Source organism: Procambarus clarkii, chromosome 18 (assembly GCF_040958095.1).
Source record: "Procambarus clarkii isolate CNS0578487 chromosome 18, FALCON_Pclarkii_2.0, whole genome shotgun sequence".
Lineage (NCBI taxonomy): Eukaryota > Metazoa > Arthropoda > Malacostraca > Decapoda > Cambaridae > Procambarus > Procambarus clarkii.
In genome coordinates, this window is record NC_091167.1 from 24,041,284 (window position 1) to 24,113,372 (window position 72,089).

The following is a 72,089-nucleotide window of genomic DNA, read 5'->3' on the forward strand; positions in this document are numbered from 1 at the left end:
ACAGTTACTAGTCTTGCTGCAAACCCACCCAACTGGGCGGCAGCTTTACAGTCATGTGCTCCACACCCACCCAACTGGGCGGCAGTTTTACAGTCATGTGCATGCATTACCTACAGTAAGCAAATTTTGGATTCTTCGATAAGATTTCGGGCAGCATATCATTATGAATGAAGTACTTACACATTTCATTATGCAACTTTAATAAAGTTGTCCTTCAGCCTTTTGTAGTGTTCAGCTACCCTTATCTTCTGTATGTTCCTCACATTACCAGTATACACAAACATTGACATGTAGGGATAGAGACTCTCAGGTAAGTTAGTAATTTAAATGCACAGTAGCAGTCCTAGGCGTTCAATCCCCGACCGCCGTCCAAGTGGTTTGGCACCATTCCTCCCCATCCCATCCCAAATCCTTATCCTGATCCCTTCCCAGTGTTAAATAGTTGTAATATATATATATATATATATATATATATATATATATATATATATATATATATATATATATATATATATATATATATATATATATATATGCGAACAAGCCTGAATGGTCCCCAGGACAATATGCAACTGAAAACTCACACCCCAGAAGTGACTCGAACCCATACTCCCAGAAGCAACGCAACTGGTATGTACAAGACGCCTTAATCCACTTGACCATCACGACCGGACATAATGAGGTGATAGCCGAGGCTATTTGAACCACCCCACCGCCGGCACTCGGATAGTAATCTTGGGCATAGCATTTTACCAAATCACCTCATTCTTTGGGGCACACGTGAGGAACACAAATGCGAACAAGCCTGAATGGTCCCCAGGACAATATGCAACTGAAAACTCACACCGTTATTGTTACTCACTCACACCGAAAACTGTTATATATATATATATATATATATATATATATATATATATATATATATATATATATATATATATATATATATATATATATGCCTAAGGCACAACTCTCCTAAACACGAGAGTGAAGTATACAACTTTAGAACACTTTCCCACCAGGAGACTCGAACCCTAGCCAGCACAGAAGCCTTCCAGCAACTGGCATAACAGGTACGCCTTAACCCGCTCCACCACCAGCTCAGACCCTTAAAAGAGATGGTAATTTCGGAGTATTTAAATACACCAAAGATCACCACCTCCCAAGAGCACTAGAGCAAGTGAGGGGTCATTTATACGTTTATTTCATCAAGTCCCTGTTAATATGGGAAGACACAGTGTCTATGCTTAAGGCACAACTCTCCTAAACACGAGAGTGAAGTATACAACTTTAGAACACTTTCCCACCAGGAGACTCGAACCCTAGCCAGCACAGAAGCCTTCCAGCAACTGGCATAACAGGTACGCCTTAACCCGCTCCACCACCAGCTCAGACCCTTAAAAGAGATGGTAATTTCGGAGTATTTAAATACACCAAAGATCACCACCTCCCAAGAGCACTAGAGCAAGTGAGGGGTCATTTATACGTTTATTTCATCAAGTCCCTGTTAATATGGGAAGACACAGTGTCTATGCTTAAGGCACAACTCTCCTAAACACGAGAGTGAAGTATACAACTTTAGAACACTTTCCCACCAGGAGACTCGAACCCTAGCCAGCACAGAAGTCTTCCAGCAACTGGCATAACAGGTACGCCTTAACCCGCTCCACCACCAGCTCAGACCCTTAAAAAGAGATGGTAATTTCGGAGTATTTAAATACACCGTGACATTTCTCCAGTCCGATACATTGCCTCTGATTACTGCCCTCATTTTTCTATCAGTCAGAAAATTTTTCATCCATGTTAGAAGCTTACCTGTCACCCCTCCAATATTTTCCAGTTTCCAGAACAACCTCTCTATGTGGAACTCTGTCGAATGCCTTTTTTAGGTCCAGATAGATGCAGTCAACCCAACCATCTCTTTCCTGTAATATATCTGTTGCTCGATCATAGAAACTGAGTAAATTCGATACACAGGATCTTCCAAATCGAAAATCATACTGTCTGTCTGAAATTATATCATTTCTCTCCAGGTGTTCTACCCATTTAGTTTTAATTATTTTTTCCAATATTCCAATTCCAATTTTTTCCAATAATGTTTGTGTGTGTATGTATATTTGTGTTGTTGAATATGACCGAAAGTCATAGTCTTTCTGCCCCTCTCCTTACTGCTATTGTTGTTTCTCGCATCTTTGTATTGCTTCTATGTTTGGGCAATTTTTCCCTTTTTCCTAGTTCTGCATCTCTGCTTTAGTATAAATTTTGTTGTGCCATTATCATATAGTTCACAAAACTTGACATACATCTCATTTACTTCATGTCCTAACAGCAAGTGTTTGTCAAATTCCTTAAGGAAATATCTGAGTTCCCCATAATGACCTCTCCACAAGTCAGGTTTTTCAACTGCTTCAAGCTCATTTTCTTCCAGATTATAAGGGAGGGAGGTACTGAATGATAAATATATCTTTCTCTTTCCTGGTAAATGGCCCACTGCCTTTTGACGAAAGGCGGTGGAGTTTCTGACGGGGGAAGGAAGAGACAATTGCGCATCGCGTCCCGCAGGCGTGGTGCGGCCAGCCTGGGTGGCATAAAAGGCGCGGGAAGTCAGGTCCCGCTCTCACTCCCTCTCCCGACCAGGTCCAAGATTCACGAAGCGGCTCCACGCTCAGCACCACGCCTCATCGACACGTGGGCCAGTACCCTTACCACTTCTACGTTTTGTTTACTGTGTACACGGGATTTCTCAAGCAATCGGACTCCCTCTCCGCTACTATGGTCCCACAACTGATATTCTCCAATCCTTTGGGGCCTTCCACATCCCAGGCCGGTACCGCAGGGGCCCCCTGCCCTACCCAGCAAACCCTAAGGTAAGAGAGTTTCCTGTACAAGTTAGTCAGGACTACCCCCAGTGCTGGCGTGTGTTTGCGCCGTCCCTCGCGGCCCGTTCGTTCCGCTTAGCTAGTTCCCTAGGGCCTTCCGCCTGCTTGCCTCCCTGGGGTTGCTGGCGTTCCTCCAGGTCGGGACTGGTGCGCTGGTTATCTGCGGCGACTTCATGTGGCCTGGTTTCGGTGGTCCTGTGCCCTGGGGCCCGGCCCTATTGCGTGCTCGGTGGACCATTCGTCCCAGGTGTGCCCTCCCCGGTTTGCTGTGCCCCTAGGCTTGCCCTAGGGGCCATGTTTCGCCCGCGCCTGGCCGTGCGTGCGCGGCCAGGCTCCTTCTGTGGTCTGGCATCGCCCTCTGTGGCGACGCCACGCGGCGGTTCCCGGGGTTCTGAGCCCTGGGGCCCAAGCCCGGTAGGCGGCGCCCACGTGGCTTTGAGCTCGGTGAAGCACTCGCCCCAAGGATGCCCTTCGTTTCCTTCCCCGTCCCAGGCGTTTTCCCCGGAACCTGGTTTGTTGCGCCCTCTTGGCTTGGCCCTAGGGGCCAGGGTTCGTGATGCGCTTGGACGTGCGTGACCGGCCAGGCTCCCTGCGAGCGTCCTGGCGTCACCCTGGTGGCGACGCCTCCTGGCCGGGTTTTTAGTTGTCTTTGTCCCTAGGGCCCGACCCTAGGGGCCCATGCCAAGGACGGCATCACCCACGTGGCATGGAGCTCCAGGAGCGCTTGCCTTGGGCTGTGTTCGCTTCCTTCCTGTCCTTCTCCCTTTTCGCCCTCGGGCAGGAGACGCCTTGTGGCGGCGGTGCCCCGGTGGGTAGGCCCAACACTTTCTTGTTATTGGCTGACTTGCGTCAGCCGGTGTCGTCCGGCATGTTCTTCTGATGTTTGTCTGGACGGTGATGCCCTGCTTGTTCGTCCCAGTTGTTTGTCCGTCCGGTGTTGCTCGTTTTGTCCGTATCTAGGCGTTTTGCCTGGCTGGGGTAGATCAGCCTGTTCGTTCCTAGACGTTAGTCTGGCTGGTGTAGCACAGCCTGTTTGTCCCTGTAGTTTGTCTGGCTGGTGTAACCCAGCCTGTTCGTCCTAGACGTTTGTCTGGCTGGTGTAGCCCAGCCTGTTCGACCTAGACGTTCGTCTGGCTGGTGTAGCCCAGCCTTTTTCGTCCTAGACGTTTGTCTGGCTGGTGTAGCCCAGCCTGTTTGTCCTAGAAGTTTGTCTGGCTGGTGTAGCCCAGCCTGTTTGTCCTAGAAGTTTGTCTGGCTGGTGTTGCCCAGCGTGTTCGTCCCTAGACGTTTGTCTGGCTGGTGTAGCCCAGCTTGTTCGTACTAGACGTCTGTCTGGCTGGTGTAGCCCAGCCTGTTCGTCCCTAGACGTTTGGCCGCTTGGTGTAGCCCAGCTTGTTCGTCCCAGTTGTTGTCTGGCCGGAGTAGGCCAGCTTGTTCGCCCCAGACGTTTGTCTGGCTGGTGTAGCCCAGCTCGTTTGCCCAGACGTTTGTCTGGCTGGTGTAGCCCAGCTCGTTCGCCCAGACGTTTGTCTGGCTGGTGTAGCCCAGCTCGATTCGCCCCAGACGTTTGTCTGGCTGGTGTAGCCCAGCTCGATTCGCCCCAGACGTTTGTCTGGCTGGTGTAGCCCAGCTCGTTCGTCCCAGACGTTTGTCTGGCTGGTGTAGCCCAGCTCGTTCGCCCCAGACGTTTGTCTGGCTGGTGTAGCCCAGCTCGTTCGCCCAGACGTTTGTCTGGCTGGTGTAGCCCAGCTCGTTCGCCCAGACGTTTGTCTGGCTCGTGTAGCCCAGCTCGTTCGTCCCAGACGTTTGTCTGGCTCGTGTAGCCCAGCTCGTTCGCCCCAGACGTTTGTCTGGCGGGTGTAGCCCAGTTCGTTCGTCCCAGACGTTTGTCTGGCTGGTTTAGCCTGCTTGTTCGTCCCAGTCGTTCGTCTGGCTGTTGAAGCCAGTCTGTTCGTCCCAGTTGTTTGCCTGGCTGGTGTAACCCAGCTTGTTCTTCCCAGTCGTTTGTCTGGCTGTTGAAGCCCAGCGTGTTCGTCCCAGTTGTTTGTCCGGTCGGTGTAGCTCAGCTTGTTTGTCCCAGTCGTTTGCCTGGCTGGTGTAGCCCAGCTTGTTCGTCTCAGCTGTTTGTCTGGCTGGCGCAGCCCTGCTTGCTCGTCACAGACGTTTTGTCTGGCCGGTGGAGCCCGGCTTGTTCGTACACGGATGTTCAGTCTCATCCGGTGATGGTGTAGCCCGATCTGTTCGTACCCAGTCATCTGGGATGGCCGGTGTATCCCGGCTTGTTCGTACCCAGTCGTTTGGGCTGGCCGGTGTATCCCGGTTTGTTCGTCCCCAGGTGTTTGCTGGCCCCGGTGTCCCACGTTATGTTCGCCCCAGCCGTTTGGCCTGGTCGGGGTAGACCGGCCCGTTTGTACCTTGACGTCTCGTCCACTCGGTAGCCGCCTGTTGTTCCTGCACGTACACGTTCCCTCCTGTTTCCCTGTCCTGTCCTCCAGCGCATGCCGTCGGGCGGTCTGTCCGCTTGGGTGGGCTATGTTATGTTATTATCTTTTATTTAAGTTTCTAAATTAATTATTGCATTGTTCAGCTTAGTTATGCCTTGTATTTACTTACTATTCCTCTAGCAGCGTTAATGCAGTGTCCATTGCTGTGGGATACTCAACTAATTTTGTTTCACTTTTGAGAATATTATTGCTAGGCTAGCCATTCTCCCTTGATTAATACTGTTTTAATAACCATTCCATCCCTTGAACATTACAGTTTTACGCTATCCAAACCATACCATGCACATTACTGCTTAACCTACCATCCTATCCCTTGATTAATCCCGCTTTAAGCTACCAAATCTTCCCATGATTACCACTGTTTCTTTTATTTGTTCAGCTTATATGCAAGTACATTATATTACGGTCTTATTCTATTATTAGAATATATTATTCCTCTCCCGTTCTCACTGTTCTGTTCTACTCCTCCAGGGTAGGCGCATGCCGTAGAGCGGTCTGTCGGTTTGGGTGAGCTACGCCATGTTATCATTCAACCCATCCTCCGAATTGACAGTACGATTTAATACTAAGTGTAATAAGTACACTTTCTTACTGTCATAAACAGTGCATAATTGCACTTAGGGGGCTGTTACATTTACCCAACTCCCTCCCCCGATTTAATTCTCCTCGTTTTCTGTTAAGACACTCAGAATTTTAAGACGAAGGTTTCATCTTCAATTGGCTATACACAAGTTTTAAATATCAGGAATTTCTTTTTCAGGTTTATTAAACAACATAGATTTTATGCAAAATTTTAAAATATCCTGAGTTAATTTACAATTTATTAATATATTTTAGTTTTGTTTTATTAGTTTTATAAAACTGTAATATCAATATAGCTATAAGTTAAGTACTAATTGTAATTAGGAAGCAATAAAATTATTATCTTCAAAAACTAAGACGGTTAGGTGAGGTTGTGGTTTTCTATTCAGTTTTTCAGGTAAACTCAAATATTCACAATATATTTGACAGTACGATTTAATACTAAGTGAAAATAAGTACAATTCCTAACTGCTATCAATAGTACATAATTGCACTTATTTGTCTTCTTACATTTACCACCCCATTTTTGGAGGACGGGCTGTATCATTTATTTAAGTTCCCTAAATTATTTTATTACTTTGTTCAGCTTTCAGTTATGCCTTGTATTTACTTACTATTCCTGTTGCAGCGTTAAGGCAGTGTCCATTACCGTGGGATATGCAAATAATTTTGTTTTCACTTTTGAGACTATTATTGGTTTACTCTAGACCATCTATTCCATGAATAAGTACTGTTTAATTAACCAATCTATCCCATGAACTTTACAATTTTAATCTATCCAAACTATACCATGCATATATTACTGTTCAACCTAACCATCCTATACCTTGTATAGTCCTGCTTTAATCTACCCAAATTATCCATGATTATCACTGTTTACTCTTTTATTTGTTCAGCTTAAATACAAGTATATTATATCTTTTATTTGTTCAGCTTAAATACAAGTATATTATATCTTTTATTTGTTCAGCTTAAATACAAGTATATTATAATACGGTCTTAAGCTATTTACTTGTTCAGTTTCAGTTTGTCTTGTATTTACTCCGCTATTTAATCTACCCAAATTATCCATGATTATCACTGTTTACTCTTTTATTTGTTCAGCTTAAATACAAGTATATTATATCTTTTATTTGTTCAGCTTAAATACAAGTATATTATATCTTTTATTTGTTCAGCTTAAATACAAGTATATTATAATACGGTCTTAAGCTATTTACTTGTTCAGTTTCAGTTTGTCTTGTATTTACTCCGCTATTTATTCTGTTTCTAGCACTGCTTACGCCTCATGCCTTTCTTACTGTTTTGGCCTCGCTATGTTATTTATATTATTTAAGTTTCTAAGATTAATTTGTTACATAGTCCAGCTCCAGTTATGCCCGGTATTTACTTAATAACACTGTTGCAGTGTTAAAGCAGTGTACATTTCTAGTGGGATACTCAAATAATTTTGTTTTTACTTTTGAGATTATTATTGTTTGAATTCTTCTATACTATACCACGATTAATACTGTCTTAATATAAACAAACTATACAATGAGTAATACGGTCTTATTATAACCAAACTATACCATGAATATTACTGTTCAATCTATACATGAATATTACTCTCTTAATCTATTTTAACTGCTCAGAGTTTATTACATTGGTTTTATTACGATAGCATTGGCTATGTCCGGTATTCTCAATCACTATGGACACTTAACTTTACCTTGCTTTTGTCTACTTGTGTATGTGACGGTTGCCGGTGCGGCAGCTGGGCCTCCCTGCCTGTTTTCCCCCGTTAGACCTGTCAATGCTTACTTTTTCATTTTCCGCAGTGGCGAGAAGCCGGATCACGCAGCAACTGCAACACGGAAGAGGGCTCGGGCGACGTCGCGTGAGGACAACAGCGCAGTGGGGTGAGGACGCAGCCGGCCTTCGCTTCGCCTCCCCCCCTCGGGGGCCTCCTCGGGCGGCTCTGATGTGCACGGCGACCACACTTCCCAGAGGCCACTGCCGGCAAAGCGGCGGGTGGCACAGCGTCGCAGCCTCCACCTTTTTCGGCCGACGATTGGACGACGCTGCAGGCGCCCATCGCGCAGGCTCGGGGGCCCTCTCATGTCACAAGCCTTCAGGGCATGGGAACCACCGAGGCAGACCCTGCCGCGGCTGCTACAGCCGCCCCTGCCCCCCACCTTCACCGACCGTCGCCCACGGGCCAAGGCCAGGGGGCATAAGTCGAGGCGATGTGCGAGCTCCTCCAGTTTGTCCTCCTTCCTTCCTAGTTTTGTAGCGTAGTTGCTCTGCCTCCCTGAGGTTTCCCTCGCGGCCAGCGGGCACTCGCCCTTCGGGGGGGGGGGGGGTACGGCCTGCTGGCCTGCGGGGTGGGGGTGCAGCGCCCGTCCCCAAGTGTTCCGCTGTCCGCAGCTACTACTTTGACTTTACAGACATTCTACTAGTAAGCCCTACCTTGTCAGGTAATTCCTTCCTTGGCGGCTCGGCCTCTGGCCTGGGGTTATTTTCTTCTCCAAATACATATCAGGCTTCCCCAGTCACTATGTTTTCTGCCGCCTGATTATTCTCCAGCTAGGGTTTCCCTTATGTTATGTTGTTCACTTTGGTGTCCTGTTATACTTAGAATTAGATTTGTTACATTCGCCTCACTGCTAATTCTAGACATTAGGACATTAGGTTTCTGCAGAGTTTGTTACTAGGCTATAAGATTACGTTTTACTACGGGTGTACAATTTAAGATGTTTCGTGTACTTTGCGTTAGCCACGGCTATGTTATACATTTGTTAAGTCCTATTTAAAAGCCTGTTTTACTTCTGCAGAATTATTTATCATGTCAATAAAATTACGCCCCCAAGGCTTGGTGTCTTCCTTCCCCTGATCAGAAAATATAATATCCAGCATGGAGGGAACATCCCCTTCCCTCATCCTCGTAGCTTGTTTAACATGTAGAAACATGAATGTTTACAGGGTGAGGTTTACGAAATTATATATATATATATATATATATATATATATATATATATATATATATATATATATATATATATATATATATATATATATATATATATATATTGTGACGGTAACGCGTTGGTGTTCGGCTGTTTAAGGCTAGGGGTATGGCCTCGTCACATAGTTATAAAAAAAATAGAAAAACTGGAACTTCGTCTGTGGTAAGGTAAGGAGAAGAGACACAAAACACAAGTAAATTTTAACAATGAAATTTTAATTACGTTAAATAAATCAAAACATGAAAAAATGGACAAACAAATTCTTATAATAAAATCAATCAATCAAAATAATAAGAATAATTAAATGACACAATGAAAAGTTACGTTAAGATAAAATAACAAGAAGTGCAACACAAAATTAAAGGGAGGTGCTGGAATATTGGCTTTAAGCTACCACCTCTCTCAGTACACGCTAACGTCTAGCCGGGAGGAGTGATAACTGCGAAAGCACAGAATATTCTGAGGTCTGAGGTCGTGGCGACCCCAGACATCAAGTAGTATGGGGGGGTGGAGTGCAGTTGCAGCCCGGCCGGCGACCAATCAGCGGAGCCGGTAGCGATCAACAGGTAGTTTGGCGGTTTGAGTCTGAACAGGTGTCTCTGGCTGCAACGTTTTGCGCTCTGGCAAACCTTGGAGATGTTGTTGTCGTTGTTGGACATTTCTTCCCTAGTAGTTTTATATAATTTCAACGACGTAATTGTGGAGGGAAGAGCAGGCTCAATCTCTTGAAGGAGATTATCGTCACAACTCTCCCCCGAAGCCTGCGGTTCTGGAAGCAGTACGTCGTTATGTGGTGGAGTAATGGATGGAGTCGCTTCTACTTCATAAACTCTGGAGAGATCATGGGCTAAGATGTTGTCAGACTCTTGGTATAGCGTGTCTCCAGGTTGAATTTCTGCAGGTAGCAAGCCCATAGTAGAAGACGTTGAGATGGGAAGTGGGCGTGCTGCAGGTGGTGTAGGGTGGTGTGGTCCGTATTGATGGTGGACCGAGCACTTTTCAGGTGTGGAGTGAAGTGCTGAAGCTTCAGGATGAGGAAGAGTAGCTCCTTGCCAATTGTTCCGTAGTTCCTTGTAGCAGTAGTCGCTGACAGGTGTATTCTTCTCGCCTCGTTGCTGCATCACGACACCACCATAGTCGGTACCATTGGCGTCGACATGGAGGATGAAGGGCTTATCTGACGAGGTGAGAGTGGAATTAGAAGAGGGCAAAGGAGCACGATTATTATCCTGAAAGCATTTGGGAAGATCATTAAGGATTTTGGAATTAGAAAGCGCTGACTCCTTGTCAGTGCTTTCGGGAGGAGAAGCTGGGATGGTCTCACTGTGGATGTAGGGTTCTGTGAAGGTGGAATAATTAGTCAGGACAGTGGGAGGAGTACCATTATATTGCTTCAGGAGGTTGACGTGGCACAGCTGGGTCTTCCGCCGCCTATCTGGAGTCTCTATTACGTAGTTGTTATTATTCCTGCACTCTTTGACGCAGTAGGGTCCTGAAAACCTGTTTTGTAAAGGTGAACCTGGGATAGGGAAGTAGGCAAGGACGAAGTCTCCCGGCTTGAATTTTCTTACCTTGCTGGTCTGGTCGTAATGAGTCTTCATTTTCTCCTGGGCTTTCAATAGATTATCATGGGCAAAGCGGTGGACTCTCTCTAGAATGTGTTGAAGGTTTTGAAGAAACTGGGGCACATTCTGATGCTCACTGAAGGTGGCATCTCTGAGAGAGTCTTTGAAAGCCTTAAGGGGAGTACGGCACTTACGGCCGTAGAGCATCTCATAAGGAGATACTCCTAGGGACTCATTGGGGAGACTTCTGAAAATACACATTATAAGGTCAATCTGCTTATCCCAATCCTTCGAGGTTTCACTACAAAACTTTTTCAAGAGTGCTTTGATGGTCTGATGACTACGTTCAAGAGAACCCTGTGAAGCAGGATGATAGGGGCTGGACAATACCTGTTTGATGTTGAACTCCTCCAGTGTCCTTTTGAAGAGATCACTGGTGAAGTTGGTACCACAGTCACTTTGAATCTCCCTGGGAAATCCGTATTGAGTGAAGATCTTCAATAGATGTTTTATAACCGTAGCAGCCGTGATGTTCTTCACTGGAACTGCTATGGGAAATCTGGTGGTAGGACACAGGATGGTTAGGATGTAGGCGTTACCTGAACTGGTCCGAGGTAAAGGACCAACACAGTCTATTATGAGTCTGTGGAAAGGTTCCGCAGGCACCTGTATGGGAATCAGTGGCGCTCTGGGAATGGAGATGTTCGGTTTGCCTGCCATCTGACATGTATGACACTGTTTTACGTACTGTTTTACGTTATTTACCATACCTGGCCAGTAGTAGTCTTGACGAATCCCATGGTAAGTCTTGTTGAAGCCGTAGTGGGAGAACGCTCCATGGGCCAGGTGTAGAATAGTGGGCCGCAGGCTGGTGGGAATCACAAGTTGTTCGATGTTGGCCCAATCGTCCTCCTCCTTCAGTTTACTGGGTCTATATCTGCGGTAGAGTAAGTCGTTCTCTAGGAAGAACCCAGGAATACTGTCGGGTTGAGTCTCAGCCTGGAAAAACAATGGTGTTAAAGTAAGATCTTCCCTCTGCAACTTACGGAACTCCAACTTGGTCAGATGCGGGGGTAGTTTCTGAGGGTCTTGAGGGACAGCGGTAGCAGTAGTCAGCTGGCTGTGGACGTGCGGCTTGTGCACGGGTGGTCACGAGAACCGGAGGAGAAACTTCATCACTCTCTTGAACCTCTGCTGGAACATACTCTAGAATAGGGTTTATTGGCACAGTGTTACACACCTGGGGTTTTTCCATGACGATCAGGTTGGTCGGTTGCAGGTCTTCTGCCAAGTCGTTGCCTAGGAGAAGTTGCACTCCAGGCATGGGAAAAGGCTTTTCCCTGACGGCGACTTGGACTTCCCCGTTCACGTAGGGACAATCCAGGTGGACTCTGGCGAGAGGGTATGGAGTGGTAGCAGTGAGGTCAGTGATGAAGACAGTTTCTCCGGTGTAGACGATGTTGGGCACAGCCGACTTCAAGATGATCGATTGAAGAGCCGCTGTGTCCCTCAAGATCTTCAATTTGAAACGTCCCTCCGGATTTGAACCGTTGGCAGAGACAGTTCCAGTATACAGGTGGTTACTGAAAAGAGAAAGTTCATTAACATCAACACCAACATTCATCACAGGCTTACCGGACTTAGGAGGAGTTGGTTTGGGTTTTTGTTGGTCAGTGGTTCCCTTGTATTGAGACTTACCACACTTGTCTATGGTATGTCCATAGAGTCTACAATACTTGCAGTACAGTTGTGAACCAGCTTGATCGGGGCTCACCTTCTCGTAACTGTACCACGACTTCTTACTGGAGGATGGTTCAGGTGTCAGCCGGTGGATGAGGCTGTAAGTGTCAGCCGACTTAGCACACTTCAGGTAGTCGGTTTCTTCTTTATCTGCTAAGTAGAGGCGGACAGGAGGCGGCACACGTCTCAAGAATTCTTCAACAAGCATCAGGTTGACGAGTTCTGTAAAAGTAGAGACATGTGCTGCTTCCAGCCATTTCATGAAATACCTCCGTTTCGTGTTAGCAAACTCAAGGAAGGTAGTGGTACTTGCCTTCAGGTGGTCACGGAATTTCCTTCTATAACTTTCGGTGGAAAGTAGGTAGGCGTCCAACACTGCTTGTTTCAGAGTGGGGTAGTCATTCTCAGACGCCAGAGTACTGAGTGTGACTGCAGCTTTACCTGTAAGATGGACTCTGAGAAGTGTGGCCCATTGGTCGACAGGCCAACTGAGTTGATTAGCAAGGGTTTCAAAGGTGGTGAAAAACACATCAACTTCTGCTTCTACAAAGGATGGCATTAACTTACTTGCATGTGATATATTAAAACTGACGGGAAGATTGGCAGTAGCTTGCTGGCGTTGTGTGAAGTTTCCAAGGCGATTTCGCGTTGACGACACTCTAGAGCCAGAGTCGCTTGTTGCTTGTCATGTTCGCGTTGCATCTCTAACTCGCGTTGTTTGGTTTCAAGCCGTACGCGTTCCCGCTCCTGGAGTGTTTCAAGCTGTACTCGTTCCCGCTCCTGGAGTAAGGCAATCTCACGTTCTTGTTCTTCTCTCCTCAAGGCGGCCTCGCGTTCTTGTTCGTCCCTCCGTATGGCAGCTGTTCGTTCTTCAATCTTGGCCAGCTCTAGTTTGAGTTTCAGCGTTGCCAAATCAGTTTTTTCTGCAATATAGTAAGTTTCATGAGTTTCAGAGTCTATCTTACCTTGCTCTAAATAGTAATCCAGCAACAGGTTGTGTAGGTCATTTTTGTTGGCTTGGTAGCGAACTTCTAGTTGATACTCATGTGCAAGAGTTTGTAATTCAGTCCTCTTGGCACGACTTAAAGTCCCTATTTCACCTGCTGGATTTGTACGGAAAGCTTGGAGACGAAACATGGTGAAATTAGCAAATAAAGGTACACGAATATTCAATAGTGAATGTCAGAAACAGGACAACGTGGCAACTGGTACCTATCCTGTGAGATCTTTAACAATTAAAGTTAAGTAAAAGATGTTAAATGATTAAATTAAATCAAGGGCGCAGGAAATCTTGTACCCGGTACTCATGTAAGAGGATAAGGGCAAGAAAATCCTACTAACAAATGAAACAGAGTTTCGAAAACAAATGAAACAATTAAATGCCTCAAAAGTAAAATTGGTAGTCCAAGGATGTAGGCATACCTTGCCAAGTCTCTATAGGACATAAAGCAAGTTTTTCCTACTGAATTTAATATGATACTTACAGAATTAGCGAACTTTTGTGCTCTGAAAAGTAAGCTAATTCTCTACCGTTGTATGTATCATCATCTCTGACTGACGTGTAGGGGTGCGAGGTGTCAACTGGTGACGAGAACTGCTGCTGAGGTCCCAATTCAGCAACTAAAGTTCGAGCTAGAGGAACTATGGCCCTCTTTGTCCTCCTACAGTCAGATTGCAGAAGATTGGGTACTCTTGACCCGGGGCAGACCACAGTACCAGGGTACCAATATGATGATCTGTCAGAATGAGAAATATTCAAGGGACATAGATGGTAAATACGAGTAATAACACGGAGGGAGAGATGACCAATTAAGAGTATGACTGAGGCCTACAGTCACCACGTAATCCAAAGTTGTCTCACCTTCACCATATGTTACTCTCGTAATGCACAATACACCGCACCTTATAAAAAATGAAATTGAATATGAAAAATAGTAAAGCTACGTTAACAAAGTTAAATACGCTTACCATAAATTACCACTTGGCACCAATACCTGAGTGAAGCTCCCGGACAGGCCCCCATATAACTTGTGACGGTAACGCGTTGGTGTTCGGCTGTTTAAGGCTAGGGGTATGGCCTCGTCACATAGTTATAAAAAAAAATAGAAAAACTGGAACTTCGTCTGTGGTAAGGTAAGGAGAAGACACACAAAACACAAGTAAATTTTAACAATGAAATTTTAATTACGTTAAATAAATCAAAACATGAAAAAATGGACAAACAAATTCTTATAATAAAATCAATCAATCAAAATAATAAGAATAATTAAATGACACAATGAAAAGTTACGTTAAGATAAAATAACAAGAAGTGCAACACAAAATTAAAGGGAGGTGCTGGAATATTGGCTTTAAGCTACCACCTCTCTCAGTACACGCTAACGTCTAGCCGGGAGGAGTGATAACTGCGAAAGCACAGAATATTCTGAGGTCTGAGGTCGTGGCGACCCCAGACATCAAGTAGTATGGGGGGGTGGAGTGCAGTTGCAGCCCGGCCGGCGACCAATCAGCGGAGCCGGTAGCGATCAACAGCTAGGTAGTTTGGCGGTTTGAGTCTGAACAGGTGTCTCTGGCTGCAACGTTTTGCGCTCTGGCAAACCTTGGAGATGTTGTTGTCGTTGTTGGACATTTCTTCCCTAGTAGTTTTATATAATTTCAACGACGTAATTGTGGAGGGAAGAGCAGGCTCAATCTCTTGAAGGAGATTATCGTTACAATATATATATATATATATATATATATATATATATATATATATATGTCGTACCTAGTAGCCAGAACGCACTTCTCAGCCTACTATGCAAGGCCAAATTTGCCTAATAAGCCAAGTTTTCATGAATTATTTGTTTTTCGACTACCTAACCTACCTAACCTAACCTAACTTTTTCGGCTACCTAACCAAACCTAACCTATAAAGATAGGTTAGGTTAGGTAGGGTTGGTTAGGTTCAGTCATATAACTACGTTAATTTTAACTCCAATAAAAAAAATTGACCTCATACATAATGAAATGGGTAGCTTTATCATTTCATAAGAAAAAAATTAGAGAAAATATATTAATTCAGGAAAACTTGGCTTATTAGGCAAATCGGGCCTTGCATTGTAGGCCGAGAAGTGAGTTCTGGCTACTAGGTACGACATATATATATACAATACAATACAATACAATTTTATTTAGGTAAGGTACATACATACAATAAATATTTACAAGGAATGTTTCACTTATAGGTATAGCTAGTACATACAATGCCTAAAGCCACTATTACGCAAAGCGTTTCGGGCATAAATGCTCTATATATAAATGCTTGCTCTATATATATGCATAAATGCTTGCTCTATATATATAATATATAAAGTTTGTGTGTGTGTAATTTATATAAATAAATAATTAAATATTAATTTTGTTAATATCTTTTCAGGGAAAACTTGCAAGTACAATTCGTATACAAGAGGGGCAACAAGAGCCAGAGGATATGTCTACTAAGAAAATATATAAGTCTTTATCCTCACACTCTTGATATATGGTCTTCTCTGGTCTCTATTTTATATCCTCACAAATGTCCCTTTTTTTTATTTCTTTTACGTTTCTCTCCTGTTTTTCTTGTCTTTTAATCTCTCCTTTCCTCCTCTCTTCTAACACCTCTCGTTTCCTGTCTCTTCTAGCTTCTCTCTTCCTTTACTTTTTATATTTGTGGTATTCATTTATGTCATTTTTATCATGTATATTTTTCTTCTATCTTTTTCTTATCTTGTGTTTCTCTTCCCCTTCTCTTCAATGATTTCTCATTTCTCTCCTCTCTCTGTTGTTTCTGTCCTGTCTTCTCTCTCCTTGCCTTAATTTTGTTCTGTCTCCTCTTTTGTTGTGTGTGTGTCTTTCTGTCTCTGTCTGTCTGTCTCTCTCTCTCTCTTTCTCTCGCTCTCTCTCTCTCTCTCTCTCTCTCTCTCTCTCTCTCTCTTTCTTTCTCTTTCTCGCTCTCTCTGGCTCTCTTGCTCTCTCTCTCTCTCTCTCTCTCTGCCTCTCTCTCTCTCTCTCGCTCTCTCTCTCTCTGGCTCTCTTGCTCTCTCTCTCTCTCTGGCTCTCTCTCTCTCTCTCTCTGGCTCTCTTGCTCTCTCTCTGGCTCTCTTGCTCTCTGGCTCTCTCTCTGGCTCTGACTCTCTCTCTCTCTCTGGCTCTGGCTCTGGCTCACGCTCTCTCTCTGGCTCTCGCTCTCTCTCTCTGGCTCTCATATTTCATTTGATTTAAAAATGTCTGAGATTTTTACTTAATCTAAGTTATATTGCATGGTGCTAATATGAATATTATACATGACTGTTTTTTCTTTTCTTTCTCTCTCTCTCCCTTTCTTTCTTTCTCTTTCTTTCCTTCTCTCTCTCTTTTTCTTTCTCTTTCTACATGAATATTATACTTGACTGTTTACATTCACTTGTAGATTTTTATTTTTAGTTAATTAGTCCTAAACTTTTGATTAATAGATTTTTATTATTAGTCATAGAAAAACTATAGTGTTATATGTATACTCGGAAAATTTTACTTGTTTTAGTTTTAAGTAACAATAACTGCTTGTAACGTCAGACTGATCTCAGCATGACATGAATCACAGGCTGCTTCATCACAAAATCTATTGTGTTCACATATTGCATATATAGATTTTTATAGATTTTTAAATTTTTACTTTTATATTCTGTTATAGATATAGTCTATATATTTCGAGCTATTACATATATTTTGTTGTATTACTCATTCTTAATTAAATAAATATAATATTTTAATTCTCTTTTTGTACCCTATTTATTTGTAATTTGCACATACATATATAGGATGTCCATTTCTTTCTCAGATATGTCTTCTTTCTTTCTCTCCCTTTCTATTTCAGATATGAATTAAAAAATTATTATACCCTAATTTACCCTAAACGTTTTAATGTAGGTAATTAAAAGATTATAAAAAAGTTTTTAGAAATGTTAATTATTTACGTTCTAAGGTTGTATATAAAAGTTCTCAAAAAACCTTTTCTAAACGTAATTATAAACGTGCTGAAAACAATGAAATGTCGTTTTTAGGGTGTTTTAAAAACATGAAAATGTTTGCTGGGTTACAACTATAGAAGGAGCCGCGCCAGGTGACGAGGTAGTCACCACTGGGGGCTTGGGGCTCGACCCAACCACAGGAGGAGGGAGGAATTTGCCATCTAATTTGTTACAAATTTGGGTATTGTTTATTTTGAGATTTATTTGATTAGAGGATTTATTGCCAAACAGAATATAGAAAGTTTTGTCAATGTTAAGGGTGAGTTTGTTGGCAGTTGGCCACAGATGGACTTTATTTAGCTCAGTATTTACTGTGGCATTTAGAGCAAGGGGATCAGGACTGGAGTAAATGAAGGTTGTGTCGTCAGCAAATAGGATTGGTTTGAGGTGTTGGGAGGCATTTGGAAGGTCATTAATGTAGATGAGAAAGAGGAGAGGGCCAAGTATGCTGCCCTGGGGAACACCAATGTTGATGGGTAGGATGGGAGAAATTGTATTATTCACAGAAACACATTGGAGCCTGTCAATAAGGTAGGATTTGAGGTATTGTAGGGAGTGTCCTCTGACACCATATAATGATGTAATTTAAGAAGAAGGTTTTGGTGGTTGACAGTATCGAAAGCTTTACGCAGGTCCACAAATAACCCAACAGGGAACTCATTTTTATCAAGAGCTGTATGAATCGAGTTAAGCATACTAATAAGTGCATCGTTAGTGCTTTTTTTGGGCCTGAAGCCATATTGGCAAGGGCTAAGTATATTGAGTTTGGCTAGATATGAGTAAAGCTGCTTATAGATTAGTTTTTCAAAAAATTTGACAAGTTTGGCAGGATTGATATAGGTCTGTAGTTGTTAACATCTGTAAGATCACCACATTTGTGGACAGGCGTTACTCTCGCTTTTTTTAGAATATCTGGAAAGGTTTGGAGTTCAAGTGACTTGTTGAAGAGCAAAGCAATAGCAGGGGCTAAAGATCTGGAGGCTTTTTTGTAGATTAAAGTTGGTATCTCCTCAAGGGCACCAGACTTGGTTTTAAGGGAAAGGATTATCTCATTGACGTCAATGGAATTAATAGGCTTTAGGTACAGAGACTGGGGATAGTTCCCTGTCAGATAGTCCTTAATGTCAGTACTGGAAGATGGAATATCATTAGCAAGGGATGAACCAATGGAAGAGAAGAACCTATTGAACTCAATAGCAGAATCAGAGGCTGAAAGCTGACCATCGTTATTAGACAGGAGAGTCGGTTTGTTATTTAAAGACTTCTTTGATCCCAATATTTGTGAAATTGTTCTCCATGTTTGTTTAATGTTGCTCTTTATTTGGGTAAATTTATCAATATAAACAAATATAAACAAACAAACAATATAAACAAACAAACAATACAAACAATATAAACTAGTCAATTATGTAAAGTGACAGTGTCGGAAATGACATTAGCTAAAAATAAAATAATTGTCTTTACAAATTAATGATGAGTTTTCTATTCTCCCACACCACCCATTACAAAAAAACCTTTGTATAAATGCACTCCAATCTGACCTTGATAAACAATATAAATTATTCCCAAACAAGCTAACTGCTATTCAAATTTAAACACACTATTGAAAACATTCAGCCATGAAGATTTTAATTATATGTAAAACAAATTAGCTGCAAGATAATTTGAAGCTTAAGTAATAATAGCTTGAAGATTCATGAGTACATTTAATTATGTTTACCCTAGCTCAGAGAAGTCCTGTCATTCATAATTTTAATGCACACAACATCAAAAAGAGGTGTTTCTTCCAGCAAACGTAGTCCAGTCTACTAACATAATAATAAGAACCATATTACAATCTGTAAAATGAAAAAGATGCACAAAGGTAATATTTAAAACATACCTAACAATTTGAATATTTTTGTAAATAAGTGAGACCCAGATACCAGAGCATGTGCACGTAACCCTTGTTGTACTGAGGCCAAAGTTGTCACAACAAACCCAATAGTGACCTCCAGTTTAACGAGCACCTGACTAGGTGCCCAAATACTGTATTGTACAGGTCTTTCGGATTTAACAATCAATGACACGATAAATAAAGATACAGTAACCGATCTCAAATTCAGTCATTAGAACTAGCAGAATTATTAATCAGAGGTCCACAAATTGAGTGGATGCTGTATATATATTTTACAGCTTTTAAATTTGTGAGTGATGATAAGGGTTGCCTAACTTTTAAATTTGTGAGAGTCTGATGAAATGAACAAACCAGTAGTGTATTAAAAAAAAATTTAAAAATAATATTAAAAAAAAGTTGGGAAGTAATCATTCAGTTTTATCTTCTAATGATGTTATTTTGATATTGCAGTCACAGCCTGGAGAGATCTACAGCAATGGAGTGACATATTACAACACTGAGAGTCAGCAGCATCTACCAAGAAGTATACCACCATTGCAGAAAAGCCCGAAGGCAGCAATTCCGATAGTGCCACCCCCTGAAAGAGAGAATAAGAAGGACGGAATGTCTCTTACCCAAGATGAAACTTCAGCACCAATTGTCCTGGAAAGTAGGGTGCAAGATCATGAAGAACCCACTAGTAAAGAACAGTCCACTAGTAATGGTCACACTGTGCTTCAGGATGATCCCAAGGAAGAATATGTCATGCCTCTAGATTCTTCTAGCAATGATGGTGTGTGTCAATCCCAGCAACCATCACAGCCAGAAACGTTAGAGCTAGAATGCAAGGAAGTTTTGCAGAAGGATATTGCATCATGTGACACTCATTCACAGCTGGACACTAATATAGAAACCACCTTAGATGTAGTTTCTGTGAAAGTAGAATCATCTGAAAACAATATAAAGTCATCCAAGGAATCCTTACCCGTGTCAGTAGAATCTTTACCTACTGAGCAAAATAATGAAGCAGTAACATCTGGTCACATATTGGAAACACCTGACACAGCAGTAGCAGCTTCATAATATTTTTTTTTTATTTATAATGTTATTTCCTATATAGGGCTGGAAAATATTTATTAAATTAAACATAATTTGCTTAAGTGGAAGGATCTCTCTCTCTCTCTCTCTCTCTCCAGTCATTATAAAACGTAAATATTTCTATCTTCTCAAATTTTATGTAACTTGCTTCTTACACTGAATTTCATATTACATAGCTTCTTGAATGATTTAGTTTAATTTGATCATTTGAAATTGCTGTATGCATAATGTTAGCTGCATAATCTGCATTAGTAAAGGTAGATCCTCATGTACATTTTCTCTTTACAGATTTCACTACTTATGTAGCAGCCAAAGCCAGTCACAGTTAGCCACAGTCTAGTCACACCCAGACAGGCATTCAAAGTCACAACAAGTCACACCCAGACAGGCATTCAAAGTCACAACAAGTCACACCCAGACAGGCATTCAAAGTCACAACAAGTCACAGCCAGTCAGGCATTCACAGTTAATCACAACCAGTCACAGTAAATAATACGAGTTTGATGTCAGGCACTCTTGGGCCACCAAATGAAAGGAAGGAAGCCCATGAAGAGAAGTGAGAATATAGTGGGAAATAAACAGAGCAGATCATATACCATTGACTTGCAAAGGTACTGGAGGACCAAAGAGGTGTGGTGACTGTGTGACTGGCGGGAACATCCGAGGTGCAGGAGGCCGTCCTAAGAAAGGTTCTGGTGGGAAAGTTGGAGGTGAAGTTGTAAAGGCTGGAGGAACAAAGGTTGGAGGAGCACCACCAGCCAATGGATGCTGGGTATGAGGAGCTGTCACTGTGTGACCTGCTGATGTCACAATGCCTCCATCATTTACTCCTCCCTGGTAGCCTGGAAATTTGAAATTGCATTAGATAAATAATGCAACAAATATTGTACTATATTTTACCAATTAAATATAATATAAAAATATATTTTATAAAATTATCTTGACTACCCACAACAAAACATTTCTCTTAAAGCCATAAACAGTAGGGAAGGTGATAACCTTAATTTCCCCATGGTATTGCTTTCATGGAAAGTTCAGTACACACTTATGTGCCAAATTCAATGCACAACAAACAATTTGTTACACAGACATTATATGAAAATGCAGACACCCTCCACCCTGGTCTTAATGAATACAGTACAGAGCATCCTCATTAGCTGCAACGAATACATTCCAGGAAAATCCTTGGCACATGCGAATTCATTCATATTGAGCTAATATTGTGGAAAAAATAGGAATGTGCTCCAGAAACCTCACTAACTTCATGTTTTGTATTGACAAATTAATTATTCATCCAACAGTGCTAATCCTGATGTCAGAAATTTTTATCAGTACTTCAGGCTGGGAAAGGAACTCATCATAAGAGACCAATGAGGAAAGGAGGAAAGCCAAACTCGATTTTAATTTTGTAAGAAAAGAAAGCTAAGGGCTAAGGGCAAGGCAAGTTTAAATTTGTTAATTGTCAAAACAGTAAATTATTTGAGTACTTTATGTCTATGAAAATCCTCCCCTAACCATGCATGGGGAATATAAATTTTGTTGGTTGTGGTACAAAAAATTACAAATATTCAATTTTGGACTTTCCCTGTAAAAAAAGAAAAAAATGGCAGAAGAGAAGGATGGGGCTCATGATGCATTAGCAAGCGTAGACAGTATATGAAACATTAAAACTGCTATTGATATTCCAAGATATCATCTGATCATAAATGTAATTAAAGCAAGAAATAAAATATAACAAATTTCCACGTGGCACCTGACCCTATCACTCGTTACCAAGCTACCATGATTGGATATCCTGCTCTCCAACTACCAAAGCTAGCCAACTTTATGACTCCACCAGAACTAAACCATGGCATGTAGATAATTTAATGACATTAGAGCTTCCTGAATGCTAATTAACAATATAAGAAAAAATATATAATTTTGTATGCACACAAGGAGATGGGTACAGAATATTGGCATTTGTCTTGAGAGTTAAGGTGATAGTTAGACTTCAGGGGGGCCATCTTAAATTTGAGGTGGTTTAAACTTTCCTTGCAGCTTAGAATTATACTGAGGCTATCTGGAGATCTTGAGGTTATCTCGAGATGATTTCGGGACTTAGCGTCCCCGCGGCCCGGTCCTCGACCAGGCCTCTTTTTTGTTACACACCCCCAGGAAGCAGCCCGTAGCAGCTACCCAACTCTCAGGCACCTATTTACTACTAGATAACAGTACGATTCTGATTTCAGTGAACCCCTGAACACATTGAAGATCAATGATCTGAAGGAATTCTTTGTGAATGTAACACCACCATCGAAGAATATATCACGCGCCACCCTAATCCCACTGGACTCTTGAAGCAGCAATAGACTGCATGCCCATGCACTCTGCACCAACCATGGACTCCTGGAGTCCTGTTCATCAAGAATTGGAAAAACCATTATCACAGGCCCTTAACATCTTTTGGTGATGGAGCCTACATACTAGTGTTACAGTATTCCTGATATACATAAAATAACAGATCGTTCCACTTCACAAAGGAGGTAGTAAAGCAAATGCAAAAAATTGTAGTCTTGTAGCTCTAGCATACATCATAAAAAATCTTTGAAAAAGTGCTCTAAAATGTAATATCACAAAACACATGGAATCACAGTGTCGACATAACTCTGGGCATCATGGGTTCAGAACAGGGCGTTCTTACCACTCACAATTCTTAGACCACTGTGATATGGCCTTAGATGCCATGGAAGACGAGCAAAATGCTGATAAAATACACACATATCTCATAAAAGCCTTTAACAAAAGTGACCAGGGTGTCATTGCACACAAAATGCGCACAAAAGGAATTACGGGCAAAGTAGGGAGATAGATCTTTAACTTACTAATGAACAGAACTCATATTTTAGTGAACAAAAATCGAGCTATCTTAAATATAAACAAACCATAGAATTTGGTTTTAAATATGCTCAATGGCTTTCCAAGGTCCCAACTCTTTTAATGTTGGAAAATCTATGAAAAATCATTACAAATGTGATTGGAGCCACATTAAGAGTGTTATCATTCATACCTTAATATTTCCCATGCTCCGAGCCAATTCCACTGAGCAAAACTTTAATTTCAACCTATCATATGATGGGCAACTTTTTCCACCAGTTTGCTCAACTCTGGTCTAACATCCTAAGCAAATCTGCACATCAACCGCTTCATTGAACTCTGTTCGATAAATCAGATGAGTAAATCCAGCCAGGAAAGCCTGTGTTGCAACCATAGATTTGCCAAAATGAGGTTCACTGAATTAAAAATTAAAAAAATTGAAGGATTCTGTTATATTCCATGACCTATTAACTCTTACCTGCATCTACAGATGGATCCATATAACCATGTTGCGGTGGGAAGGGTGAAACTTGCTGCCCAGGAATGGAGCGTTGTCTTTGAGACGAGTATCTTTTTGGTCTAGAAGATGAGCTATCTCCGTCAGGAGATGCATTACCACCTCTGTTTCCCCGACCTTGCATGTTGGCTGCAGCAGCGGCCGATTCCTGCAGTCGTGGAGGCATTGTGTTGCGTCTGTTATCCACATTTCCACCTCCACCACCTAAGCAAATAAAACACACTTATGGCACATGCAAGAGAGTAAATTATACAAACCTAAAAAGTCACCCCCTTACATCTCATTATAAGCATCTGTTAAATACATAATAAAATAGACACTGGCAAAGTATCCAGTATCAAAAGTTCATCAACTTCACTCGCCTCTTCCTTGAGACACAATCAGGGTACAGTAGTTGCCCGTATATTGCATGCATTAAATATAGTTTTTGGCCTCCATGCAGTTTGGAAGCTTAGCAAAATCTCTAGATCACCTCTGAAATGAATAAGAACCAGTCTGGTGCTGCTGGTATGGAAAGACAAGACAAGACATTAAAAAAGAAGGTAACTAAATAGACGTGTATATTCTCCATGGCTATAGAGAATAACATTTTTTATTTGACCACCCTGGACATACCATTGAATGATTTAGTCCTGCAATTGAAGCCTTAAGCTTTTCACTGTCATGATAATAAGTTAAAATTTATACAAGATTTGCTCCCATGCCAAAACCATTTTGCTATGCTCACAAAATCTTGATTATGTGGCAGTCATGTCATTATCTTGAGGGAAAATATCCCCACTGCTGCAACATAATGCAGTACATTGAAAGACTGCACAGTGAAATGCTCCTGGATATGTGCCAAAAGGTTACCAATAAACAAAAACCACAACATCTGACTTCAGTGTATATACCGGTGGCTTAAGAAAAATAAAAACTGTTACTGGTTATATCACAATCTGACGTTAGCTATTGTATCATGCTTCGTGGTAGATGCAGAAGTGCTGCTAGATAATAGTGGGGATAGTGGAAATTTGAGACTTTGGTTGTCCACAGAAATGTGAATTTGTGAACACTCAAGAAAGCTACATTGACTTAGAAAGTTTTATTACAATGATTCAGTAAAAAATTATTACAAATAAAAACATTAAGAGCCAAAAGGAATAAGGTGGCAACCCACAATACTAAACCCAATGTTTATATATATACTGTACAGTTATCTTATTAAGAGCCATTTTTGCATATTTTTTCTGGTATTATAGAGTACAGTACTGTATTTAGATGCAATTTGAGAACATTACATGTTCAAACTTTTCTTATGCATAGCAGGGGGAAGCGAGTAGCATTGCCTGACCTAGTCCAGCCCATCCTCCCGTTTTGGTAGTTCTTATAGTAACGATGAGGACCATAGTATATATACCAACGTACAACAAGATTAAAAAGTAGAAATCGGCACTATTAAGTTGGACAAACCAGACTTGGGTTGCGAAGACAAATTAACTAACCTAACCTTCCAAGGCCTAACACAATATGAGGCCTAGTATGTGTGTGCTATACTAGGCCTAGGAATATTTAAGTTTGTTTTTTTTAGCTTAATTTTTTCTGACTATAAAGTCAACAGTACAAAGTTCTACTAAAGTTCTACTATGTAATTGCTTAGAATGCCAATCTTTGTACTATGGTGCACAGTTACAAAAACTACCATCTACAGGAGAATGGGTTACCTAGTCACATCCAGAGGCTAAGGACAATATGGTTTGCATCTTTATAGCCAAGTGTACTGTTTGTTTTCAAATAATGGTTACCACTCATGAACATGTTTTTGTCTCAAGTGCCTTACTAAAAAGTTTGGTAAAAGATTTTTTAATTAATATTTTACTCTTAACACCTTTACTGCAACATTCAACATTTGTTCATTTTCCTATTAAACTTATCTATACTGCAAGTGTAAACAATCATCTCAACCTTGAAAATAACAAACAGTACTTGTTAATGTACAAATCCACCACCGAGTTCAAAGAGGAGAGATACAGATGCTTAAAACAACCTCAGTGTTAACAGACAAAACTCTGGCCCTCTCATTGACAACTATGAGAGGGCCAGAACTAGATCCCAGGAATCAATAGGGATACCAATTCTTCAATACTCGCTTTACCTTAGCCAAAAATAAGGGTGAAGCATCGATTCAGCCAGGTCGCTATGAACCTGCACATCCTACCTTTACCTCCTCACCTAATATATATGGGTTGTGGTCCCCAGGAACCACAGCCCATATATAAACTTAACTTAAAAATGAAATGAAATGAGTATATGGGTCACTATGCATGGAAAACACATGGGTGTCATAAAGCCAGTCAGTTTTCATATTGTTTCTTTCCTAGCAGTCAGTTTGGCAGGGAAGACCCTTCCAGGTGCAAACAGAGCTTGTTGGGGGTCAAGCACCTATGTCTCACTGCCAAATCAAGGAAGATGCTATGGAAGGTCCCTCAAGGCACTGTCTTGGGTTCATTTTTCTTCCTAATCCATGTGAATGACCTACTCAAGGAAGTGTATTCATGCATGGTAATGTTTTCAAACAATGAAAAGCTAATGGGAAAATAAAAAACTGATGAGAACTGTATAGTGCTGCAGGAAGACCTTGACAAATGCCAGGAGCAGGCAAAGAAATGGCTGTAAATGTCTTAAAAAGCTTAAGACAATGAAGGTGAGAAAAAATCAGAGGAAATCTACATCATAAAGGAAGGGCAATGACAAAAAATCTGAAAGAGAAATAGACCTGAGAGAGGATATACAACACTGGAACACTGGCAGTATAACACACTCTTTCAAGAAAATTTATGCAGCTTACATTAGACTAGTATTAGAAAAATTCAAAAGGAACTTTTAAAAGTACATTGGTTTACAAGATGGCTAGTACTGTACCTGAATTAAAATGGCTAAACTATGACGACTGGGTCAAGGAACTCAACAGAAGAGAAAGGAACAAAGGAGGTATGATAACTACATTCAAGACATCGAGGTGAATAGAAAAGGCAAACAAGGGCAGCCAATTATAAATTTGGAGAAAATAGAACAAGAGGATAGGGCACAGGTGGAAGCTGGAACACAACTGAACTTGTCCGAACCTAAGGAAGTATTCATTGACAACTTTAGAGCTAAATTTCACTCGCCACAGACACAAACAAGAAAGTGGTGATCAGGTGAAAGTGGTTTAAGCTATTTCCTATATTCTTCCACACACATCATCCTGCCAGACACTTTGCCCACTATACCTAACAAAGTCTAATATTCTTATACTAACAATATTCATGATTTTTATACAATGATCCTACTAACAAAAATAAATAATGAAATATTATTTAAATGAAATATTTAGATACTGTCCTGAATGCCTCTTCCAAATTAAAGATTAAATTTGTTCTGCAAATAGCCAAAAGGAGTTCAACTTTAATACTGTACAAACTTTGCTTCTATCATTATAGAGTACGTAAATGATGTCAAGTTTCTAGCCGATAAGAAAAAACATTCAAGGTATCGAAGAGGAACTACGAGGAAAAATATCAAGGATATCTAATTAACATAAGATAGCATTTACTAAATGACAATAATTATAAAACATGTGAAACATTAACATTGATAAAACAAAATAAAAGCCGACAACCAATATACAATTGTTAAGGAATACAAAAATTACTAACGATTTTTGTTCCTGAACGGCTCTTTTCTATTTTGTGAACTGATACTGATGTTCTTTAACATTGCTGTTATTTCTTCTATATCTCTGGGTGTATGGGGAGTATGTGGTTGGGGTAAACGCTGCTGGTGTCCGCCTCTATAATTACCACGGCCACTGGGACAATTGTCTTTGTAATACTGGCCCCAACTGTCCTCATTATATCTGTTGACAAAATGCCCACAGTGTTACCTGCACATGACTGTCAACACCATATTAATTAGCAGCATAAAATATAATTAAACATTTAGTTGAACATCTACACACAAATGGTTTCAAAAGGGTTAAACATTTTAAACATACAAAATGATATGTTCAGAAGTGTGTATATGAAATGTTGGGACATTATCAAAACATACCATTTCAAATTAATTATATTAATTTTCACCTTGCAATATTAATGATAATAAAATATCACCAAAACGAATAATAACCATACTACATTATTTAGGCACTGTGCTCGCTAAGAAATCATAGTGATCACAATGCCTAAAACATGTTTTCCAAAGAAAGATAAAATGTGTCAGCTGGCAGGGAGCAAGGACCATATCTTACTTATTCAGTCCTGACAGTAGCTTAGGAATGGAGGTGTTGGTAGATAGAAGGTCAAGGAGAGCAGGGAGGAACTGGGTGTGATGATGGGCGGCAAGGAGAGAATGACGAGGAACCGGGTGTGGCCAATAGGTAGCCCGTTATCACAAGACAACCTCAGGCCGGGCTCGGGGAGTAGAACTCCCCGAATCCTCTCTAGGTATGCTCCAGGTAAGCCCTGCCACCCAGTCTATGGAAGCCCTCTTTCTGATATCTTGTATTTTAGGCCAGTGTGTCAGACTTTGTCAAAACCTTTTGATACATTTCTGAGCAGCAAATTACACTGCCAGAAACTCTTAGCCACCCCATGCACTTTTGGTTACCCACCTGCCATCCACAATTGCCCTTCTGTGACTACCCAAAAAGAACGGCATGTATAGGCTGTATTGTACAGTGTATTTCTCTGCTATAATATTTAACTTTTTTCTTATGGTGGCCGAGGTATCATGCCTAGGGTGGACCGATCCTTATCTTGTCAACCTGCCCAGTCAAATATTTTCCCTTATGTGATTTTACCTCTTGCTACTCAATAAAATATTTTCTTTCCTAAATTTTTTGTTTTAAAAGAAACACAAGTCTTGTTTTTGCTAAGATAGTCTGGTAGCAGCAGCAATTGATGTGCAGGTGTTAAGAGGAAGCAAGTTATGCAATCATTAAAGCTACGAGTGATTCAACTTTTGTGAAAAATAGTCATTCACTTTGCTACATTCCTGGTAAGAAGTTCAGTAAGTCGAAAGTTTTGGTAACTGGAATGAGGGCAAACCCCATATGATTCTGATTATCAAGCATAGACAATATTTTATTTTCCAAGTACTGTACATCTTCCCTAAACTGTCTTAGGCATAGATCAAAACAAAGTTTGAAGCGAATGATTGCCCTTGTCAATACCGTACTTTGGAACATTAGCAATCAAAAAATAACACTGACAATAAATAAATAAATAAATTTGTTACTTGTTTACAGTGTTATTAAGCCATGTCGTAGTAACTTCATCCAGGTTTCTGCTGGAAAAAGAGCAGCAGGCAAAGCTAATTGTCACTTTGTCCAATTCATTTACCTACCCTATATAGTGTACTGTCTATAAGCCAAATAAATAATATAAATTCAATTCTGTAACTTCTCAGCAACACTGTTTTATTCCCAATCCTATTCTAAGCACATTACAATAAGGTACCAGTGGATTAGTAGTCATCTGCCAATAAATTACTATGTCCTATTTTCATGCTTTACATGGAAAACCAAAAATAAGATTGAATCTATTTTGTTGTATATCTGAACAAAAATGCTTCTCTTACCTATGTTGTTCACGTTCTCGATTATAGCCTCTGCCACGATTGTAACCTCTACCAGAACCTCTGTAACCTCTGCCACGTCCTCCATAGCCATCAGCACATACATCTTGGGGTTGTGGACTAAAACCTGAGATCTTGTGTAGCTGCTGCTGTTGTTGCTGCTGCTGTTGTTGCTGCTGCTGCTGTTGCTGCTGCTGCTGTTGCTGCTGCTGATGATACTGCGGTGGTAACTGCTGCTGTGGTGAGGCTAATGGTGCCGTTTGTTCTGGTTTATAATTTTCATTATCACCTGCAAAAAATTCAACTAGTTGTTTCAACTGCCTAAAGTGCAATCAAGAAATATATTCCCAGCCAGGAATATGTGGTGTACATTTTCACATGTTCATGAATGGAGACAGACAGGAGGCTATAAATTACAAATCAGTGTCCCTTACATGCCTCTTGTGTAAAATGCTAAATACTTTGTACTCGAGAGACTGCATGGTTTTTTGGGAGAGAAAAAAAGGCAAAAAGGCTTTATGAACCTGATTGACTTTCATTATCACCAAGATAAGGAAGAGAAAGAAGGATACATCGATTTCATGTTCCTAAATTCTCAAAAGCTTATTGACACTGTCCCTCCAAAAACAAAGGCTGATCCACAAGTTGGAAAAGGAAGCTGTAGTAAATATGAAGATACTGGACTGGAATAGAGTCCAACTACTCTATTGGTATCTGACAAACAGGAAAGACTTCTGTAGTTTAGGAAAGTGTCAAGTGGGGTCCTGCAGAGTTCGGTACCTGGACCACTGTTCCAGCTGTATATAAATGACTTCCCAGAAGAGGAATACACAATAATGTTTACATATGACACTAAACTGATGAGAAGAGTAAGGACAGAGGAAAAAATAAAATAAAATAAAATAAAAGAGGACTGCACAATACTATAAGAGGACTAGACAAGCTGCAGGTATAGACAAATGATAACCAGAGTTTAATCCCGATAATTGAATAGAAATATGGTTTGGTTAAGAAAAATAAAGACCAACAAGAAAGTATTGTGCAATATATGAGTGAGGCAGTTATAACAAAAAATAAAATAGAAAAACACTAGGGAGTTGACAAAACTAGCCTTAACACTAGAGGAGCATATGAGCAGAATAACATCAGCAGCATATGTGAAACTAGACAAAACAAAAATTGGCATTTGGAAACTTTGGTGAAGAATCCTTCAAAATATTACACATCACACATGATGACAAGACCACACACTAGAATGTGAAGGGACGACGACGTTTCGGTCCGTCCTGGACCATTCTCAAGTCGATTGTGATCAAGTCACAATCGACTTGAATGGTCCAGGACGGACCGAAACGTCATCGTCCCTTCACATTCTAGTGTGTGGTCTTACCATCATACTTTAGCCACGTTATTGTGACTCATCGCCTGCATACACATCACATACTTCTGACCAGTACACAGAACACACAGCTCCAAAACACACTTATGAAGGTAATGTGGTAAACAAGTGGGATGAACATGAGCCAGAAGTGGCAGAAGCAACCACCACTCACAGGTACAATAATGACAGTACTTGAACATCAAGAGGTATAAATACCCCTCTTACAATAGCAAGAAGACAGGGCTTTATGAGATAGATCTGTCTCACTTCCTTTAATCACAAGTAGTTAAGCACTCCAGACTTTAAATACTTTTCTATCAAATACAAAAATTCCAAATCTGTCAGGTACCTATTTCCAAATTTTTATCAATTTGATTTAAATCACAACGATAACATTTATCACAATGTTTCCCCTCACAACAAGTGGTGCTATATAATGTGTTATATGTTTACACTAATATTCCGTACATACATAAATGAGGAATGGTTCATTAGGTTTATAAAGTATTACAGGCCATATAAAATACAAAAAATTTGAAGGATAAAAATAATTAAAAACTAAAATATGAAAGATATGACTAAGAATTTGAACTGTAATAGCTAATTACTGTACTATATAAACAAAGAACTGAAGAGAGGTATTATGGGAAAAAAGAAAAAGTATTTATCCCAAAATACTTCTGCCAAAAGGGGGGACATTTAATACAAGCCAGCACTTAAATACTGTATTGACATACAAAATATTATTAATTCAACCCTAACATTAAAAATATGAATACTGTGTATAATTTTTTGTTGTAATCAGATGTCAACAATGCTGTCGACCAAAACAAAAAATAAACAAAACTAACCTGTATGCAAATTGTCAACAATTGCTCCTGGCACTTCTGATCTTGTCACAGGAGATTCAAACTTGTTGAGGTCATCATTATATTTATCGCCTTCGTGTTTTTTGTATTGTGGAGAATTCAATACCGGGAATTCTTCATCGTTGTCTAGAGTTTTTCGGCTGCCATGCAAAGACCTGGGCCCACCTCTTCCAGGACCTCCGCATATGGAACCACGAACAGGCTTGGAGTAGGCATCCAAATCCTTCCAATTGCGTGTATATTTGTTTGGTCCACGACTGTCAATATAATTACAAAAACATTGTAAGCTCCTTTCATATCGTGTACCTTCAAAACAGTTTCTCACTACATTTGGTCATCTTTCCTGGTGCCCCTAAATTAACGAATGTTTTGGTGTGAACAAAGCACTTGGTAATAACCATTATTTCCCACTATGCTAAAATAGCCTTAAGTAAAATTACATGATCTTGGCTTGTAGAGAAGTTATATATCACTTTGGTATTCATGAAGTAACAAAGTTATATATTAACTTAGCTTGTCATGAAGCTATCTTAATGTTCAGTGAATTTGAACTTTGCCTTGATCAATAATCTTATTTTAGCTTAAGATATGTAATTTCAAATGAACGCTCCTAGGTGTTTTTGTTTCTAAAATAAAAGTGATGATGTTATTTGTATCTAACTTGGTTTTGTCATAGGCTTGGCAAGACGTACAGGCTTGGGACTTGAGATCTTCTTAAAGTCTATAAATATTGGTCAAGTACATCTATGTCTCAGCAAATTACAGAGCAGTCCATAAGAATTTGAAGTGACAATACTTTAACCCAATAGGTGTGTGGTTTGATTTAAAATCCAATGTACTGGATTAGAAAGATAAAACAATATTGTCACTATCATAATACTTACTAACTGAATTGGCTACAAAACTAGAATTACAGAACAGTATAAACTAAATATAGTAATTATAAACTACTGTATAAATTAATTTGCACACATGTCAAATTTGTATTGAAAAATAGAGTCCCCAAATAATTTCATGTGGAAAGATGCAGAGATGAATATACATGTACAACACTATACACCTTTCTCCTTATCATAGAACGAGGACGATACAAAAGCATTATAGTATATCACCTACAAAACATACATGCTTTTTAATTATGAAATCATTTGTTGAAATAGAAAATAATAAAAGTCGTAGAAGTACCACTGTTGGTATAGAATTGTTCCCACCATATTTACTTCCCTTACTAAAAATGCTTTTTCCTTACCCATAACGCCTTCTACAATGAGCTTTTGGAGGACCTTCATTACGTATATCATAACCATATATAGCTATTATCTCTTCCCGGGACTTGGGAGATTGGTCAAACTCATTAAATTTGTCATGGTTCCACTTATCATCCTCTTTCCAAACTTTCTTCTTACCAACTTCCTTTTTAACGACTGGTTCTTCAACCCTGTAGCAAACATTATGAATATCACAAAAAATTATAAAAAATACATGTTTATATACAAAAATAAAAGTTATATACAAAATAAAGTTATATACAAAATTATAAAGAATTATAGAATACACACACACAATGTGTGTGTATGTGTATTCACTTAGTTGTATTCACCTAGTTGTGCTTGCAGGGGTTGAGCTCTGCTCTTTCGGCCCGCCTCTCAACTGTCAATCAATTGTTACTAACTACTATATATTTTTTTTCCTTTCCCACACACACACCCCCACAGGAAGCAGCCCGTGACAGCTGACTAACTCCCAGGTAACTATTTACTGCTAGGTAACAGGGGCATCGGGGTGAAAGAAACTCTGCCCATCGTTTCTCGCCAGCACCGGGAATCGAACCCGGGCCACAGGGTCACGTGTCCAGGGTGCTATCCATACAGCCACCGGCAAAGGTGTGTGTGTGTGTGTGTAAACTCATACAATTCAAAGAATGTTTACTTTGGTAATGTATTGTTACCAAAAGCTTTCACAACTTATGTGATGATTGACAAAAGCATGCATTAACTTGGATACTAGCATGATGATAACACCATCATTGTAAAAAACATTAAGATTTATTCACCATTAGGTATATTTCAAAGAAAACACACTATAAATTCAAACTACAGTACTAATACACAAACAGCACTCACGGTTTCTCTACATCGTCTTCGGCAGCGGTCCGGTCATCATGCTCATAAAAAGTTCCTTTCTTGGGGATATACTGAGGGTTTTTCCGATCCTCATCGTCATCTAATGGCTTTTTGTCCTGTAATCACATATCACTGTAAATGCACAACCCTTGGCATGCTACATAATTACTGTACTGCAATTCTAAAAAACATGGAGATAGTGAAACTTTTGACACCAAACCCTAATTTACAATATAATTATTTCAATATTTTGATCAATAGTAATTTAGAAATACAAATGCTTCTCACCTCCCCTAATACAAGACCATCTGGCATTATAATGAGCTCATCCTCTTCCTCCTCCTCCTCTTCCCCAAGCTCTTCCTCATTAGCAGTTTCACACTCACTCTCACCTCCATCACTTCCCTGGAAAGACAAGAAAAAATTCCTCATTGTGAGGCATGATCTGTAATGCACTTCTCAGGATAATCATTAACAAAATAAAAAGATACAAAACAAGTCAATCTAATCTCATCACAACAATGTTATGGCTTGGAATAGACCTGACAATTCAAAATCTATATGGAGTTATTAATTAATAATCCCCATCCACATAGTAAAATTACTATTAAAAGTGTAAATGTTATTTATATAAAGGTAAAGTCCCACCAGAACTTGCAATGTGTTTGCCTCCTCTTAAGTACATCATGTTATACAATGCATGCTGGCAAAGTTATTACTACTCGGACACCTTTTTTTCTAATGATCAGTTGAGCACCTGCTGCCTGGTAAAACTGGTGCTTACACCCTCATAACTTTTACCACTTGGTTTGCTGATCTGCTGTGTCTAAAGCTGCCGCCCAGTTGGGTGGGTGTGCAGCAAGACTAGTAACTGTGTGACTCACCATAGATGTAAAGTGCCTTGTATAGTGACTGTTGTGAGCCTCTTGTTGATCACTTGTGACAAAGATTATTGATGTGTGTATTTGTGTAGGTGATTAGATATGTATATATACGTATATATACGTATATATACGTATACGTATACATACGTATACGTATACATACGTATACGTATACATACGTATACGTATACATACGTATACGTATACATACGTATACGTATACATACGTATACGTATACATACGTATACGTATACATACGTATACGTATACGTATGTATACGTATACGTATGTATACGTATACGTATGTATACGTATACGTATGTATACGTATACGTATGTATACGTATACGTATGTATACGTATACGTATGTATACGTATACGTATGTATACGTATGTATACGTATACGTATGTATACGTATGTATACGTATACGTATGTATACGTATACGTATGTATACGTATACGTATGTATACGTATACGTATACATACGTATACGTATACATACGTATACGTATACATACGTATACGTATACATACGTATACGTATACATACGTATACGTATACATACGTATACGTATACATACGTATACGTATACGTATGTATACGTATACGTATGTATACGTATACGTATGTATACGTATACGTATGTATACGTATACGTATGTATACGTATACGTATGTATACGTATGTATACGTATACGTATGTATACGTATGTATACGTATACGTATGTATACGTATACGTATGTATACGTATACGTATGTATACGTATACGTATGTATACGTATACGTATGTATACGTATACGTATGTATACGTATACGTATGTATACGTATACGTATGTATACGTATACGTATGTATACGTATACGTATGTATACGTATACGTATGTATACGTATACGTATGTATACGTATACGTATGTATACGTATACGTATGTATACGTATACGTATGTATACGTATACGTATGTATACGTATACGTATGTATACGTATACGTATGTATACGTATACGTATGTATACGTATACGTATGTATACGTATACGTATGTATACGTATACGTATGTATACGTATACGTATGTATACGTATACGTATGTATACGTATACGTATGTATACGTATACGTATGTATACGTATACGTATGTATACGTATACGTATGTATACGTATATATATGTATACGTATATATATGTATACGTATATATATACATACGTATATATATACATATATATATATATATATATATATATACATATATATATACATACATATATATATACATACATATATATATACATACATATATATATACATACATATATATACATACATATATATATACATACATATATATATACATATATGTATGTATATATATATGTATGTATATATATATGTATGTATATATATATGTATGTATATATATATGTATGTATATATATATGTATATATACATACATATATATATACATACATATATATATACATACATATATATATACATACATATATATACATACATATATATACATACATATATATACATACATATATATACATACATATATACATACATATATATACATACATATATATACATACATATATACATATATATATATATATATATATATACTTGGATGAAAAAACGATTCTTCGCGGCAGGGGATCGTATTCCAGGGACCATAGGATTAAGGACTTGCCCGAAACGCTACGCGTACTAGTGGCTGTACAAGAATGTAACAACTCTTGTATATATCTCAAAAAAAAAAAAAAAAAAAAAAAAAAAAAAAAAAAAATGTGTTAGTCTTAAATCCTTTAATCTCAAATCTTGCTACAATGTACCTCTTAATATATGTTATGTACTCTCGCAACCCAATGTACCTTCTTGTATATAAATAAATAGATTTCAACTGTAAGGGGGTATGGTTTGCACCTTGTTATTCTAATAATAGATAAATAATTCTAATAATGGAAGCGCTAATTATATGAACAAGTGCCATGTATTTATTCAGACGAGAACAACAGCGAACACAAACCAGCGCATATACGAACGGAATGGTTTGTATGTACAAACTTCTCAGTGAACGAAGTTGTTTCTAGCCCGGTATCCGAAATTGCAGTATACGACTTGACCAGTCCCCGTCCAGTACACCTGTCAAGAGTTAGAAAGTGAGCCTAACATCTTGTCAGCTGTATAACATGTCATTAAGACGCTGCACAGTTTACCTAGACTCACATACACCCCAGCACAGTGTCTACACCACACACACGCCTAAAAACCATCGTATATTATACACATTCTCATGTTATGCGTCAGTCTTAAATTAGAAGTGTATGGGGTGCTGGCCCCGGCCCCGCCTACATCGCCTCCTCAGCCCTCTCTATCACCCCGCCCTCATGATGGATAATAATCTATCCTGGCCGGCACTGTACTTACAGTAAGGGGCTTCCGTGGTCCTGTCTGCTCATCCTCGGACTCGTCAGAATCTTCACCTGTGTCAAGTTTTCTCCGTCGCCTTCTGTCCGCCATGGTGGTCTTGTTGCGACTGGGCCGATGGTTAGGGGACTGGTCAAGTCGTAAACTGCAATTTCGGATGCCGGGCTAGAAACAACTTCGTTCACTGAGAAGTTTGTACATACAAACCATTCCGTTCGTATATGGGGTGGTTTGTGTTCGCTGTTGATCTCGTCTGAATAAATACATGGCACTTGTTCATATAATTAGCGCTTCCATTATTAGAATTATTTATCCATTATTAGAATAACAAGGTGCAAACCATACCCCCTGTTACAAACACGCCATCTGTGGGTCAGCTCCCGAAACCCCCGCCAAACGGACGACGACACCTGGTGAGGACAGCGTGTACTGGCCTCGAGGACCAGTTTCCAGTCTGGTTCAGCGCTCAACACCGCCGCTCCTGACCTCTGGTGAGGTGGTGCTCCGACGACAGCGCCATCTATGGACTGGATACGTCAGGTGAATACGTTACGGTGACTTGTGTGCAGACGGTTACGGCGGATGGTTACGGATGGTGCGGATGGTTACGGCCTTGTGTGCAGACACCCACGGATACCAACGAGTCTGGAGCGAAGGCGGATGTGTGCTTGCGGTATGGCAAGTTACAGCGTGTAGTGAACCAGCCAGAGATTCCCCAGACGTCAGAGGTAGGTGCGGTGTGTTCAAAAGGTCTAGTGCCCTCTTCGGTCCAAGCCAGGCGTGTGGATGTTGCCGGCTATGGACATGACAAGCTCGGGAAACTTATCCCTCGGCTTACCAAATGTTTCCTATCGGTATTTTGTTTGATTCTCGTATGTGTTCTCGTTTGTGCTCTCAGTGAGGACCGGTGGACGACCCGACGAATGATGGCTCCCATGAACATCGTGAAGAGGTCCCAGGGATTAGCGATTTGTACTGCAGGTGTTGCAGTTGAAGAAGGGACCTGGAAGGTGATGGTTGATACAGGAGGTACGCGAAATGATAATATGAGTGACTGTTTCCGACAGGTTGACACCCCCCGCGTGACTGCTGAGCCTCAATGCAGCGTTATGTGGAACGTTGGTCGACCTGACGGTGGCAGAGCGAATGCCATCTGCGACGTACGAACAGCCCCGTTGGGACTAGGTGTGGACCTAGTAGAGTATGCTGTAAGTACTGTTTTACCCGCTGTCGCTATCACTCTGAATTATCAGACCCCTGTATTCCAGGTGCCCGTCTCCCTGAAGGACCACCGGACCGGTACTAGAAATACCGTCTGGGATCAGCCATCATCGGTGCCACGACGCAGGGAAGTGTCGAGTCGCCCCAGATCGTGTCTACACCGATCCTTCCTGGAGAAATGTGAGATGATGCCCCTGCTTGCCATCGCAATGGAGACGTGGAAGACGTGGAAGATTACGCCAGACAGGACATCGCCTTCAATCTTCAAGTTCCCGTTGTGCCGGAATAGCCCAGTAGGACAGTTCTGTGGACGAGACAGCCTCACCATTCCAGATTATCAGATTCAGATTCAGATTCAGATGTTTATTCAGGTAACGTATCCCTCGTCAGGTAACGAGGTGTTTGTGCCAGAGCCCGTAAGTAAGGTGTTTTAGTGTGTCCCAGTCATTGATGACGTGCCTGTTTACAGAGTCGACCTGGGACCGCTGTGTTGAAGGTTGAGTCAGTCTACCCGAGGCAGCCAGTCTCCATACTGTGAAGTTTGCTGCAGCTGTTGTGACGTCGTCCCCCCCCGGAAGAACACTGTGGTGTGTTAGCCTGCCAGTAGAGTGGCAGTGAAAGGATTTACCCGGGACCGACTGTTGGAGACGATCATCCACTGGGGTACTGAAGACAGTAGAGTGACTTGGGTTGTCACACGAGGCTCCTGTTTAGGGCGTTCCCCTTATATCGTTCGTGGAGTGACCGTACCAGCCTTGGTGGCTCAGTACCTGCCAGCAGACCAGCTGGACGTGTGGTTGACGGCCTCCACGACGGTGCCCCCAGTGGACCTGTGTTTTGGCTGACCTGTGGCCCGGGTAGGCTCGGCATTCTCAGAGGACACGTCGTGAGGCCACGAAGAAAGCACCGCGGACTCAGCACCTAGCTTCTGGCTCAAGAGTCTTCAGAAGGAGACTAATTTGTGGATTAATCCCCTTGTATAGTGTTAATACCCCCCCCCCTTGTGTAACCGTTTTATATATTATTTATTGGTGACGGACATTATATTATATTAAGTTCTTAGCTTTCTTTCCCTACTCCCTTTAAGTTACTTGCGTCACGGATCTCATCCCTTGATAGCCTCTACTGGCTTGGGAACGGATACATTATATCTTCCTCTAACAACATCAGAGTAAGGACCCCGTTGCATCCCGAGAGGGCCGTAACACCCCCTTACAGTTGAAATCTATTTATTTATATACAAGGTCGCCGAGCGGACAGCACGCTGGACTGTGATCCTGTGGTCCCGGGTTCGATCCCGGGCGCCGGCGAGAAACAATGGGCAGTGTTTCTTTCACCCTATGTCCCTGTTACCTAGCAGTAAATAGGTACCTGGGTGTTAGTCAGCTGTCACGGGCTGCTTCCTGGGGGTGGAGGCCTGGTCGAGGACCGGGCCGCAGGGACACTAAAGACCCGAAATCATCTCAAGATAACCTCAGGCCCCGAAAGGTACCCGGGCCCTTTCTTGGCCTGTACCCGGGCCCTTTCTGGGCCTGTACCCGGGCCCTTTCTGGGCCTGTACCCGGGCCCTTTCTGGGCCTGTACCCGGGCCCTTTCTGGGCCTGTACCCGGGCCCTTTCTGGGCCTGTACCCGGGCCCTTTCTGGGCCTGTACCCGGGCCCTTTCTGGGCCTGTACCCGGGCCCTTTCTGGGCCTGTACCCGGGCCCTTTCTGGGCCTGTACCCGGGCCTGTACCCGGGCCCTTTCCGGGCCTGTACCCGGGCCCTTTCTGGGCCTGTACCCGGGCCCTTTCTGGGCCTGTACCCGGGCCCTTTCTGGGCCTGTACCCGGGCCCTTTCTGGGCCTGTACCTGGGCCTGTACCCGGGCCCTTTCTGGGCCTGTACCCGGGCCCTTTCTGGGCCTGTACCCGGGCCCTTTCTGGGCCTGTACCCGGGCCCATTCTGGGCCTGTACCCGGGCCCATTCTGGGCCTGTACCCGGGCCCATTCTGGGCCTGTACCCGGGCCCTTTCTGGGCCTGTACCCGGGCCCTTTCTGGGCCTGTACCCGGGCCCTTTCTGGGCCTGTACCCGGGCCCCTTCTGGGCCTGTACCCGGGCCCCTTCTGGGCCTGTACCCGGGCCCCTTCTGGGCCTGTACCCGGGCCCCTTCTGGGCCTGTACCCGGGCCCCTTCTGGGCCTGTACCCGGGCCCTTTCTGGGCCTGTACCCGGGCCCCTTCTGGGCCTGTACCCGGGCCCTTTCTTGGCCTGTACTTTGGACTGCCTTTGAGCAGCCTGAGGGCAGCAATATCCCAGGAACATCAGCTAAATTTCGGAGACTTGAAGCAAAGTGAAATTCACACCAGTTACTCCATCTATCATCATTCTATTATGCAGGAAGAACCGCACGTCTATGGGTCATCCAATAATGTTAGCAGACTTCTAGATATTACCACTGCTAGGCTTAGGTTCGGCTACAAGTACCTCTGGGAGTTTGTAACATCTGCTGATGTAGATTTGACTAAATGTAAACTCTGTCAGCAGAACTATTCGCTTACTTTGCGCCATTATATAATGGAATGTGAAAAAATCGCGGAATTTAGGGATAACACCATCAATAGTGTCCAAGAAATGTGTAAGTACTTCATTCATAATGATGTGCTGCTCGAAATCTTAGCGAAGTATCCAAAATTTGCTTACTGTAGGTAATGCTGCACATAACTGTAAAGCTGCCGCCCAGTTGGATGGGTGTGGAGCAAATGACTGTAAAGCTGCCGCCCAGTTGGGTGGGTGTGCAGCAAGACTAGTAACTGTGTGACTCACCATAGATGTAAAGTGCCTTGTATAGTGACTGTTGTGAGCCTCTTATTGATCACTTGTGACACAAAGATTATTGATGTGTGTATTTGTGTAGGTGATTAGATATGTATGTGCATGTATATATGTATACGTATATATATATATATGTACATGTATGTATGAGAGTGTGTACATGTATATATATAATATTAATAATTTTGTAACTAGCGTCACAAATTGTTATTTGCTTAGCTAAACGAACTAGAGGGTTCAGTTCCTGAACCGATTATGTGCCTCTGTAATCCTTTACACCACCGCCCACGGGATAGGTATGGGGTGCATAATAAAGAAAGAAATAGAATTGAATTGGTCTGATTAAGACTTTATGACTATGTAATCTATGTTTTGCTCCACTACTTACTGGTTGAGTATGGGGTGCATAACAAATAATAGCCTCCTTCGGGGGCGCCTTGTTTCTAAACGTGTTAGTCTTAAATCCTTTAATCTCAAATCTTGCTACAATGTACCTCTTAATATATGTTATGTACTCTCGCAACCCAATGTACCTTCTTGTATATAAATAGATTTCAACTGTAAGGGGGTATGGTTTGCACCTTGTTCTAATAATGGATAAATAATTCTAATAATGGAAGCGCTAATTATATGAACAAATGCCATGTATTTATTCAGATGATAACAACAGCGAACACAAACCAGCGCATATACGAACGGAATGGTTTATATGTACAAACTTCTCAGTGAACGAAGTTGTTTCTAGCCCGGTATCCGAAATTGCAGTATACGACTTGACCAGTCCCCCCTGTGGAGACGCTCGGCCACAGTTGTCGTACTCGGCGGCGCGTGTTGACGAACACCATGGTCACTGGAAACAGGATTCCTACCAGAAAGTTGGAAGACAAGTAATGTAGTCCCAATATACAAGTTGGGTGACAGGCAGGAGGCACTGAACTACAGGCCACTTTCCCTAACTTGTATACCATACAAGGTGATGGAGAAGATCGTGAGGAGAAGGCTTTGTAACACACCACCAACATGAGTTCAGAAATGGTAAATCGTGCCTCATAGGTTTAATGGAATTCTCTGATCAGGCAACAAAAATTAGGCAGGAAAGAGAAGGGTAGGCAGACTGCATTTTCCTGAACTGCCAGAAAGCCATTGACACAGTACCCCATAAAAGGCTGTTTAAAAAGTTGGAGCAACAGGCAGGCGTAAATGGGAAGGTGCTCCAGTGGATAAGGGAGTACTTAAGCAACAGGAAACAGCGAGTAACGGTGAGGGGGAGACATCAGATTGGCGAGATGTCACCAGCGGAGTCCCACACGGCTCAGTATTTCGACCCATCCTGTTTCTAATATATGTAAACGATCTTCCGGAGGGTATAGACTCATTCCTCTCAATGTTTGTTGATGATGCAAAAATTATGAGAAGAATCAAGACAGATGAAGATAGACAGAGACTACAAGATGACATGGACAAACTGGAAGAATGGTCTAGAAAATGGCTGCTAAAGTTCAACTCAGGAAAGTGTAAAGTAATGAAATTAGGCGAAGGGAGCAGGAGGCTGAACACAAGGTACCATCTGGGAGGTGAAATCCTACAAGAGTCAAATAGAGAGAAAGATCTGGGGGTTGATATCACACCGAACCTGTCCCCAGAGGCCCACATCAAAAGGATATCATCAGCGGCATATGCTAGGTTGGCCAACATAAGAACTGCCTTTAGAAACTTGTGTAGGGAATCGTTCAGGATCCTGTATATCACTTATGCTAGACCAATCCTGGAATATGCAGCTCCAGCCTGGAGTCCACACCTAGTTAAACACAGAACAAAGTTAGAGAAGATTCAGCGGTATGCCACCAGGCTCGTTCCGGAACTGAGAGGAATGAGCTACGAGGAAAGGCTAAAGGAGCTGAACCTCACGTCCCTGGAAAACAGAAGAGTAAAGGGAGACATGAAAACCACCTACAAAATTCTCAAGGGAATTGACAGGTTGGACAAAGACAAACTCTTCAGCACGGGTGGAACACGAACAAGGGGACACAGGTGGAAACTTAGTACCCAGATGAGCCACAGAGACGCTAGAAAGAATTTTTTCAGTGTCAGAGTAGTTAATAAATGGAATACACTAGGAAGTGATGTGGTGGAGGCTGACTCCATACACAGTTTCAAATATGGGTATGATAGAGCCCAGTAGGCTCAGGAATCTGTACACCAATCTGTTTTTTTTTTTTTAGGTAATTACACTTAGGTAATTACCAGTTGATTGACGGCTGAGAGGCGGGACCAAAGAAACAAAGCTCAATCCCCGCAAGCACAACTAGGTGAGTACCATGCCTGATTTACCTGAGGTCACTAACCCTAGTGGCCTCGACGAGGACAGGGCGCCGGCGTCTTGCCGAAGGTCATCTCCATTTGCGTTTGATGATCTTTTCCAGGTATATTTTATAACTCAACACAGTTTTGGCATTTACGGCTTCGGCGGGTAGGTAGTTCCACGTGTTAACCCTGTGGGTGAAAAACCATCTTCTGTTCTCAATTGTGGTTGTGCGGGACCGGGGGCCACGTGGGGAGCACGCGCAGGGCTCCCCCTATGTCCCGTCCCGGCTGCTGATGTTCCGGCGGAAGTGGTTCCCGCCGATGATCCAGCAGCCGAAGGCTCAACTGGCAGTGTTCCAGCTGAGCATGCCCTTCCCGCCCTCAGTGCCGTGCCCGGGGGTGCGTGTCGTGCAATGCACGTATGGGTCTCCCTGCACGAGGGCGGCCGGCGCCACACCTGGTGGTGTTGCTCGCGTGGCCTGGCCCAGTTTATTTATTTCGTTATTTATTTATTTACTTTCTTAATTATACATATACAAGAAGGTACATTGGGATTGCGAGGATATGTAGCGTCACTTCTTTGTAAAGCCACTGGTACGCGCAGCACAGCTGGATCTGGTGGTGACGCCCACGCGGCCAGGCTTGCTTGCCCTAGGCGTGGTCCTTGGGGGCTCTGCTTCGCCCCTTGCCCTGGTGGGCGCCCGGCACGAGGCGTTCACGTGCGGGCTTTTAACGCCCGGGGGCGGGCGGCCACACTGGTGGCGTCGCCCATCTGGCCGCCCCTCCAGTTACTAAGATTCTTTCCTACGAGAAAGATTAAGTTCTCTTGATGCTTATATCCTACTTTAAAAAATTCGAGATTTACCTCAGTTCCGAAGAATCGATTCAGTCGAATCCAGCCAATTATTCTTTATTAGTGTTATCCTTTATAGTTATTATTATTTATTATAATCGTCATTAATCTATTCTTAATTTGGATAGAGAACAACTGCTGTATCACATTACTCGATGTCGTATAACTGAGCAGTGCCCAAGCGATTGTTAATCACTGGCTGGTTCGTCGCCCTTACTATTGTTATTCTTCAGTGTTAATATTCTTTATTATTTATTCTTTATAATTAATTATTCACCCAGCTGCTGAAGTTCCGGCTGGCGCGGCCCAGCCGATGATCCAGCAGCTGAGGCTTCAGTTACTAAGAATCTTTACTTTAAGAAAAGGTTAAGTTTTCTTTATTATATTATCTTTATTAAGATCAAGAATTACTTCGGTTCCGAAGACTCGATTCGGAAAAAAAAAAATTATCAATTATTCCTTTATTATTGTCTCCATGGTTATTATTCTTTATTATTATTACTCTCTATTATAATTATTATTAACCCAGCCGCCAACCGTTGGTCCAGCAGCCGAGGCTTCAGTTACTATGAATCTTATTAAGAATCGAATACCTTTTCTCTATGCCTATATTATACTTTAATAAGAACATGAATTGCTTCAGTTCCGAAGAGTCGGTCCAGATGTATCCTATCAATTATTCCTCGTTTGTCATTCTTTATTGTTATTTCATTATTAGTGCTGGGTCCCGCAGCTGAATGGACAGCGCTCGGGGGTCGTAGCCCTAAGGGCCCGGGTTCGACTCCCGGCGGAGGCGGATACAATTGGGAAGTTTTTTTTTTCATCTTTATTATAATTATTATTAACCCAGCTGTTGAAGTTCCGGCTGGCGAGGTCCCAGCCGAAGATCCAGTTAATAATAAGAATCTTTACTTTAAGAAAATAACAGCTTTCTTTACGCTTATATTATCTTTAGTAAGATCAAGAATTACTTCAGGCCCGAAGATTCGATTCAGCCGAATCCTGTCAATTATTCCTTAGTATTGTTATCCTTTAGTGTTATTATTCTTTATTATATTCGTTCTGCCCCGGTGCTTATTATTTTGGGATAAGGAACAATGAATGTACCACATTACTCGATGCCGTATAAACTAACTGAGCAGTGCGCCAGTGCTGCAATGGATGCAACTAGGGAGATTGTGACATGGCGCATTGCTGTCGGAGCCGTGTGCCAGTTACACAATGTTGACGGGTACACACAAACGAGGTCTCAATTATTATTCAGTCATTATTTCTGGTTATGTCTATTCACTTTCCTTGTTTATTGTTATCCTCATAATCAATTATCCATACTGGTTATTATAATTTCGCTACTCATTTGATTTGCCGCTGTTGTGCCAGCTGATGTGACCCCTGCCGGTGATCCAGCAGCTAATGGCCCAGCTGCCTTCGGGCCGGGCACAGCTGCTGATGTGGATACGCTGCCGATGACCCAGCAGCTGACGGGCCAGCTGGTGGTGTGTCATTCCAGAGGGAATGTCGACAGTTGAAATCACCCAAAAGGAGCACCGGCTCTGGCAAGGATTCTAGGAGGTGCTTAAGATAAGGAAGGGAAAGTGGGACATTTGGGGGGAGATAATTGGAACAGACTGCATACCATTTACCCACAAAAACACGGGCAGCAGAACAATGGATAGGCGACAGAAGAAGTAGGGGGACAAAGGGAATATCAGATCGAATTAAGAGAGCAGTAGAGTTACGGGCCCCAGCAAGAGCTGGAGGGGTGGGGGGGGGGGGGGGGGGAGAAAGAAAGGAATAACCAAGAAAGTGACTAGGACGAGCACCAAGCATTAGTTCCTGGAGACAAACACAAAGCGGTGAAAACTGTGTAATTAGAAGTTGCACTTCATGGAAGTTGGCATAAAATGCACGAATATTCCACTGAAGAATAGACATTACCAAAGAGAAAGGACAGTAACAGAACAAGAAAGAAATAAAGGTATAGAAGAACACAGTTTATTAAAGAATCTCAGGATCAGGATCGGCAAAATCAGGGTTAGGGGGCATGGGTAAACTTGGTAAGGATAGAGGGAAGGGAGCAAGAGGACAGACCAGAGGCGGACTGACGGGGTCCGGAGGAGGAGACAACTGAGAGAGGCAGGCAAGGACAGCTGGAGGAGGGGGGGGGGGGGAGCAGAAGTCAGGGAGTGCACCTCAGCAAGGGCAGCAACTGAGAGGGAATCCGGGGCGAAAGAAACCTCCATATCTGGGACGGGGTTCGACCACTGAAATGGGAAGGGATGTAGTGACAGAGTCAGAGGAAGGGGGTGAGGAAGAAAGCGAAACCTTCTTACCCGCTGGAGAGGAAGGAGAGGAGTCAGGCTTATGTTTCCGACTTGAAGAGACAGGCGCTCCAATAAAAACGTACCGGGCAACAGACTCAATGGTCTCAGCAGGAGAAGAGGAGTGGGAGCGAACAACACGAAGATTGCTGGGAGGATGATGGATATCAGCCTGGACAGAGAGGTGGTGTGGAGGGTCAAGAGACTGGGGGGAGGGTCTGGAAGAAAGAGTGGGGGAAGATGGGGAAGAAGACAAAGGAGATATAGTGGACTAGGTAGCAAGGGGGAAAACCCCTGATGGAGAACCGGGAGGAAGACTATCCGGGACAGGAGGCAAAGGAATAGGGGAGGTGGTGGGTGTGGATGGGTTTAAGGCCTGGAAACGGTTGTGAGACTGAGGAAGACGGGAAGGACGAGGAGAGGTAGAAGCAACACGCGAGCGTAGGAGACGCCCGCGAAAGGGGCGAGACGACGAACTTGGCGTCTCGCTTCAGGAAAAGACAGACGATCACGGTGCTTCAAGTTGAGGAGGCTTCCTAGAGTCTATAGTGCATACACAAGCGTGACAAGGTAGGGTGGGCTTCACCGCAATTGAGGCAGCGAGTCTGGGGAGAAGTGCACTCGGACTTAGAATGACTATCGTCACCACACATCCAACACTTATTGCAAAGTCTAGGAGAGGGAATGTACTCCTGAACGGAGCATCTGGCACCAGCAATAATAATAGAGGGCGGAAGGGCCCTACTATCAAAAGTGATTTTTAAAACTCGAAGGGGCTGACGGCGAAGACCACGAGGGGGTCGAGTAAACGTGTCCACCTGGAGGACAGAATGGCTTTGGGCTTCGAGGATATGTTTAATATCCTCATGGCAATCTTTGAGGTCCCGAACACCAGTTGCAACATGGTGTAGGAGGAGAACAGTGCCAACACTGGCATTTAACCGAGCGTTTTAGGAGACCCGAACAGGGGTCTCTCCAATGCAGAACAAAATTAAGCGGCTAAGCGAGTAGCTGCATCCTGAGAAGGAGCAGCAACGACACGCGTACCGTAACTGGTGGAGTTAAAAGTAACAGAGGCACCTACTGAATCAACAAGGTGTTTATGGAGGAGTAGAATCCAGATGTTGGAGATCAAAGTATTTAGCCCACGTAGTAGGACGAAACAAGGCGTTGTAAGTAATATTACGGGAAAGGATCATGCGAGTGTGGCCGTGACGGGGACGGCGTTGAGAACCCCCAGAGAGAGAGAGGGGGTAAAAGACGCAGTAGTCACAAAGAGAAACGAAGCCGTGCCAGGGGACGAGGTGGTCACCACTGGGGGGTGGGGACTCTATGCTACCGCAGAGGGAGGGAGGGGAGCTGAGGGGAGTAGTTAGGGCGTCGGGGCCCAATGCAGTGGGGGCTACAGGGCCTGGTCTTTTCAACACAGTCCGACTTGGGGGCTTGGTCGCCCACCCCACGAGCCTGAGAAGGTACAAGGGAAACATTATCTGCCATGAAAATGAGGACAAACTTTCATTAGCAAATGTGCCCCCACACCCACCATGGAGCCACAATTAGAGGCAGGACACCCAACAAGAAGCTATTGCCGATCTTGCCGGGACCCCCCAGGGGTGTGTCGTGAGTATACGCCCCACAAACGCCACCTTAAGAACCGTGAGTCCGTCGAGAGCGGGTTCAGTGACGAAAGGAGGATTGACAATAAAAGGGTCCCCTCGCTCGAGACGTTGGGTACTCCAGTTCTACGGGTGCAAGAGTATGCCTCCTCAAACACCTGGGCGTCAAAACAAAAGGTAGAAAGAATAATCAAAACAGGCAAAAGGTCGGCAGGAAATGACAATCTGATAGGAGAAGAGGGGGGGGAAGAATAATGAAACACGAGGAAAAGGAAAAGGGGTCTGGCAAAATTGGTAAAGGCAGCAGCAGGAGCATAAAGCTGCAAAAGGACAGAGGACTGACCCATGGAGCATCAAACTCCGGCAGCTGCCCACCAAGCACCCTCACGGCGGCAACAGGCCAGACAGTGAGGGGGGTTCTAGTAGTAAATGCTCTCTAGGTCAGCAATTTCTCCAGCTTTGAAAAGGGGCTGTTATTGTGCAACAGTATTTCACTCTAGAGAGCATTAGCATCTTGAAAAGTATCATTGTTGGTACAGTATCTCGTTTGAAAGGTTCTCGTTATCTAAGCTATCTTTTTCTCGCAGTTGTGACTGCTACTTTTATGCATTCTTTAACGTTAAGGTCTTCTGACACACACACACCAAAATCCTTTAAATTGCATCTATGTTCCATGGAATGATTTGACTGCATTTAGTACGTCGTTTCAGTTTTACTATTTTATTTTTTTCCCCCCCATAGCACAGGATTTTAGCTTCATTAAATATATATTATTTTCTGTGGCCCACTGAAAGATCCAATTTACATAAGTTTTGAGGTTTGCTGCGTCCTCTATGTCGTCTACTCTCAAAAACCCTAGTATCATCTGCAAATATGGTACTATAGGTTATGTCCGATACGAGAATGAGAAGTTAGGGACGTTCTTTCAGCGGGGTTTGAGACTCCAGAGTCTATTGACGCCATCAGTAGTTTGTTTTGACACTGGTTGCTTTCGTTAGTGAGGTGACAAAAATAAATGTCATTGTTCCCGAGGGTGGTCAGGCTCTTGCACTGGTAGGCCTATGAAACTCTACAGTTGTGAAGACCTAGTATATGGTACCATCTCAATATAGTAGCTTTAGGGAACAACAACAACGACGACGACGACGGCGGCGGCGGCGACGACGACGGCGGCGGCGGCGGCGGCGGCGGCGACGACGACGACGGCGACGACCACCACCCTCGACCAGGCCACCACCCCCAGCAAGCAGCCCGTGACAGCTGACTAACACCCAGGTACCTATTTTACTGCTAGGAAACAGGGGCATAGGGTGAAAAACTCTGCCCATTGTTTCTTGCCGGCACCTGGGATTGAACCCAGGACAACAGGATCACAAGCCAGCGTGCTGTCCGCTCGGCCGACCGGCTCCCATAGCCGGTCGAAACTATCTTTGTTGAAGGTAGCTTCAATAAACCACGAGGGGCTCCCCAAGAAAAAGGACAAAACAGGAGGACGTAGTACATGATGTTTCACCCCAGCCAAAGTCATTAACCAATTTTGTTTTAATTATTCTAAAATGGTCGTCCTTAAATCAAGTATTTATGATATCAAAAAATCTTGCCAATTCTTTTCTATCATTCTGCTCACATTTCAATCTAGGTGTTGTAGATTATCTCTGCACCCATGAACTCTCACTGAAAACTCCATAAGCAGAAGAGCATTCTTATTTTCAGGCAAGTGTATGGTCAAGTGCCATCACTCGTAAACTAGAAAAGAAATGAAACTCTTTAAAAAAAATACTAAATGAGTATGCATAACATTGGTTACTTTCAACTAAATAAAATGTTAACATATTGTTGTAGATTTGTTTAGTATAACAAAACACTGAAGCAAAAAGTGAAACACACACAGTACCTCAAAATTTGTGATTAATATTTTGCAATTTGTTTTTATTGAAATTCATCCTTTTGCCTGGTATTTTAAATATGGAGTATAGAGGCAATAACTTACTACTAAACAAATAAAATCATGTACTAATAACACTAGGCTCAATAGCCATTTCAGTAGTGATAGGACCCCGTCCTCTACATCTGTTCTTACAATCATCTACAAAAAGCCACCAATCTTTAACTCTATTTTTTATCCACATTGCATAATTGTATCAAATTTACACAAACAATGAATATGATCTAACACTTCGTTTACACAACAAATTTATAAATCCGTGGAAGCTTTTAGAATCCGATCAGTATTCTTTCTTATTAAATAAAACAATTGGGAACACACAATATAAAAAAAAAAAAAAAGATTATCACAGATACAGTTCATGGTTTCATGGTTCATCACAGTTGATCAGTTTCATGGTTACGAACCTGCTGTCCCTAACCATGAAAGTTTTTATTCCAAACAGAAAAGAACAATTTCACAAATCTTATCATCAATTAATAAATTCAATAGTACCAATACCTGGTAAAAGTTTCAAGCCTATGATAAAAATTGTACAAAATAATTTTTATTGAAGATAAATTAATTTTTGTGAATTAAAAGAATTATTATGGAAAAAAGACTATACCATAAGTCAATGATTGCTGTTTATAGTTTTTAATGAAAGGGTTTAAATGTAACACAAGGCACATTTATCTTACGACAGATCAGTCTTCTTCTTCAAGAATCTGTAAATAAAAAAAATAAAAAGTTAGCCCAAATGGTATTTATTTAAATTTCACTCTCTCAAGTCTATAAAAATTTTTGAGTGTTTAGAAAAGGAAATACCATGTAGGATAGACAGCAGCACAAGAGGAAAAAAGTTACAGTGGTACCTAAGCTTATGAGTCTAACCCGTTCCCAGAGACGGTTCGTAAGCCAAAAATTCATAAACTGAAGCAAATTTTTCCATAAGAAATAATGTAAATAGAATTAATCCGTTCCACACTTCCCAAAAACTTAACTTCAAAGTAAATTTTATACATAATTTACCCAAATCTTTAATACTAAAGTATGTACACGTTTTTACTTACCTTTATTGATGACGTTTGTTGGAGTATGGAAGATTGTGAGGAAGAGGGGGATGGGGAGGAGAGGTGTTAAGTGTTTGGAAGGGGAGTCACCTGTTCTACTATATCAGGCAGTGATGACTTCTCTGGGGTACACACACTGGCACGTTTTGCCTGCATACCACTAGGACCTGTTTGTGGCTCACTGCTTGATTTTCTCACTAAAAATCGATCCATTGAAGATTTTTTTTCTTCGTTGTAACACTTGTCTGTAGTGAGGCATCACATTGTCATTGAAAAATTTAATGCAACGGCCTACTACAGCTTGCTCTGGGTAAGTCATTTCAACAAAAGTTTGCATTTCTTCCCACATTCTACACCATTTCCTAATTATTGAGGAAGACACATTCTGTACTGCCTCCTCCTACCCTAAAGACATTTCCTCAGCTGCCTTTCGTTGCTGCTCATTGTGAAGGGCTTGGAGTTCTTTAGTGGTCAGTTCTTCGCTGTGTTCCTCCACCAAATCCTCCACATCGGCACCATCCAACTCCAAGCCCAATTTCCGGCCCAGAGTAACAATTTCCTCAACAATAGGCACTTCAGGTCCAGGCTCAAACCCCTCAAAGTCTAGTTCTGAAATACATTCAGGCCACAATTTTCTCCAGCCAGAGATCAGGGTTTTTTGAGTTACTTCTTGCCATGCTTTGTCTAGAGTTTTAACCCTTTAACTGCGTCGCCTCTAAATATGACACCGCAGATCTAAATATGACAATGCGCAGGAAATATTCTCTTTAAAAAAAAAAAAAAAAAAATTTTCAAGTGTCAAAAACCCTTCCCTCAGTATGGGTATGTAAAAAAAAAAATCGAACTTGTACGTACTTTGGCTGCTATGGGGTCCGTAAGTTTGCGCATGACGTCATCATTCCCTGTTCGCCTGTGACGTAAGCTCCCGGGGCCAGTAGGGCGCCCGGAGCGGGGTGTGCGAGTTGCCGCGAATATATTTTTGTTCATTTTTTGCGCATAGTTCCAAATACACTTTGTTTTTACGTGCTAATCCTATGTATAATGAACACAAACACTATATTATGGCAGTAAAACATCCGTACTGTCCGAGGACACTGTGTTACGTGCATGACACTTGTGTACACATATGTTGCACATATTTACCATGTATCATGCTTATTTATGTATATATACAATCTATTTACAGACTATACACTGTCACACACTATATACATTCACCAACACATTCAGAACACTGCGAGTGTGAGCTGCCACACCCAGCCAGCCCTCCCTCACTCCTTCAACATTGTATTCACCAACATTGCTCCTCCCATCATACAGTTATTCACACCAATGTTCCATGTTCATTTATGTATATTTACAACATATGTACACACTATATACATTCACCATCAACACATTCAGAACACTGCTAGTGTGAGCAGCCACACCCAGCCAGTCTCCCTCACTCCAACATCTTACTCGCCAACATTGCTCCTCCCACCATACTGTTATTGTTTTGATTACACTATTTACACATGTTATATATACCTATCTATATGTTTTATTTACCAGAACTATGCAAGTAAGCCGGTATTGTGTCCAAACAGTACAGTGGCCACCATACACTGCATGAGAAATCACACAGCAGCCAGCAGACGACGCTACGATTATGACGTCACCTCCCTCACCAAAATAGATTCTCTCAACATACTCCTGTTGCTGTTATTACACTATATACACACACACTATATATACCCATGAACATGTGTGTTCCCCGTAGCGAACCACGAAGCTAGTATGACGAGCAAAACAAGAGTGGCTGCCACACACAGTGGAGGCTACCTCAATTCTCTCCCTTCCTCCCTCCCTCACCGAAATTCCTTCTTCCACAATACTGCGCACAACGCTAATTATAACCACAATCCTGGTCACTAATTCCTGTAAATGAATAACTGACCACAAGTTTATTTTGAAAAGGAACCGAAGAAGCCATTTGAAGATTCCTAGATGGACGAAATAATGCTGTGGTGCTGTGGCTAGCGCTATGAACATCGTGAACAGCACTGAATCACTGATATTTGAACATTGTACCCAGTCATTATCACACTCAGGCTCTTCTATAATACAATCATGGCTAAATAATACAGATTATATATATATTTTGACATTATTAGGCGATGCTGTGGTCACACGCTGAACAGTAGTGCTGTGCGCTCATGCTGCGAGCGCCAGCCTTGGTTGCTCACTCACTACCGAGGCTCTCACACCCGGGAATGTGGACCACGATTTTTTTTTATAAAGATGGCGTCTGTTTTACAAGAGCCCTGAGGAAAGTTCGTCGTTACCGGGAATGTCTACATCACTAGCCGAGTACAGAATCATGTGTAACATGTATCCTGTCTCACAATCACAAAGAACAAAAAAATTCAGGCCAAATCGGTTTTGTTTTGAGGGAATGTACTGCTTGAATGGAACACATCCCTGGAAAAGTATGAGAGATTCATCAACCACCAGCTTCTGTGCTGGTACGTAAAAATCACCGAATTTTCCAATAACATCGTTCATGTAGTGCCTCACTCGCCACAGTCTATCATCATCTGTTCGGTCCTGAACACTTCCAAAATGTAGACACCTGACGAGTATCTGAAACCTGTCTCGTGACATATATTTCCCGAATAAAGGTGTTGGCACTGTATGGTCCTTGCTCCAATAGTCACTTATTGCATGTTTGTGACAGTGCTTCATCAACAAACAGAGTGCCAAAAACACATACTGTACATTTCCGCAACTGTGGTATTTTTCCAACGCTGCAGTCGTGAAAATTCTGTGATTTGCCTCTCAATCAGATAAGCAGCATGCAGGTTCGTTTGGTGTACAATATATTCCACGAGTGGTTCATCATAGAATGCTGTAAAATATTTCCATCTCAGCCATGTCCTCACCTTGATCAGGGAAAAGGTTTGTAATCCCTACATCTTTATCGTCAAAGTGAGGAATATTAGGAATAAAATCGTCACCATCACTCCACTCAAGTACACCAGGCGTCCTGCGAGATGCAGAGGAAAGACGGCGAGGAAACGATGCATACCGGCGACCAGGAGCCGAATACCGTCTGCGAGAAGCACGTGCCCGTGAGGTGGGTGCACGTGAACACAAGGGTCTTGGTCCCTCACGGGTACCATGGGGTGGCGCTTGGCTGGGCGAGATGCTGCTGACACGACAATTTCTCGCCCAGTTACACCACTGGTACCAGCCACAGGCTCAATAAAACTATGATCTGAGTCACTAAACCCAGAAAAACCGCACATACGGGTTTTTTCCTGACCTTCGCCGGGGGCGCGAAAGTGTTAAGTGAGGAGGAGGTGGATGCAGTTGTCTGTATTTCTTCGCTGACTTTCTGGTTGTGAATTGGTGATTGTAAGAATTCCCAAGTGCCTTGCACCTCCATTAGGGAGACAGGTTCCCTGGTCCACACTATGCCAAACAAGACTAGTACAATTGACATGACCAAGTAACGGGAAGCCATCTTAGCGAGATAGTTTCAGGGAGCCATCAAGGGGTTCCCCTAAAAAATGAATGCACTTAGAAAAGTAAAACAAAATAAATTAATCATATTACTTTCAAACAATGATTACTTTCAGGCAATTATGATTATAATGAACCCGATCCCCAAAATATATGCAAAAAGCAAGATATCTAGCCCCCCCAATGACTTTTACCTAATTATATCTCTACATACATGAAGATCAACAAATTAAAATCCCACCAAATTCCTATTTTAGCAAAGATTACATAAAATTGAACACAATAGAGTTCAGCATACCATAATATCAGTGTAAAGTGCAAACATCAGCGTGGCACAGTTCCATAATCCCTTACCCGGGGTCTCTCCACAATGTGTGCTCTGCCCCGCCACTTGGTTTCTTCATCCCCTTCAACATCCTGCCCAGAAATGGCATGGGATAGAGATTCTTTCAACTGCTCATACAAGGTCTTGTATTCTGGATCTTCACTGGCACCAAAGTCAAAGTCTGCTACTTCAACCGAGTACCTATAAAAATAACTTTATTGCACAATTCCTTTATTTGACCTCCTAGAGCTGTAACCTTGTTTAAGTTTTCAGTACTACTTCTCAAATCCTTAAGTCTATCCACATGATACTTTACAATGATCTCTATTTTTGTCAACCTGTTGTGAAAACCACATACAGAACAACTTTTCATAAAATAAAACAATGGTGAAATTATAGCATATATTGTGGATGGAAAACATAAAAACAGTTGTGAATCATACCGGTGTCTGCTCTGGATGAAATAAGCAATGCCAAATACTATAATAATGATGACCACAAGGCTGCAAGACACTGGGATGATGATGTAAGACAACTGTGGCTTACGGTCCACTGCAAAAAATAACAATAGTGCTGTATATATCACAAAGAAATCACAATGGTATGATGCATCAATGAGAAAATAATTTTGACTTGAAATTGTGACTTGAACCAGTGATCCGGGTTGGTCAGTTTTTGTCCTACAGTGGCTCAGTGGGTTAAAGCAGGTGTCTGCGAATCACCTGAATGCCAGTTCACGTCACTCCACTGCCTCAAAATAATTTTCTCAATAATATGTATACTTAATATTTTATTTGAAGCAATAACTTTCTACTTAGATGCAATGTAAGTTGCAATACTTGATTCCAAAAGCAGAACTAGTTTGCATGTTACTTGCTTAGATAAGCTAAATGCTCATAATTCTGTCCCATAATTAGATACCATACTGATTAATCACACGAGTGTATATGTTATACTCAAATTCTGTCAGTTGAAATGTAACCAATCACAGGCGAGTAGGCCTCTGACGTCATGCCAGACAGAGGAGCATCAAGCCATGCTCCCAGCAGCCTCAGTTATCCTCACAGACTCAGAGTAGAAGGACCTCGGCTAGGCAGATATTTACCTCGCTATCTCAGTCAATAAATATATACAGAAGCGACTACTGAGTCTACATTCTACCCGAACAAGGCAAACGAATACTGGTAGCAGCAGTGGGATCCAGAAATTTTTTTCTGGAAGCAAAAGTTCAAGTACCCAGCATCGCCTCGTGTTCCAGCCAAAACCGCCGCCACCGCCACCGCCATAAGCCGCCATCCTGCCACCCACGCATCAAATATTGTGCCAGACCGGGGTCCTGCCATCAACCACTACTCCAGGCCAACGTTTCAGAAGTAAGGGTCAATATTTTCCTGTGAGAACGCTCACTCATCAGTGAGGAGGAAGGAAGCTTCCCGCGCCAGCCATTTTTGAACCTCGCGCCACCACGTGGGAACCACCTATTACACCCACCACCACCACCACCGCCACCCAAGCTGACAGTATCAAGCTTCGTGAGGGTGCAAGCTACTGCAATCGTCGTCAGCCATCGTCGCAAGTATCAACTGGTTATTCCATCGTCGCAATATTGTCGTCGTCAGAATTTATCTTCGTGCCTCTAGCCTGAACAGTGTGGGGTCCCTGAGTCTCGCGCCACCGCCGCCAGGAGCGCTGCCGTCGCATCCAGTTTGTAAACACGCCTCACATGGGCCTCTTCCGATCTTCACGACGCTTCTCCTACTTTGGCTACTGGTGATCCTCATAAATTACAACCCTGAGATAAGTAATTGCTAGTTGAGAACAACGTGCCAAGTGTTAAAAAGTGACTTATGTAATAATTCCCATAATATCCTGTGAATTAACCATTCAGTGACTTGTTAAATATTGGAGCCGGTTTAGTACTCCAGAGGCCCACAGTTTCTCTGAGACATTTCAATATTCCCTGCATATGATTCCATTATTCATTAATTGTTACTAGTGTCATTACTGAATTCAAAGGTGAGAGAAGTAAGAAATAATTGTTCTAGCAGTTTATTTTTGCATAAAAGAAATTTGTTTTTGAGATTTCCATAGACAATAGAACATAGAAATTTTTTTTATATTTCTCCAGACCTAACTTGAAATTTATCCTTTAAGCATTTTAATTTAAACTTTTACCATAGGAGTTATATACATTCCTGTGTCCAGTTTATGTGCTACATCCATATTTCTTGCATTGCCACTTGTTGTGTTGAATCTTTTTAATGAAATTTTGCAATTGCATTTCCCAGTTTTTATTCTCAATTGCTGTGCTTAGTCTGGTTTAATTAATTTACATACATCTAATTCCAGTCATTTTTTTAATGAAAGATTGCTAAATTTAGTTTACAATTGCTTGTTCTTGATTATTTTCTTGCCTAGCCCAATTTAATAATTTTATTTCTGCCATTTTTACTTTAGCCAAGTTGATATTTTTTTGTGTTTATTTTTGTGTATACTATTTCTGATGCCAGGTGCACTTAATTATAATCTGCGTTCAAATATTACTTCCACGGCTGTGACAATGCCTACCACTGTTGAAACCCCTTCAGAATCAATGGGAACAGTTGCTCGTCCCAATGGCCAGAGATCAGCTCAGGAAATGGCTATTCCTCTTTTTGCTGGGGAATCGCGTTTATTAGAATCATGGTTTAGTAAGGTTGAAGCAAAAACAGTTGCACGTTTTTCTAAGCCTACTGATGCCGAATACTTAGCAATTGCACGGTCAGCCGTGGACACAACCAAAGGTGATGCACGTTTTGTTGTTGATGAGAAAGCCATTGTTAGCCTCCAGTCTTGGCCTGAATTTAAGGATTTCTTTCGCCGTCGCTTTGTTAATAAAGGAGACCTTGACCCATATAGGTTAGTCAAGAAAATTGCCAATGCCACCATGCAGCCTGGTGAATCGTTTAATGCGTTTACTAGCCGTCTCGATCAGTATCTGTATGCCTTAGTTTCTGCTATGAATAATTCAACTTGGTTAGATAAAGACAATAATCTGTCCCCTGAGGCTATGGCCAAAATGATAGCATTTGGTACTTTAATGCATTTTGCCCCCGAGCATACAAAACCAATCGTTGAGCAACAAAATTTTGGTGTTAAACATGAAATTGGTGAAGTATTTGAGGCTATTAACAATGCCGCCGATAAACTAGCTCCCCGAAGTGCTCAACTGTTGCCACCCTCTGATGCTGTAAATGTAGTTACAAGTTCTCAGCATCCTCCCACAAATTCTCAAAACTCTTGGTCGCAGAAGCGTACCCATGCTCGTAGCCCCCAGTCAAATTCGCCGCCTCATAAAATGCCGAAACGCCATAGTCCACAACCATCCACTCCCTCATGTTGGCATTGTGGTAAGAGTAACCACCTTGCAAGGGACTGTTGGTCCGCCCCTAGATCATCACCTCCTAGACAATTCTCTCGGCCCCCTCATCAATCTAATCATTCTAGGCTTCCATATTGCACGTACCATAAACAAGTTGGTCACCACACTGCGGATTGTAGAGCTAGGCAAAGGACATCTCCACCTCGTAACTCCCATGGTCAGTCTTGGCGAGGCTCACAGCGTCCAAGACATTATCAGAACTCTCGTAATTACAACTCCCAGCCCAGCTATAATGCAACTTCAAATTATAATGCTCAGTCACAGAATGCTGGAGCTCAGAATGTTCACTCCATGTCGTCGGGAAACCCCCAAGGCCATCCGCTAACCAATTCAAGCTAGCCAATCCTAGTGCCCTCCCTGTGTATTCAGTAGCTACCCAAAATAGATTTGGACACTTGACAGAGGAGGACACTGACTCTAGACCAGTTGTAGATGTTGACGGATCCACAGTAAATTTGACACAAACAAGACACAGATATGCCAGACAACATAAGTCAAAAGTAGTAACTTGTCCAGTCTCAAGTGATGGTCCCCTTGTATCAGCCATTGTACATGGTAGAGTTTTAAAAGTTTTTCTTGACTCAGGTGCAAAAATTAATATTGTCAAGCCCTCAGCTCTTAGAGACATTGAAAGTAAGCACCCTACTATTTTAAAACAGTCACACATACCTTTTCTAAGTGGTATTTCAGGAAATAAAGTAAAAGTTCAGGGTGAAATTGACCTCCCACTCAAGTTCAATGATGTCACATTGTCTATAACATGTTTAGTTGTTGACATTATTCATTTTCCTGGAGACATTCTCTTAGGTCTGTACACCATGATTGATGAAAATATTGCATTGTTTCCCCATCGTTGGAACATAAGTATCAAAGACCATGTCATACCCTTGTGTAGCATGTATCGACAGGGCCACGAGTTCAATCTTCAATCAGATTACGTTAATTTTGTTGACACCCGCCTTGCAAGCGTAGGTTTGTCAGATCATTGTCGTGGTAGCATACCCGAGAAAACAGGCACTCGATTGAAGCATAGTAGTTGTGCAGTTGTTAAGGAGAATGAGTATCGGGACTTTCTGGAAGGGGACGCCCTAACGGATTCTCGTTGTCTCGCTCGCCTGGCAGCTTCCATCTCTGAAGTCAGTGGTTCCACGGCTACTGACACTGTGCTACACCCTCATTCTCTCACCAGAATAAGAGTTAAGGTTCAGGGAGTGCCTGAGTTGTCGGATGTGATTGCGGAAAGTGAAACATGTAAAGTGAATGGTACATTTGTTGAACCCTCCTGGCACACAGTGCAGGATGGTACTGTCTCACTTTTTATCGCGAACACAAGTAATGCCGATATCCATCTCCAGTCTGGTACCCATGTTGTAGATTTTGCCCATTACTCGTTACCGGTGCGAGTTGTGGATGATGTCTCCATGGATCATACTGTTTGTACACTCACACCAGGAGAACAGGGATCTCAGCCAGAGGTGCAAGCGCAACACCTCAGTCCTACTGATTTTCCTGACTCTGTGGCTCAGCTTTTGAAAATTTTGAACAAGAATAGAGCTGTTGTTGCTCTACCAGGAGAAAAATTAGGTCTCACTCCTCTTATTACACATAAAATTCCCCTTGAACAAGGAACTACGCCTATTTATGTACCAGCTTACCGACTTCCCCATTCTCAGAGAGCAGAAGCAGATAGACTTGTAGAAGAAATGTTACAGAGTGATGTAATTGAATCGAGTAATTCGCCATGGAACGCTCCATTGATTCTTGTACCAAAACGAGATGGGACTTGGAGACCTGTAATCGATTATCGCAAGCTTAACAGAGTAACAATACCTGATCGTTTCCCACTTCCAGTTCTCAATGATTTGTTGCAAAGTATTGGTCGAAACAGAGTATTCTCAACGTTAGATTTGTTGCAGGGATTCTGGCAAATCCCCCTTGATGAGGAAAGTAAACAATTGACAGCCTTTAGTACTCCCAATGGTCATTTTCATTTCAAAAGAATGCCGTTTGGTTTGCGTAGTAGTCCAATAACCTTTTCACGGCTCATGACAAATCTATTTCGTAGATTGATAGGAAGTACGCTTCTAGTTTACCTTGATGATCTCATAATCATGTCGCAAGATGTTCAGACTCATTTCCAGAACCTTGAAAAGGTACTTGCAAAGCTCGCTGAAGCTAATTTAAAAATAAAGCTTGCAAAATGTTCATTTTTAAAGCAAAAGATTAATTTCCTAGGTCATACAGTTACACCTTCAGGTATTACATTGAATGAATCAAAAATTATTGCTGCCCGTGATTTTCCAACACCTCGTACCGCAGAAGCCGTAAGACAGTTCACAGGTCTTGTAGGATTTTATCGTTCATTTATTGCTGGATTCTCTATTATAGCCGCTCCGCTTTACAAGTTGCAAAGAAAAGATGAACCCTTTGTTTGGGGAGAGGCCCAGGATCAATCATTCAAAAAACTCAAAGCAGCCTTGATTTCGTCACCTGTCCTTAGGTACCCAGATTTTTCTAAACCTTTTACGTTGGTTACAGATGCTAGTGACATAGGTTTAGGTGCTGCATTACTTCAAACAGAAGGTCACAGAGATCACGCAATAGCTTATGCTAGCCGCACATTATCCAAAGAAGAGAAAAATTATAGTGCAACAGAACGAGAAGCCTTGGCAGTTGTTTGGGCACTTAAACATTTCAAGGATACAATTTATAATTACCCAGTTCATGTTCTTACAGATCACCAACCATTAATTCCCTTGTTCAAAAATAAGAATCCAGTTGGAAAGTTTGCTAGATATTTGCTCACAATTCAAGAATTCAATCCCACATTTGGATATATTCCAGGAAAGCAAAATGTTGTAGCCGATGCGTTTTCTCGACACGTAGCTGCGATTCAGTTAAATTACCCAGCATTAGATGCTACAGTAGTAGAAACGGAACAAAGACAAGACCCCATATGGGCACCTGTCATTAAATTTTTGACTAAGCAAGACACTCGCCCGATTCATAAACCGCCAGTACCATTGAAAGAACTAGTTATGTTGGACAATTTACTGTGTAGAGTAGTGAAGCTAGGGACAGCCCCGAGGAAATGTTGTCAGTTAGTTGTTCCAGCTGTCTTGGTACCAACTGTGTTAAAAATTATCCATGATGCTCCTGCAAGTGCACATCCAGGAAAGGATCGTACACTCCAACAAGGTCGATTGAAATATTTTTGGCCAAAAATGGCTAAGGAGATTGCTCATTATGTTGACAGATGTTTAACTTGTTTACAGCACAAGGGACATGTTTCAGGACCTAATCCAATTCAGGTGTACCCAGCAACTAAAGCTCCTTGGGAACGAATATCGATGGATTTATTGACAAATTTTGCGGAAACAGAGAAAGGGAACAAACATTTGCTTGTAATGGTCGATAATTTTTCACGGTTTTGCGAACTAGTTCCTATCCCGAACAAAACAGCAGAAACCATAGCCAGCGCATTCCATGACCAAATAATTTGTAGATATAGTATGCCTAAAGTAATCCTTTCAGATAATGGACCAGAATTCAGTAATAGTATTCTAACTAGCTTGTGTGATTTATATAACATCAAAAAATGTAGCATTATGCCTTATCATCCGGCAAGTAATGGACTAGCTGAACGTACTAACAGGAAAGTGTTAGATGCCTTGAGAGTCACGTTGAATTTTGATAACAACAATTGGGATGATTTTATACCCTTAATTCAGTGTGCTATAAATTCTTCAATTAATGTTTCTACAGGTGACACACCTCACGCTATTCTTTATGGTACAGGTAAGATCCTCCCTAATGAATAGATTAATGTACCTCCTACTCCTTTATATAACGTAGATGATTTTGTTCAAGTGAAGCGTAGACAGATGCAATTAGTATTCAAGAAAATACGAGAACAACTGTCCAAAGCTACAGCCGAGTTTACTCTAGCAAGGAATGCACAAGCTAAACCCAGTAAAATAACTATTGGATCTGTAGTAATGATACTTAACCAACACAGGTCTGGTCCTATGTATAAGTTAACTAAGAAATTTTTGGGTCCATATAAGGTCATCGAGCTTATTAAAGGTAACAAATACAGACTTAAGAACTTGTTAACAGGAGAGTATATAAATGAACATTTAGACCACATGAAGTTAGCTAAAATGACTGTTGACGAGACTGATGAGGAAGATGACAATGAACTTACCCAGACAGATACTCCTACTCTGACACCACCTTCTGTGGTTGACAGACCACTGGATGTTCAGCAACCCCATACTAGCAATTATAATCTTAGATCTAGACCTCTCGTTTCAACCGTGCACTCACCACATGTCCATTGGCTAGATGTTAACGAGGATATCTCTCAAGATGATAGTTTGTCGCATGAAGTTTCACCTGTTCCGGACCTTCAGTCAGAGCCAGAGTTGTATAGTGCTCTGGATGAGCTAGGTGTAGATATCCGCAGAATTTATAATTGATTGCACTCTGTAGTTATTCTGTTTGTTTTGAAAAAAAAAAAAAAAAAAAAAACTCAATTGCAGTATTTCTACCACATGTGTCTTATTATTACCATTATATATAATGTATAGTTTTTCTCAACTTTATTTTGTTATGAATTAGATGCCATTGTCAAGTCTACTACCATTTGTATTTTTACAGTGCTTGTCATAAGAGTTATTATTGTTCTAGCAACCACATTGTGGCCAGTGAATCCTGACTGCTATCACGCAGATGTTAGTCTTCTTGATCCAGGTCTTGTATATGCTTGTAAATATATTGCACATTATATATATTGTACATTGGTCTTGTAAATATATTGTATATTTTCAGAGAAAAAAAAAAAATGAGAAAAAAAGAAAATAATTATCTATCTTGAAATTCAATTGTGGTTGTTAGGTCAGAACTTTGTTCCATTAATGTAATAATTGTTTAATTTTGTATGGTTTTCAAGCACATGCCATTGACACATGTTAATAATTTTTTTTAGGCAATACCTTGAGTTGTATTGTTCATATCTGATCAGTAGACATACACATGTTCTTAATACTCTGATTTAATCAAAGCATTGTTACCATGATTTTCACCTATTATGATGAATTTTTTTTTTGGTGCATATGCCGAGTTGTTAGTATTACGCACACCTGATCTTCTTTCAATGTTTTATTATGCAAATTTCACATGTAAGCCATTATTGAATGCCACCGAGGTCCTTTCAGTATCATTGTAACTATATAGCTAGCCAGAGCTTGTCGACAAGGGACGTCGACTTGGTAGCGTGTCCGAGCGGTGTTATACTCAAATTCTGTCAGTTGAAATGTAACCAATCACAGGCGAGTAGGCCTCTGACGTCATGCCAGACAGAGGAGCATCAAGCCATGCTCCCAGCAGCCTCAGTTATCCTCACAGACTCAGAGTAGAAGGACCTCGGCTAGGCAGATATTTACCTCGCTATCTCAGTCAATAAATATATACAGAAGCGACTACTGAGTCTACATTCTACCCGAACAAGGCAAACGAATATATATCACTCATTTCATTCACTCATCCCCCCCCCCCACACACACACACACACGAGGGAAAGAGGCGGTATGATCACTGTACAAAACGGTAACAAACCAACAAAGGAATTCTTGAAACCTGCAAGTTCAAGAACAAGAGGTCATACAGTATCTTCAAGCTAAGGGAAACAAAGGTGCTGAAAAATATTAGAACGTTCTCTTTTGCAAACAGTTGTAGACTGTTGGGACAGGTTAAGTGAAAAGGCAGCGGATGCTAAAACTGTTAGCAGTTTCAATGCATCATGTGACAAGAGTACTGGGAAGACGGGACACCACAAGCGTAGCTATCATCCTGTAACCACACTTAGCTAACTGCACTTACACACAGGAGAGAATTGGACAAAAGGAGAATGGCAAGGCCACAGACGACCAAGGACATTAATTAACAAGATACCAATGAACACAAGGGAAGACCGTAGACTGGCTACCTATAATGCCACTGCAGACCACCTGAGAATTACAAACCCTGGAACAGGGAACTAGGAAAACCGGATCAACCCACAATGAGTCCACCAAACCAGGGGCCAGATTCACGAAGCAGTTACGCAAGCACTTATGAACCTGTACATCTTTTCTCAATCTTTGGCGGCTTTGTTTACAATTATCAAACCGTTAATGAGCTCCGAAGCACCAGGAGGTTGTTTATAACAATAACAACAGTTGATTGAGAAGTTTTCATGCCTGTCAACTGTTTAATAAATGTAACCAAAGCTGTCCAAGATTGAGGAAAGATGCACACGTTCGTAAGTGCTTGGTGGGTAAGGGGTGTGGTGTGGGGGATGGAGGTAGCAGGGAGGGTCCGGTGGAAGTATGGGGGAAGTGGGGAGGGTGCGGTGTGGGGGACGGAGGTTCACCCCACCATCCATCCAGTTTCCCTCCACTGTCCATCTATCCAGTCCCCTCACCATCCATCTATCCTGTTCCCCCCTCCACCCATGTATCTATCCAGTTCCCCCCTCCACCCACCCATCCATCCATCCAGTTCCCCCTTCCACCCATCCATCAAGTCCCCCTCCCCACTATCCATCCAGTTCCCCTCACCATCCTGGGACCCATGGCATGTTATATAATAACTTTACTGTTCAAAAAAAAAAAAGCAGAAAAACGATGAAATTCTTTGCAAAGAATTCAAGATCTGTCATCAGAATAGACTCGTAAACAGACAGAGCACCTTGCCCCTCGCCCCCAGCACCACGCGCTTGTTCGATCCATACACGTACGAACAAACGTCGTCTTCCAATTCAAATTTTACTACGAATTTGACGTGTTCCAAAAAATTTGTGTCCTATGGCAGCCGTCAAACGAGGTTCCACTGTATTCTACCAAGAACTAAACATTTACAGTCATTAACAAAATTTGTAAACACTTACCATTGTATATAATAACAGCTATGGGTTGTATAACAAGCGATATATCATTGTTGATGATGAGGAGGTATGTGTGTGTTCCAGTTTCTCGGAAGTAATGGATGGCCATGAAGTTGCAATCATTAGTCATGGTGATGTCTTCCATATCACACGTCTCGTTACCTTGGAGGAAAAAATAATTGTATACATCTATGAAATTAATTCAAACTATGAAATTTAGTAAAAAAATACTATAACTTACATTATTTTACTTCTTTTAACTCCCTTGTGAAATATCTCAGTTAAGTGTACCATTCTCTTTCACGACATTAAACCCTGAAATTAGTTCCTTACTGGTCTCCAATATATTATTAAGGACTCCAACAGGTGATATGACTAGGTTCAAGGAGCCACTGAAGCCCAATCAGAAACAGGCTTTTCATTACTTTTAACACAAGTTTTCTGGGAAGCCCCATGGTGACTCCATGAAGCTAACTTGCTTAGATAGCTTCCCATACACAGTCACATCAGTCTTAGGGGTTCTGTTGGCTTACCAAGGACCTAGAGCCAGAACCTGGCCCCCCCTTACAAAGGCACAGGGTAGGGATGGTTACAATCACCCCTCACCAGGAAAGCACACAAGACAATACAAGGAACTGCATGGTTCATGAAAAACCAAGCACCAAAACAGCCAACAGACACCACAAAAGAATCTCAAAACTAAATGATTGATTTGAATGTGGGTATGAAAGATTCCCCCGGTCCCCCCCCCCTGTTGCACATATGCAGAGCCACCAGCTGGTGGCATCAGTTCTGTTGATGTGGCCACGGCCACTCTTCTCCGTTACTTGGTCTTGGTCCCATTTCCGTTTGAAGTACCTGTACTTGGATTGTACCTAATGAAGGTTCCAAGAATTCTTCTATTCCGCAAGCCCAGCCTGGGACCAGGCTCGTCTTGTGAGAGCAGCAACTCATAGGACCACAAAGGGTCCCAGTAGTAAAGTCGGTTTGTTCTCGACTCAATCGAGAATTCCAGGTTCGAATCATGGGCGGGGCAGAAATGGTCGGGCACAATTCCTTTCACATAGCAGCAAGTAGGTACTCAGGAGTTAGTCAGCTTGTTGTGGGGGTTGCATCCTGGGTGGAGCCAGTAATTCAGCTGGGGGATGAGGGGGGGGGGGGGGGAGTTGGACTGCGATAAAAGCCAAAACATGCATTAATACACTCTGGCTTCCTGTCCCCTGACACAATGAATTAATATATCCACTGCAACCCAGTTAGTCAGGCACTTCTTGCTGGAAATTGTGAATTTTTTTCTTGAAGTAGTTTGCTTTTGCAAAGGCAATATTTCTTATATGTACTTGCTGGGAGGATAATGAAAGGCCATGGACGGCTACCTTTTTGGACAATGTCCTGTGATTGTCATTTGCTTGTCTATCGTTCCTAACTTTTTGTTTCTATTCGTGAACATGTTTGTAAGTCTCACTTATTACGTGGCCATTGTTTTTTCTACACTTCAGGCTGCAGGTCACCAAACCAACACCAAAACAGTCAGTAGTTTGAAAGCATCATCAGAACAGCATTCAGGAACCTGCATAAGGAATCATTCAGAATCTTGTATACCACATATGTAAGACCAATCCTGGAGTATGCAGCCCCAGCATGGAGCCTGTACCTTGTCAAGCACAAGACAAAGCTGGAAAAAGTTCAGAGGCATGCCACTAGACTATTCCCGAAGCTAAGAGGCATGAGTTACGAGGAAAGGCTGCGAGAGATGCACCTTACAACACTGAAAGACAGAAGAGTAAGGGGAGACATGATCACTACCTACAAAATCCTCAGAGGTATTGACAGGGTAGACAAGGATAAAGTATTCAACACTGGTGGTACGCGAACAAAGGGACACAGGTGGAAACTGAGTACCCAAATGAGCCACAGGGACATTAGAAAGAACTTTTTCAGTATCAGTAGTTAACAGATGGAATGCATTAGGCAGTGATGTGGTGGAGGCTGACTCCATACACAGTTTCAAATATAGATATGAGATCCCAGTAGGCTCAGGAATCTGTACACCAGTTGATTGACGGTTGAAAGGCGGGACCAAAGAGCCAAAGCTCAACCCCCGCAAGCACAATTAGGCGAGTACACAGTCAGTAAACGATGCTATCTCCCTCTGTCAATCAGCATCACTCCTCCCACAGCGCTAATTATCACAACAATCCTGCTATTATCACAATCCTGGTCATTTTTATCACAGTCAGGAGTCATCTGTAATACTATCATCATTAAATAATAGCAGTTATATATTTATTTTGACATTTTTCGGTGATCCTGTGGTCACAAGCTGAACAGCAATGCTGTGTGTGCCAGCCTTGGTTGCTCCAACAGTACTGTGGCTCTCACCAGAGAATATTGCCCACGATTTTTTTTAAACATGGCGTCTGTTTACAAGAGCTCTGAGGAAGCTAATGTGAACCTCGTGTAGCCACAGGCCATTTTGAATCGTGCCTGGCACCCTATGGCATATATATACACCATGTGCACCGTGGGACATATTACTCATGGCGTATATATACGCCATGTGCAGTTTAAGGGTTAAGGGTTAAGGCCCTTAGCAGCATAAGGGTTAAAATCCTAACTTTATTGTCATGAAAATACTTTCTAACATTGGTTGTGTGGAAAGTATGGAAAATATTATACACAAACAACTGTGCTATATTATACTTACCAGTGACATTATAGACACCACTGTAAACTTTGTGACAGTAGCCCCATGGGCCGGATCCAGAGCACTGTATGGTTAAATTGAATAACTCTCCATGTTTAAGCCAGGTCTTTCCCGTCGCATTCAGTTGTTCAATTGGTTCTGTGGAAAAAATATTTTTGGAATAAATTAGTCAGCTGCATCACTATCTAAGAAGTGCAACATAAGAAATACACGGAGTTCCGGCTTTACGATCATTTGTCCATACGAACATTCTCCCAAGTCACCCATGTAACCTCATCAAGCATAAAATCATTGTACTAACTCCATGGAGCATCCCTTTGAATTTCATGGCAGCGAGAATTTTTTTTTTTTTTTTTTTTTTTTTTTTTTTTATATATATACAAGTTGTTACATTCTTGTACAGCCACTAGTACGCATAGCGTTTCGGGCAGGTCCCTGGAATACGATCCCCTGCCGCGAAGAATCGTTTTTTCATCCAAGTACACATTTTACTGTTGCGTTAAACAGAGGCTACAGTTAAGGAATTGCGCCCAGTAAATCCTCCCCGGCCAGGATACGAACCCATGACATAGCACTCGCGGAACGCCAGGCGAGTGTCTTACCACTACACCACGGAGACTGTTGCAATATCTGTGCAGCTGCCACATGGAGTTCAGTATTGTATGGGAGGAGGGGATGGGAGGAGGAGATGCATAGGGGTGTAGGTTTGTGGGTGGGTGTTTGAGATACCAAGTGGCCTCAAGTCCTCAATGACCCACACTCACATGATTTGATTGTGTTTACTCTGTTGGTGGGGTGGGGTGGGGCCCTAGCTAGAGATAGGAGGGAGGGTGGGGAGGTGTTTACTCATGAAGCCAATTACAAAATGGAGGACCACCAATACTGTGTAAATGTATTTTCATTTATTCAAATAGTTATAACATTACACTCTTCAAAATATAGTAGTGTTATAAAATGATGTAGTCTTCAAAATGTAGTAGTGTTATAAAATGATGATGTCTTCAAAATGTAGTAGTGTTATAAAATGTTGTAGTTTTCAAAATGTAGTAGTGTTATAAAATGTTGTAGTTTTCAAAATGTAGTAGTGTTATAAAATGTTGTAGTTTTCAAAATGTAGTAGTGTTATAAAATAATGATGTCTTCAAAATGAAGTGTTATAACACTTCACTCGTTCACATAAAAAATAGATATTATTGCACTTACCGAAAATTTAATGAATGTAGAAAATAGAAAACTATTAGCTGAATATCAAATAAATGGATTTAAAATATTTCACACAGATAGATATATTAGACGAGGAGACGGAGTAGCAATGTATGTTAGGGAGATTTTGAAATGTAGTCTCAAAGAACTGACATTTCATTTTTGTGTGTGGCTCAAACTGAGCCACACACAAATTACAGTGGAACCTCGAGTGACGAGCGCCTCAATCTACGAGCATTTCGAATAACGAGCGCGCCACTTGTCAAAAATTTGTCTCGATTGGCGAGCTTTCGTTTGATTAATGAGAAATGCACATGGTGCTTCCTAGCATTCCCGCTGGTTCTTGCAACTTCTTGGACACCTCCAACAATGCAAATAACTTTTTTTGTTTTAACCCTTTAACTGCACGGCCTATAAATATAACACCCCCCCCAGTGCGCAGGAAATGAAACCTCTGGAAAAAATTATTTTTTCTTCTGAAAGTGTCAAAAACCCCTCCCTGTATATGGGTATAGCAACGGAAGTTCGAAATTGTACTTACTTGGGCTGCTATTGGGTCTGAAAGGTGGGGCGTGACGTCATCATTCCCCGTGCGCCAGAGCAGTATGCTCTCACAGCGCTAAATATCACCACAATCCTGCTATTATCAGAATCCTGGTCAGTTTTATCACAGTCAGGGGGCTTCAGTAATACTATCACTGCTAAATAATAGCAGTATCATTTATATTATGGTATTTGTAGGAGATGTTGTGGTCACAAGCTGAACAGCGGTGCTGTGAGCTCGTGCTGTGTGCGCCAGCGTTGGTGGCTTGCTCAATACTGACGCTGTAACACCCAAGAATGTTGGCCTGGATTTTTTTTCTAGGTGGCATCTGGCAACTATCGGTCGTGGCTGTACTATAGCTGCCTCTATCCCAGGCGGGGCGTTTAAATTATAGCGCTAGACACGAAATCATATATAAATGATGTGCGCGGTTTCGGTTTTGTCACTGATATCATTTATATATGATATGCGCGGTTTGAGGGCTAATTCTCGTGCTACGTCATTCGTTTTGGTATCATTGTGTTCGCAATTAAATTCCCTGCAGGTGTATATGCATATAATGTACAAAAGCCTGGTGTGATCCCCCGCAGGAAAGCCTAAAGTTACCCGTAAACGTGCACCAATTGGCACACCGCAACCTAATGTGTATACTCGTCCAGTTTGTTAACAGCAGTTTTCGTGTTACGTCTTTAATTTTGGTATCAAATTGTTCGCAATATAAAGACGCATATTTTAAAACTAGTCCCATAATAATAGAGCAATAACTGGAATTTTAATAAATATTTTAATTTTGTGCGCTCATCATCACAAAATTATTTATCTCTTTCCAGTGTTCTGATATAAATTTGTGTGTTACACCTTTCATTTTGGTATCAAATTGTTCGCAATGTAAGGGCGTACATTTTAAAACTAGTCCCAAAATAATAACACAATAAATAGAATTTTAACAAATATTTTAAAATTTTGACCAAAAACGTATTTATACTCTTTCAAATGTTCTGACATCAGGTTTCGTGTTACATCTTTCATTTTGGTATCAAATTGTGCGCACTCTAAGGGTGTTTATTTTGAAACTATCCTAAAGTCGATCGGATAAAAAATGAATTTTATACAAATATTTTTATATTGGATGCGAGCGCTGTCCACTGCTAGGACTCGAGAGAAAAAGGTGGACGCGAGCGTTGTCCATGGCCATCGATACTGTTAACTGGGAGATTTTTTTGGCAGATCCATTGTGTGTGTTATCTTGAGGTTATCTTGAGATGATTTCGGGGCATTTAGTGTCCCTCGACCAGGCCTCCACTCCCAGGAAGTAGCCCGTGACAGCTGTCTAACTCCCAGGTACCTATTTACTGCTAGGTAACAGAGGGATCAGGGTGAAAGAAACTCTGCCCATTGTTTCTCACCGACGCCCGAGATCGAACCCGAGACCACAGGATCACATGCCCCGTGTTCTGTCCACTCAGCCGCCGGTTCCCTGTGTACTCACAGAAGAATTGGATACCTCAGAAAAAACATCACAAAGAAACTAGTTTGTAAAATTTATTATACTGTACAAGCATAGTAAAGCATTTCTAAAATATAAAATTATTATAACCAAGAAATGAGGAGCAAAAAGCAAGAGTTAAAAGATGATGAGTTGGACCCAGCTCTCTACCCATAAAACTAGAACTACTTTTGACAGGTAGTAAATTAAGTGATCACATTATTATAATATTTAAAAATCCTCTCTTTACTCACGTTTAGCAACAATTTTCTTATGGAAGTATCCCAATTTAAGGTTTCTTGCTTCTACCAAGCCACCAGAATGTCCTGCCTGTGGCCAATACCCATCACATCTCCAAGTTCTATTGTTAGGTGATGGTGGTGTAGGTGTAGTTGTGGTACCATTGGGTGTAGTAGTTGCTATAGATGTTGTGGTTGGTGGTGGTGATGTGGTTGTATGATTATCTGATTTGGGTGTAGTAGTTGTCGTAGTGGTGGTGGTGGATGTTGTGGTGGTGGTGGTTGTGGTAGTGATAATTTCATTTGAAATGTCCACTATAATGTTGGCTTGGATGGTATAATTGCCAGGCTTGGTTATATTGATAATCAACGATGGCGTAGAACACAATGCATGTAACTGTAAAACACAAGAAAAAACTATCAATCATACACAAAACTTGTTAAAAATGTACAACATTCATTTAATAATTTGGATTTATGCAGAAAATAACATGGCTAAAGATATGATATACAAACCAAACACCAGAAAAAGAAAAAAAAAAACATTTCGGTCTGCTGGACCAATATCGACAAATTAAGTTACAATATAAATATCATTACCCCCCTCCCTTTAGTGGGGGTGGGAAGATATTAGCACGTATAAAGCAGAAAG

At 41.7% G+C, this 72,089-nt stretch overlaps 3 protein-coding genes and 1 long non-coding RNA gene across 6 annotated transcripts in view; 2 read left to right on the forward strand and 2 right to left on the reverse strand.

The window, feature by feature from the left end:
* Positions 1–2,304: 2,304 nt before the first annotated feature.
* LOC123754250 (uncharacterized) lies at positions 2,305–8,195 on the forward strand. Of its 2 annotated transcripts, XR_006772368.2 has the most exons (3): positions 2,463–2,867; positions 5,855–5,890; positions 7,786–8,195. It is a non-coding gene; the product is annotated as an uncharacterized lncRNA (long non-coding RNA). The 2 variants fall into 2 exon arrangements; XR_011229035.1 differs by lacking the exon at positions 5,855–5,890 and having other exon boundaries at positions 2,305–2,867.
* Positions 8,196–17,224: 9,029 nt separating this feature from the next.
* On the reverse strand, positions 17,225–37,109 carry LOC123761689 (protein CASC3). Its single transcript, XM_069326356.1, has 10 exons — positions 36,956–37,109; positions 33,909–34,025; positions 33,621–33,736; positions 32,747–32,935; positions 31,480–31,754; positions 29,251–29,536; positions 27,330–27,529; positions 23,614–23,856; positions 20,876–21,121; positions 17,225–19,779 (listed from the first exon to the last, which is right to left on the reverse strand). Exons 1-10 carry the CDS (start codon positions 37,046–37,048, stop codon positions 19,706–19,708), a joined length of 1,839 nt encoding a protein of 612 aa, XP_069182457.1. The 5' UTR covers positions 37,049–37,109; the 3' UTR covers positions 17,225–19,705.
* LOC138365891 (uncharacterized) lies at positions 17,380–20,264 on the forward strand. Its single transcript, XM_069326599.1, has 2 exons — positions 17,380–17,486; positions 19,653–20,264. Exon 2 carries the CDS (start codon positions 19,806–19,808, stop codon positions 20,262–20,264), a length of 459 nt encoding a protein of 152 aa, XP_069182700.1. The 5' UTR covers positions 17,380–17,486; positions 19,653–19,805.
* Positions 37,110–49,970: 12,861 nt separating the features above from the next.
* LOC123754248 (uncharacterized) overlaps positions 49,971–72,089 on the reverse strand; it is a 33,365-nt gene continuing 11,246 nt past the window's right edge. The window contains exons 5-10 of one of the 2 annotated variants that reach the window (XM_045736465.2): positions 71,453–71,834; positions 67,966–68,103; positions 65,262–65,420; positions 55,353–55,461; positions 54,939–55,110; positions 49,971–50,732 (exon numbers count right to left, since the gene is read on the reverse strand). In XM_045736465.2, the coding sequence (XP_045592421.1) occupies positions 50,712–50,732; positions 54,939–55,110; positions 55,353–55,461; positions 65,262–65,420; positions 67,966–68,103; positions 71,453–71,834 (981 nt within the window). In that variant the 3' untranslated portion in view covers positions 49,971–50,711. Of the gene's footprint in view, positions 50,733–54,882; positions 55,111–55,352; positions 55,462–65,261; positions 65,421–67,965; positions 68,104–71,452; positions 71,835–72,089 lie in introns of both variants that reach the window. The other variant, XM_045736464.2, reaches the window with a different exon arrangement.

Coding starts and splice junctions, on each gene's coding strand:
- LOC138365891 (XM_069326599.1), top strand. CDS start 19,806: ATGTCTCTTACCCAAGATGAAACTTCAGCACCAATTGTCCTGGAAAGT.
- LOC123761689 (XM_069326356.1), bottom strand. CDS start 37,048: ATGGCGGACAGAAGGCGACGGAGAAAACTTGACACAGGTGAAGATTCT. Junction 33,737..33,908: donor ATGGTCTTGTATTAGGGGAG/GTGAGAAGCATT, acceptor ATGTGATTACAG/GACAAAAAGCCATTAGATGA. Junction 29,537..31,479: donor TGTTGACAATTTGCATACAG/GTTAGTTTTGTT, acceptor AATTTTTTGCAG/GTGATAATGAAAATTATAAA.